The sequence below is a fragment of the Peromyscus maniculatus genome, chromosome 20 (genome assembly GCF_049852395.1).
Source record: "Peromyscus maniculatus bairdii isolate BWxNUB_F1_BW_parent chromosome 20, HU_Pman_BW_mat_3.1, whole genome shotgun sequence".
Taxonomy (NCBI): Eukaryota; Metazoa; Chordata; class Mammalia; order Rodentia; family Cricetidae; genus Peromyscus; species Peromyscus maniculatus.
This window is the reverse complement of record NC_134871.1, coordinates 59,566,214-59,638,302: the sequence shown is the minus strand read 5'-3', so window position 1 is coordinate 59,638,302 and position 72,089 is coordinate 59,566,214. Positions and strand designations below refer to the sequence as shown.

The window sequence follows — 72,089 nt, the reverse complement described above, 5'->3', positions numbered from 1 at the left end:
ATTCAATTTAGGGTTTTAAATCCATGGACAACTTCTAGTTGTTAGGGATCTGTAATTCTGGGAGTAAAGTGACATGATTGGTTTCATGCTCAAACTCTGCTTTTTTGGATAGCCTGGGTCAATCATTTTCTACGTGGCTTTGAGTAAGTTCATCGATCTGTGTTTCAACGTTCTCAACACAATGAGGATAATGATAGTCCCTAACATAGGGCTCACACAAGAAAGGAATCAGATAATAAGTCTAAAATGATTAGCATGCTCTACGGCACAAAGTTAGTACTAAATACATGTTAGTTACTGATAATTGGTGTCATTACAGTTATTGTTATTTCTAGGAAGAGAACAAAGAAGAGGAATGTTATATAAAGCCACAGTATGACTGGCAGGTGTCCAACCTGACATCTGGGTTGGGAATTTTTCCATGTTCTCTTTCTACTACTGTTCATCTAAATTTCAAACCCTTTAATAAGGTATTTATCTTTACCTTTGATAAGGCAAAACAATCCCCTCGCTCAATATATGATTTAGCTACTTGATATGCTTGTTTCTCAAACGTTAACCACATTCCGATGCTTTTTGGCCATATTCTTCTGTGTTGGCGTGCACAACTCTGTCCATCCATATAGCTGATAAGCTTTTATTTATTACTCAAGGCACAGCTATCAGAGTTAGAGGTTGTTTGGATGTAGTTAATAGGGATCACCAGAAGCCAGAATTTATGCAGACTACGATTTAATAAAAGAACATATTGGTTAGCAAATAAAACCCAAGGGCAAGATGTGTGGTTGGCCTTTGGAGGCTTGAGGCAGATGGAAGAGCAGCCTGGACTCAGAACTGTTATGCTCTTTTCTCTGCACTTCATTGTTTCTATGTCTGAAATTGGATTCTGCTTTTCCATGTATATGGTAGAAAATAACTATTACAGGCTATATGTTATTTCTGTTTAATTAATAACCAAGTTGCCCAGAATGTAAGTTCTAAGTTACATGTTTCCAAGAAACATAGTCCAGTTATTTAGCCCTGAAGCTTAAACCTGGGTAAGATCAACACTGAGAGAGAATAATTCTCCCTCCTGTTCTCCAGGACAGCTTAATGGAAGAAAGGCACACACGGACGATCAGAATGTTAGGTGGCATATCAATATTTTTCTTCCTTCACTCAAATATACTCATATTCATGCAAGGTAGGGTTCACTACTGTTTTGGTCCTTTGAAGTTTCTCATGCCATGATGTTAACTATGGAGCATAGACATCCTCATGAAAGTGTGAATACCTCAAGGACAAGACAGCTGTTATTTAGCTCCATGTTTCTACCACTTAGTGATGGATCATCAAGGAGCTTTTCTAACTGGAAGGCAAAGGATAACCACTGGAATACAAGAGAATGTTTGATAAAAGTAATCACCAGTGTTGAACTATAGGAGAACAAAATCTTGGGGTTTTTTGATATGGATAGAGATGTTTTAGGAAAGGAAGTGGCATTTGGCTTGCATCTTGAAGGATTATAGATTTTCCAGGCAGAAAAGTTAGAGAAAGCCATTTCTAGCCTTGAGAAAAAGCATGACTGTCATGTAGCAGCTTTTTCCTCTGGGAATAACAGGATGCTCCCTTGAGCTTTGGCCCTGATTGTCATGGCAACCAGAGCAAAACAATCAATGCTATCTAGGTCCTTGGTGACAGTGCTACAGACTGATCATTTGAGGGCGACTGAGAGTCTTTTCTTGTTGGGCTGGGCCTTGCCATCATTTTCCTTTTGTATCTCCTAAGCTGCCAGCTCCTGAGATCAACTGACTTAGAAAGGACAGCAGTGGGCCTGTGGAGGTGCTGCCCACCCTCTGCAGCCTCTGACTGTCTTACAGATCTGGAAAACAGTAACAGTTTTAAAAGAAGATATTCCAAATGGGTAGACAAAGACATTCCCCCAAAGCAAATTAACTGTAAAGTTAATTCCAGTACCAGGAGTAGGTTACCCTGATATGAGTTGTTAGTCAGGGAGGTAAAGGGTACTGGATATTACCATGGCTATTGCTTGTACGAAATGAAGTTCCCAAAGAGGAAAAAGACAGAGACAGCAAGAGATAGGGGAAGGGAGATATACCTATGCTAACGATTCTACAAGGCCAGTAGACTGAATTTCAGATTTATAGGCAGTTTAAATGTTGAAGACCAGAGCTAAATTATCTTGGGCTAGTTTTAGTCCATCCATTGCCCACACCTGTGTCTAAACTAACAAAGACTACCAGATTTCACGATGTCACCAAGAACATCTGAAACCTGTTGCAAAGTTTTTGCTGCTCAGCGGTAATCTACCCACCTGTTGCCACCACCAATTACAATGTGTTTGGCAAATATGTTGATTTATGACATTTTCTCTTCTGGAACTGATAAAGTCTCATGTAACCACTTCCATGGTGTAACATTGGGGCATTTGGAGAAACTTGTTCTTGGGCAATAAGCACTCATATTTGTCTCCAGAACACACTATCTCTTATCTTAACTTTGATGAGTGCAGTGGTTTCAATGAAAATGGCCTCCATTGACTGATACATTTGAATACTCGGTCTTCAGTTTGTGGAACTCTTTGCAAAGGGTTAGGAGGTGTGGCCTCGTTGGAAGAGGTGTGTCACTGGAGGTGGACTTTGAGGTTGCAAAAGCCCACGTTACCCCATTAGCTCTTTTTTTCTCAGCCTCTTGCTTATGGGTCAGGATGTAAGCTCCCAGCTACTGCTCCAGCATCATACCGGCTTGTCTGCTGCCCTGTTCCCTGTGATGATGGTCAAGGACTACCTCTCTGGAATGGCGATGCTGCCCTGTTCCCTGTGATGCTGGTCAAGGACTACCTCTCTGGAACAGCGAGCTCCAAATCAAATGCTTTATTTCACATGTCGCTTTGGTCATGGTGTTTTGTCACAGTGATAGAAAAGTAACTAAAACAATGTGAGAACTGTGTTTTCTTTTCTTTTTTTTTTTTTTTATAAGCAGTTGCGTACCAGAACCTACTGCTGAAGCTACTACATACTCTGATTGCAGGTCATAGATAAATCAGCTTTGAATGAATTTAAAGAGTTTTTCCCCCCTACTGGCTACCTTTCAAAGTGCTGGGATGTGCTATACAAACTGCTGGAAGAGATTAATTGCTAGCCAACTGGCTCAGTACAGACCCTGTGGGACACACTATTGTTGGAAAAGACAATTTTTCAGTGTCACATAAGAGAAACATCTGAGCAAAATGAAAGCAATTCGGCAAGGGATTCTTTTCTTTCTTTAAATGTATTTGCCAAACCAGATTAGGGTGTCAAGCAGCAACACACTTGGCCTGGATGGCTTCTACCTTTTTCTTTATCTCACTTCAAGGGGGGAAACTCTGCTATTCCTCATTGGCTGAGGTTCAGTCTCACACTCTACACACAATTAGCTAATTTAGAAGGTGTTATGAAAAGGAAGAACAGAGGAGAATGAAGAATTAGCAATGCTTAGATGTTTAATCATTTTCAGGAATTGCAAGAATCCAATTACACCTGGCCAAACAGGCTTATTTAGCAAATGACTAATAAGAGGAATTATAAGGGTGGGGGTGGGGTCAGGGCAGGCAGCATGAAGGGAAGCAGACTCCAGGCCATTAGATCTTTCTTGAGAAAAATAAAAAGAGTAAATATCTCATACTATCGGAATTTCAGGTAAGGTAAGCCGGGTAATGTAACATTGGCACTGATCATCACATTTCTGATTATGTTTACAGCTTGCTGGGGAATCCATTGGAACCAGGTAGGAAAGCAACTGCTATTGTTTTGAAGCCATGTGAAGGATGAGTTACATAAAAAGAAGTTTCTTAGTTTGGGCTTCTATAGCTGTGATAAAATTCCATGGCCAAAAGCAACTTGGGGAGGAAATAATTTATTTCAATTTTTAGCCTATAAATCCACCACTGAATACTTGTTCCTTGTAGCTTGCTTAGCCGGCTTTTTATGCCATCCAGAACCACTCACTCAGAGATGTCACTACCCCTTGTGGGATGCACCCACCCACATCTATCAAGAAAATGCACCACAGCCTTGCCCCCAAGCCAATCTCTTCGAGGAATTTTCTCAATTGAGAATCCCTCTTCCAAAATGACTCTAGCCTATGTCAAGTTGACATAAAAGATACCCAGGACAAGAAGTCTGAAATAAGCTTGGAAACCATGAAGGACAAAGGATAAGAAAAAGACTGGGTGATGTGTTTATGAGAAAGAAATGAGACAGTACATAAGAGGAATCAGAATGATTTCAAGAAAATGAGACCCATTGGAAGCCATCAACTGTTCTGAAATCCAAATGCACACATTTGTCCAGGGTAAATGTAGAATACTTAATTTCATTCAAACTGACTTGATAATGATTGTATTATTTGTGTGGATCATGGATCCCAGTTCAGAAGATAAATGGGCTGCACCCTGGTCTGAGCATGGATATCAATATAATAATAAAGTACTTAAGAAATTTATTTTAAATACAAGGTAACGTGTTTTCAGTAACAAAGCAAAACAAAAAGCAATTGGGCTGGAAAATCTTGACTAAGTAAAAAATGTTGTCTTGAACTTGGAGGAGGGATGATAGAAAAAACAGGCATCATCGAGTGGGAGTCTGAATACAGCAGACTAGACACTGGAGAGTGACTGCAGATCTTCATAGACAGTTAAAATCAAGTTACAAGTGTTGTCATTATTTGTACATGTTAGGCTCATAAGCTCATAGGCACAAGAAATGTTAGTATAAAGTTCTCTTATATTTCACTTATAACTGTTTATACACTTGCTTTGTTCAATGTGTGTATAATAACCCAGAGATGGCTATAGTCTATTATAATGGACCTGAGAGACTTTTAAAATCCCATTTGTACCTTCAAACATTTAATTTTATCTTCAAGGAGGAGATACTGACCATACCAATGGATAGTAGCCAAGCTGTATACAGAATTAAATTGTTATATAATAGTCTGGGAAATTAAACAAAAGAATTCAAAATGTACTATCCAACCAACACCACCTAATATCTATTTCTAGTTACCTCATCCACAGCTTTCCCATTCCAAGTCCCTACTACCAGGTCATACTTGGCATCTGACACAATGCCCAGTGACTTCTTCCTCCAGCTAAACCCTACCACCCAAAGTTCCAAAAACCTTTCATTTCATTCCCTTCAGCCTATGATGAATGGTAATTTGACCAGTTCCTAAGTGAGCCCCAACCAATCTTTGTTGTGGTATAATGTTTTTATACACTGTGAAGATGTGTCTCGCCTAAGGTACCTTAATAAAGGTACCTTTATTAGCTTAATAAAAAACTGAATGGTCAAAAGCTAGGCAGGAAATAATAGGTGAGACTTTTAGGAGGAGAGAGAGGAACTCAGAACAAATCTGAGTTGGATATCACCAGCCAGACACAGAGGGAATTGGGTGTACAGAATGGAGGAGAGATAAAGAGCCACATGGTAGAATGTAAATTAATAGAAATGTGTTAATTTAAGTTATAGGAGCGAGTTGGGAACAAGCCTAAGTGAAAGGCCAAGCATTTATAATTAATAATAAGTCTCTGTGTCATTAGTTGGGGGCTGGCAGTCCAAAGAAAGTCTGACTACAAATCTTTCCTATTATCCTAATACAAAATAATTGTTTTTAAAAAATTATGCTAATTTCTTCAGAAACAGGCTCCCTTGACCCCAAGTTGAAAGCTTTTCAAGTTTTCCTAATTAGTCTTTTATTCCCTGTTCTCATTATTAACCAAGCTAAAATCAACCAGCAATAACCATTGCACAGCCTAAAACTAGGGAAGCTCTAAAATATACAAACTGACTACTCGAATTAATTGGTTCAAATTTCCAAAGTATCACAGTATATGGACAAAGTGTAGACAAGGCATCCAGAAATGTAAGCAAGAGATATAACTCTCTAGCAAATTCTAATAATCAATTAAATAATTAATTTTCCAATCAAACTCCAGATAACTGAGAATGAAGAAAAGACAGAAATATGCAATTCTTATTTTTCTTCAATCTTTTCCAACAAATATTAAAGCATTAAAACAGAATGGGAATTTTCTTTGCAGTGATAATCATGTTCCCAGGTGATATACTGTTTCACAAAACTGGCTGAAATTTGTGGCTATCATCAATCATTTGAAGTAGTGTATAGTATTTACATTAAGATAAGGAACACCTGTGTCTCTGAGTTCTATATGCCTAATTTTGGGGTAACTGCCATTTTTAGAATCCAATTTTATTCTTCTTATGAAATAGCTTAAAATATGAAAGATTTCTTGAAAATGGGATCGAAGCACATGTGCTTCCAAAGACCTTGTGAAATGAATGATGTATAGAACTGAACAAGAGAAGGACATCTTAAAAGTACAGCCACACTTTAACTACCAAGTTCTTAGTTATAGGCAGAATAAAAAATTTATTTTCATAAAAGTTACTACAATCTCATTACACATGTAAAGATCATCTTTAAAAGAAAAATTCTTAGAACTATAAAAAATACAGCAAAATGTTTCACAGAACTGCTCTAGATTTTTATCACATCTTTTCCTTTTATCTGAAATGAAAAGCCATTTGGAGAAGATGCTCTCAATATTTTATTTGATTCATCTCCAGAAGATGGTGGACGTTTTCCATGAAAATAATTTTAACCTTGTTCAAGTTAAATATTGTAAATCAGGGATGTGTCTACAACTAGTTGAACCCTTCACAACACTGAGAGCTTTCTATCGCAAAAGTTTAAAGGTACCAATGTCCATAATATTATTTTTCTGTGTGTTTAAGGACATAGTGTCCTTTCCCCCTGTCCTTTGTTCTGAGTGTAAGTGACTCAGGGGATCAAATAGTCCTTGTGATGACTTTAACATGTATCCTGCATTTACTCTCTAACAGTTATTGCTATATTTACTCTATTAATTAATTCACTTAATATTATTAGTACTACATTTTATAGTTATCTTTCTGAAATCATACTTATTTGAAAAATTAGAAATTTCAGGCTTGAGAAAGACAATACAGAGTATATGGTTGGAATTTATTAGCTGGATTCTCAGCTGAAACAATAGTAGTCAAATACTAGTGTTTCATAAAGAGACTTACAAATGTCCACATCACGTGTGAAAGCATGGCTGTAAATAACCCACATCAGCTTTAGATCTGGTCCTCACATGATCCTTATTCAAACATGAAAAGAAGTTTTAGTTTGAAAACTTTTTAAATTTATAGCTTTACCCGAGCATATAGTGAACTATATTATTGCCACTGCTGTGGGATGGTCTTTCCAGATGCTGTGAATATATGTTGATCCCATTGGTTAATAACTAAAGCTGCTTTGGCCTATGGTAAGGCAGGATAAGAGCCAGGTGGGAAACCCAAGCAGAGAGACAGGGAGAAGAAGGACGGAGTCAGGGCAGACACCATCCAGCCTCCCAAGGAACAAGATGCCAGTAGACCAGTAATGCCACAGTCATGTGGCAAAATATAAATGAATAGAAATGGGTTAATTTGAGATGTCAAAGCTGGCTAGCAATAAGCCTGAGCCATCGACCAAACAGTTTGTAATTAATATTAAGCCTCTAAATGATTACTTTACAAAAACTGCTGCTGCCCGGGTGGAACTGGGTGGGACTGAGAAAATTCTACAGATGAGTAAATTGAGATGTGGAGATGCTCAATCCCTTGCCCAAAATCATATTGGAAATTACTACAACAGCCCAGTATTGACCTTAGGCAGTCTGGCTACAGAATCTGTCAGTCTCTAGGATTTTTCCCCTTCTCTTGATGCTGGACAAGAAGTTATTTCTCTTCTTCAGCAGTACAAGAATATTTTATTCAATATTCTTACATATGAATAATTTTAATAACACAAAATTCACCCTTGTTCATTCTTCATAGGAGACCATAGATAATACTGGACTAGGTCACTCACATACATGAGAGCTCTTCCTGCCTTGTAAATATCATATGCTAACATAGAACTCAATGAAACTACTAATACCAGTATTAATTAATTAATTAACTGATACAAATAATAATACTAGTACTACTACTAAAGCTCTATACCAGTCTCATGGACATATCAGGCATCTTCTTTCTTAACTCCGGTGTGAACAAATTCTATCTGGGCTGGAGAATAGTGCATCAAGCTCTACCCTTTTATACCTAGTTTTCTCAGGAATGCCTATTCTTCTTCAGATGTCTTCCAGTCCCCGATATTCACGAGCATGGCATCTGGTGATAACTCAGTATACGTAATGGCTAAAAAAAGCCATTCCACCCTGGACTGATTCCTCTCGTGTTTCTTATGGTTGTGCAACCTTTGTCTTTAAAATGGATGGGTAGTGTTGCTACTCAGTTATCACATCTCTCAGAATAATTCTTCCCACACCCACAGTCTCACAGGCTAGACTATGAGAGTTCTTCCGAGATCAGACGAGATCGGGCGCGTTCAGGGTGGTATGGCCATAGACCTGAGAGTTCTTATAGCTTGTTTTTGTTATGGTTAACATTATATTTGAAGTTTAAACTTACTGAGCTTGAGAGACTAAAAAGCAAAAAAAATAAAAAATTAAAAAAGCCTCTAACACATAAAGCCCTAATTTGTACAAGCTATACAGTGCAACCCACTTCCCTTTCCCCCCAGATGTTGAAGATTAGTCTTAAATTGACTGATCTTGTAAAATTTGCTCTTCTAGCAAGATAGTAGGTCATACTACTGACTATTTCTGTTTTTATAATCAAACTTGCTCACTCTGCTCAAAAGATAACTAGGACAACTCCAAGACATACATGTTAAAATAAAACCCTGCCTACACGCAGGCTAAATACATGTAATCATATGGGGTTTCCTTTTTAAGCCCTGGGCTGATATGGCTAGAGGTTGCATCTTGGGAGTGCTCTCAGATGCAGTCCTGGCCCCACATTGGACTGCAATGGCTAAATAAAAAGCCTCTTGTTAAAATTCATTCATGGTTATGGTGAACCGCTGAAATAACAGTTTAAAGGTCTTTCCTAATGAGCAGTTTAGGTGCTGAGTAGTCCCTGAATTTCTGTTTCTTGTATTGGGCCATTTACTCAAGTCCCCGTCTGCATGCTGAACTATGGATTTTCCCGTCTCCTCTGCTAAATATATGTATGGCCTGAGAGATATCTTGTATGACCTTTACCTCAGTTTTCTTCTATCTAATTCTTCCCGGAGGTTCCAATTAAGAGGGAACTCGGATTCTTTTTCTCTTTTGTCCCCAAAGCCATAATAAATGGTAGACCAGCATCTCTATTTTATCTTGAATTCTCTCTCTCTCTCTCTCTCTCTCTCTCTCTCTCTCTCTCTCTCTCTCTCTCTCTCTCTCTCTCTGGTATTTTGTTTGTTTGGTTTTTGGAGACAGGGTTTCTCTGTGTAGCTTTGCACCTTTCCTGGAACTCACTCTGTAGCCCAGGCTGGCCTCGAATTCACAGAGATCCGCCAGGCTCTCCTCCTGAGTGCTGGGATTAAAAGTGTGTGCCACCATTGCCTGGCTGAATCCTCTCTCTTATCCAGTTGATCTGACAAGCCAGATGTAAAAGTAGAGGGTGCCAGACACATGCCTTTCCCACTGTAATTCGTCTCTCTAACAAGCAAGTTACCTCTGAACCATCTTGACCTTGGTTGCCCATCTTCTTCTTCTAAGCCCCTCCAGGCATGGGTGGCCAGGCCCCAGCCCCAGACTACTCTATGGGCCTGGTCCAGCCCCTCGAGGCGTGCAAGTGGTCAGACTCTACCCCAGACTACTCTAAGGGCCATAATGGCTGTTTCAGCCCCTCAAGACACAAGCAACCAAGCTCCACCCAAAAGAGAAAAAAATTCCACCAATCCCTAAGCTTGCCCCAAGATCAGACCACAGAATTCCACCAGTTCTAGGCAAGCCTGAAAAACTCCCCACCCCCAAGAAACCTGCCTCCTGCTCAATTCTTTGCTGCTTCTCTCCCAAGCAGAAGCAGCCACCCTCTTGTGTCTTTCCCAATACATTTCTTGTGTGAGGTTTGTTGTGGTATTCCTTGGCTCCCAACTGCCAGGATACCTTTCCGCTCAGAGCTGTAACACTTACAAGTATATGTACCATTAGACACACAACTGCCACGATAGTTTGCCAATGGTTTTGCCCCATGCTTCTTTCCCACTATGATACATACTCTAAACCTTCACGCATTTTCAAGGTATCCCTGTCCTCACATGGCAGAATCCACACATTAAGTAGTATGGTAATCCATACTACATAGAAGATAGACACCCCAGGATCCTCCCAAGGATGTTCCATTCTCAAGTAAGTCAGCCGTGGTTGAATGTTCTACCTATCAGCCATCTCAGAAGGTAAGTAATCCCTTAGAGCAAATAGGTACACTATCCCAGACCTCACTGGAAAAGGTAGTATATCTGTTTTTCCCTGCTGGTTCTCCACTCTCACATGGATCATGCTGAGGTACATGTCTCCGCACCTCTTAAAGCACTCCTCCAAAACACATCTTTGATTCTGTTAACACCCTGTTTAGGTGCCAAGGGTATTGTGTTAGCTTTTCTGGGGAGACCTAAACAGATGTATATTCATTAGCTCTAGACCTCACAATGGACCAAAATAATGATTCCATAAAATTCCAACTTGGCAAACTGATGAGTTCGTATGAATTAGTTACAGAAGTATGGGTGAATCATTGCTTATAGAAGCATGCATAATTCAACAGCAGGTGTGTCATCAAAAAGTTTACCCCTACCTAGGTGATAACTCATGAAAGCTTCAACCCTGGAGCTCTCTGCATGACTTGAAGGCAGCTCTGCTAGCAAGAGAGTATCCTGCAGGCACCTCTGTCAGACGGAGCTTCCCACACAGAACTGCTTCCGGCTTCTGCTTCCACAGACATGCAGAGATGGCTTGTGAATCTTGCTAGTTTCAGCTAACTAAAACGTGTGAGGTCTGTTTACCTATGAGCAACTCCCCCTTCCATCTAGGAGGGAACATTCCCATTTGGAGGAAATTGCTATACAATAGACAAAAGGAAAATTATTCCAGAATGTTTTTGTTGTTCTCCTTTATAAAAATATCAATTTGATCAATGTTCTACACACAAAAGCACGTTCACAAAAATCAAAGAACTCCACGAAGTATTATAGCACAGAACTGTGAAAAAAAATGCACTGAGCAGGGAAGGAGGGGCAAGTAGGTCTGAAAGAAAGATAATCTCATTCTGAAGGCAGCTCAATGTAGAATCAGAGACTCCATTCAGGGCCTGTCTCAGTGAAACCTGTAGTAGGAATCTTAGAAGGTCTTATTAATAAAAACAAACCTGAGGCCAATTATTGAGGTGAAGCTGGAAGATCAGAGAGACAGAACAAGCCACAGCTACCTCACCTCACCAGTTCCTCAGCTGGTCCTATTTCCTCAGACTGGAAGCCTCTGAGTTCTCCTTATCCAGAATGAATCTCAGCTGACCTGCTGCTCGAAAGCCTGAAAGCTTAACCAGCCAAATGCTTAACCAGTCAAATTCTTCTAGTTCCTGGTCTTCACACCTTATATACCTTTCTGCTATCTGCCATCACTCCCTGGGATTAAAGGCTTGCTTTCTGGGATTAAAGGTGTGAGTCACTATGCTTGGCTGTATCCTTGAACAGATGAATTTCTGCCTCTGGAATGCTAAGATTAAAGGCGTGTGCTACCACTGCCTATCCTAAGTATCTAGTGGCTTTTCTGTTCTTTGACCCCAAATAAGTTTATTAGGGTACACAATATTTTGGGGAACACAATACCACCACAGAAACCGGCACTAATCCATTTCCATTGCCAAACATGCTGGGCTGTATCAGTGTAAGAAACAGCTCTCTCCACAAAAGGAAATGGAGCAGATTCCTTATTCATGAATGTGCTCTCACATGTTGTGAGACAGTTCATTGCCTCCTAGAAGTGAGTTATAAATGCTTGGATGTACCACTGATCCTTAAATCAGAATCGAGTCTTTGATGTGATGTTCCTTTTTGTTAAATGAAGTCATTGTTTTTTTTATCATTTTAAGAAGACTTTAATTTTGAACTTTAGTTATCGTAGTTGTGAGGCCTATTCTTGGTTGTCAACAGGATTACATCTGGAATTAATTAAAACCCCCCAAAAGGAAACAATTGTGAGGGATTTTTGTTTAATTTTAAGTAGAAAGATCCACTTCTAATTTGGATCTTTTGAGGTGGAAAGGTGTGCCCTTAATCTGGGATGTGCCTTCTGCTGGAAGTCTATATAAGGACATGGAAGAAGAAAGCTGTAGCTCTTTCCCTGTTTGCTTCCCAGCTGGTGGAAGATGGGGTGTGTAATTTATTACAAAGTATGTGTTAAGCAGTCAAAAGGATGTTAGTTCACATAGAGAGGTGGCAATAAATGACTGTTGATGGGGCAACCTGGACAAATAATCTGCTGTGGACCTCCACTCCAACTTCTCCACACCATGGATCAGCTAATTAGCCTTAGGAACCTTCAATGGACAGTTAATTGTATGGTTCAATTTCTCCTCAGGAACTTGTTCACAACTAGAACCCACAGAGAGAGTCTTCAAGGCCAGCCCAGCACAAAGCTAGTTCACACAGCCTAGACTACAAGCCTACACCAGTTCCAGGGTCCCTTAGGTACAAGTTTCCATGATTGTTCTAGCATCAGGCCAATTTTAGTAGGTTCAAAGTCTAGGCTGAGACATAGCCAAATTCATGAGGATCAGTCTTGCTCATATAACTGGCTAGTTTGTGTGACCTCATGTTCTAGATTGGTCTCTGTAGCTCCAAGTTTTAGAAGATACAGGTTAAGTCTAGTAGATTCTGATAATTTATTTCTGATAAATATGGATAAGTCTACATACACAAATAAATGTGATGCAACTTTCAAAAGCAAATCCCCTCAAAAGTATATATTTATCTCAGCAGAGACAGACAAGGATTTGACAAGAGTTAACACTCTTTCATGGTAAGACAACCACAGCAACAAAAACCAACAATAAAAAACAAACAAACAAAAACTGTCAACCAATTAGTCTCCAAAGTAGCCCAGCATAATAAAGGCCATAAGTGAGAAGCCCATAGTTAAAATCATATTTATTTGTGAATAAATAAATACTTTTCCTTTAGTATCAGGAGAAGGACATCTATCTACTCTTGTCACTTCATTGAGTACTTTGCCATTTTAATAAAGTATTGTATGGATTCTTGTAAGTAGAACAATTCATCAAGAGAGAGAAACAAAAATCATCCAGTTCCACGAAGATGAATGAAGAGGCCATAGAGTAGTGGGAAAGACAAAGGAGCAACATGTTTTTCTGTGATTTTTATTTTTATTATTGTTTATTTTTATGTCATTTTTATTCTTTTTTAGCTTTCCTTGTGGGGGATACTACAAGAATGAGGGGCAGTTATGGGGGGACTGGGAGATGAGTGGGATTGGGTGCAGGATGCGAGATTCCCAAAGAATCTATTTTTAAAAAGCATCCACTGCCACCTCCTGGGTCATCTTGACAGGCCTTATTTTTCTTTTACTAATAAAGAAGCTGTTAATTTAATAATTGATTCTGGGACTGTTCTAAAGACTGACATAAAATCTCATTTCTGGTAATCAGTTTATTGATTTAGGAAACTGGGCATTTGCCACTTATCAATGCTCTTCTGATGTCTTTATTCCTCTGAATGTGTGTTCCTATATGATATAGAACTATTTGGTCACTAGCCTATTATAAAGTCAACCAGCCTAGCATACCTAACACTGCTTATTATTTATTACTACATCTTGACCTATGGTACACTGTTGCTTTGCACTTTCTGACTCTAAATGATTTTAACAGCTAGTAAATATGATATTGTGCACCCCTTCTCCTTATTTGTTTTTATATATCAATAATAACTGCTGAAATGTAAGAAAGACATAGGTATTTTTGAATGTTACTTCCTAGTTAATCTTTAAATTGGTTCAATGAGGCTGGTAATTTTGTCATCTCAAAATAGGATACGGATGTGTACTTCAGAAATCTGTATCACCTCTCATGAGCCATGAGGGAATGGCTGACACACAGGTCAGTAATAGACTCAAAGGTCAGGTGAATGGCATTTAATTGGCTAGTTAGGGTTCTAATCACTGGATCAATAAAACATATGGGGAGTGGATGAAGTCTTGAGTGAATATGCCTTGTTTCTTGGCCATGGCCATGTCAAAGACCATGTCAAAGACCCCAATGCTCCAGGGCCATGAGAATTCCCTAATCTGTTTCAGGAGAGAGGAAAGGCCTTCCTCTGGTCTGGGTACAAATGTTGACAATGTGTGCAGAAAATGTTGACCACAGCTCCGCTTTCCTGGACATTTATAGCTCCCCTACAGAGACCTACCACTGAGACCAGATATACCCTCTTCCTTGTGCTGTGTAATAAAGGCACTCAACTTCTAGTTTACCCTCCATCAGAGTGATCACAGCCCAGATGGTCCCAGAGGTTTTGTATGCACACCCTCCTTCCTTTAGTGTCTGTCATTCCTTCATTCCTATCCAGTCCTAGTCAGGTGTCCCAGACCAACCTGTGCAGGACATGGCCCCAAACTCCACTTTAGCAACCCTTATATTGTTTGACAATAAACTTAATTTGCAAGATAATCTATAGCAAGTCTGTCCAAAAAGGAAAACAAAACAACAAAACTCTTCTAATAGGGAAAAGATTAACTGGCTGTTGACTTGATTAACATTTAATAGAGCAAATAAGAATGTAACATGGCACACTTTCAGAAAGACCTTGTTGGGGAGGGAATCATATCTGTCATTGTTGCTGTTCCCTGGGAATGAACATAAACATTTCCTCCTTAGTACTCTGGATACAGCTTTCAAGGGTGGAGGTCCAAGAAATGTTGTTTTGAGTGAGCAAAGGCACTCAGAATGTTTGGCTACATGTGAAAAGAGCTTATTGAAACCAATTTCAACCTCAACTCCCATAAAGCCCATTATTTGTTTTTTATTTCCATAATTTGGAGGCTTTTCAAGGTGTATGTTCTTTTTCTTTTCTAGTCTATCCTCATCATTTCTGAAGGCTGAACACCTATTGGAAAAAAATAACAGAACAATTTAGAAATCATTTCTCTGTATTTTTGACAGTCAATTTTAAAGGAGGGTAATGGAGTGTCGGGACTGATGACCTGAGCTTGATCTCTGGGATCCATTTAGTGGAAGGGAAGAATGGACTCCCACAAGCTTTCCTCTGACTTCCACATGGACACTGGAACATGAGGGTACACACACACACACACACACACACACACACGAGAGAGAGAGAGAGAGAGAGAGAGAGACAGACAGACAGACAGACAGACAGACAGACAGACAGAGACAGAGAGAGACTAAATAAGCATCATAAAAATTTAACAACTTTGTGTATCCTATTTTGTACCACCTTTAAAAAATTAATATATCATGACTTTGTTTCTTCTTCCATAAACATTGCTTTGTAGCACATCAAAGAAGCCTATTAAGACTTGTTTAAATTGTTTTTATTATTTTTTAACAATGTGATGTCCTGAAAGCAAGATACAAACATAAGGCTCACATGAAGATGATTCTAGCTTGTTTCATGTTGCTGTGATAAACACCATGACCAAAGGCAACGTGGAGAGAAAGGAAGTTATTTGGCTTATAGGTTACAGTCCATCATGCAAGGAAGTCAGGGCCAAGACTTAAGGCAGGGATGGAAGCAATGGTATAATGGTGCCTAATGGCTTGCTTTCCCTGACTCAGTCAGCCTGATTTCTTATGCAACTCAGGACCACTTGTCCAGGATTGGCACTACTCACAGTGGATTGGGCCCTCCTACATCAATCATTAATCAAGAAAATATCACCACAAACATGCCTACAAGCCAATATAATGGAAGCAATTCCTCAATGAAGGTCTCACTTCCCAAATGCCCCTAGTTTGTATCAAGTTTATCAAAACTGATGAGTACAAAAGCAAAAAATAAGCATAAAGTCATACATAAAATACTACCACCAGAAAAAAAAACTTTTAAGGTTTCATTTAAATTTGTCAGAGTTTTTAATTGTTACTGTCATTCAGGTCAGACTTTACATCTTTCTGATTCTTCAACAGCACTAAGCAATCCTTATTTATAAATTAATTGGCCTAGATAGATGGCTCAGCAGTTAAGAGCACTCACTCTTCTTCCAGAGGACACACATTCAGTTCCCAACACCTATATTGGACAGCTCACAACTGCCTGTAGCTCCAGGGGATCCAAGGCCATCTTTTGGCCTCTAGAGGCACCAATATGCAGGTGTGCATACATATATACATGCACACATGCATACATACATACATACATACATGCATACATGTGTGTATAAAATAAAACAAAGGTTAAAAATAAATTTGTACTTGAAAAGAAAGCTAAGACTCTTAGTAAAAAGAAGGTAGAAAAATTTATATTTCCACCACAGAGCTTAATCAAGGGATCTTTGTTGCTTACATAGAACTTTCCAGTTCTATGAAAGCTAGTCCTCAGTGTGGAGGCTTTCAGGCCAGATCTAGCTCAGATCTTCTAAGTCCTGTGTCTGAAATTCATGATATCAACAACAATTTGGACATCTGACAGGCATCATCTGCAATGACAATAGCTTGTATTGTCTCTCTCTCTCTTGTTTCCCTTGACCAAGAACTTGAAAGGGAGTTTCTTTTGCCTGCTACCGGGGTTTTTATTACCGAGCCAAAAAATTAGCATGAGAAGACATCCCTAAAGGTGCAACAGTGACACTCACATCTTGGTGGTAACCAACGTCTATCAAACTGGACTTAAAACATCTTTAGCAGGAGGGAAATCATGCTGGATACTGGAAAACCAGCCAATTGCCTGTGGCTAGTGAGGTCCATGCATCTTAGAGGAGAACCTACCATCATCCCTTTACTAAACCAGCATAATTCCTAACTGCATTCTAAATACATATCCTTATACTCACAGGTAAGGATAGCTTCCAACCCTCTCTCTTTGAAATAGACAGAGACCATTACAGAAAAATAAAACAAAAGCTACAACTGGTTAAAATGCAGAGGACAACTAATCACGGGGCCCCCAGCCCCAATGGGTATATCTGTGACATGACTCTAGCATCTATTGATCGGAGAACATTTTAGAAGAGGGAGTGGGAAAATTGCAATAACCAGAGAACCAGGAAATCTGCTGTGAGAGTGTGTCTTCTAGAAATGACAGGGAAGTGTCATACACAATGCCTCAACAATGTGGCTGCCTAAACAAGACCAATCAAGGACAATACCAATAAACATGTTAGTATAGAAACCAGAAAGGTTATTATAGGTTATTACCCTTAGACCAAAAAAAAAAACAAAAAAAAACACCCCACCAAAAACAAAAACAGACAAACTACAGACAAATAACAACTGCTGAGAGAGGGAAAAGTAGTCTTCCCCATGAAGAAGTCCCCAGTTGGTTGTTCAACACCAAATGGCTATTGAAATTATCGACACTGAATAGTCTCAGCAGGTTGTATCTATACCTAACAATTAAAGAAGAGGAGTCCAGAAGTTTGGGAGAGGGATCCAGAAGGCCGTGGAATATAAGGCAAAGGAATAGAAAGAAATGACCTCTACTCAGGTGAACCTTACATCTTACCATACAGAAAAAAAATAAGGATGAATTAAAATGAAATTATAGTTTATTGAAAGTATTTTAACAGAGTTCAACATAGACATAAAGGGTGGAGGAGAGAGGGAGGGATGCAGAGAGAGCAAAAGCAAGAGTGAAAAAACAATAAAGGTGAAATAGTTATACACACTCATGTGTGGGTATTAGCTTCTCAAGATGGCGTTACCTCTCCTGGTCATGTCTAACTGGGATTCATAATTTTTACAATACTTTTCAATTGGAATTTACATTCTAGCAAATAAAGGTATTTAGTATAATACAAAATAAAGTGTGGATATAATCAGTTACTATGGGTGCATGGAATAGATAGCATCTGTGTAAAGAATGAATGAAGAAATCAAGCGATGTGGGTGACTACCTTAGCATTAAGTGTTTCTTATGTAGCATGCACTAATAACAAGTATTTGGAAGATAGAGTATTTCTGGTATGTTCAGAAGCAACCAGGTCTCTTGAACTATGTCATCTCTACTGTGTATTTCTAGATAGTAAATGATGAAATGATAACAACCCTCTCCACATTCCCTTTATAATTTTCCAATATAATTCAATTTCTGTACTTTTTGTCAACAAAAGTCATCCCAAGGGATTGATTAGTGCTAGTGTTAGTATTGGGATAGGAGCCAAAGATGGAGAGAAAGTTATTTGAACTAAAAAATTAGTAGTAAGTGTGCTAGGGACATGGTTCAGTGGCAGAGTGCTTACCCAGCAGATACAAGATCCTAGGTTCAAGCACCAACACTAGAGAAACCACAGTAAAATTGGTAAGAAGATAATGAGCTCTGAGAAGGAAACCTTGTTAGTGGGAGTAGAGAGGCAGGATGTAGGGTTTTATTTTGTTTTGTTCTGTTTTCAGTATGACACTGGGATGTAAGGAAGGAACCACAGCATGTATTGGGAACACCAACATCAACATCAAGGATGTCTGAGCTCCAAGCAGAGCACTCAATTTACTTTGTTTCACATACCTCCTGACTAGGATCAAATGATCTTCAGGGATGATAGAAGGCAGTTTACTTTCCAGAGCTTTCAGGTGGCAAACTGTGATGGTTAATTTTGATTATCAACTGGATTAGATTAAGAAATGCCTAAAGGGCTACAGAGATTGTTTAGCAGTTAAGAGCACTAGTTGCTCTTCTGGGATACCTGGATTTGATTCCCAGAACCCACATATTGGTTAACAACCATTTATAACTTGAGTTTTAGGAGATCCGTTGCCATCTTCTGTCTCCAGTGGGCACCAGGCACGCATGTAGTACACAGACATACAAGCAGGCAAAACACACAAAATAAAATGAGATTGAAATGAAAAACAAAATAACAATGTCTAGAGCATTAGAAAGTCACATACTTAGGTTTGTCTACGGAGGAATTTCCAAAGAGGGTTAACTGATGAGAAAGACCCTTTCTAAGTGTGGGTGGCAATGTCCCACGGTCTGTGATCCTGGACTGAATAATACAAAGGAAAGGAGAATAAAACTGAAAGTCATCATTCATCTGTGTCCTCACTTAGGCCATGAGGCAAAATAAATCATCCATGGAGTTGTTTCTTGTTAGGTATTGGACATAGGAGTGAGAAAAGTGACTAAAACAGACTAAACAAGACGTTTTCCCTAAGTTTCTACTTAAAGGAAGTATAGATCAAAGCGATTGTCTCAAGAGCAACTAGAGACCACAGCTGAGGGGATAATAAAGACAAAGGACAAGAGAGAAGGCACACAATAAGGTAGCATGATGGATGAGGCCAGATGTCATACTGTATTGTTGATTAAATAACCAATTCAGGGTAATGGTGCCTTTTCTTTTTAAATTTAAGTATAGAGAATCATATTTGCCTGAAAGCCTTTAGCACATTCAATGACTATTTCATAAAAGACTGGTTATAACTTTGGTCTGTAAATATGTTTTTTCTGCAGACACCTTCTTTTTAGGATATTAATTTTGTTTTGACTTTGAGAATCCCTGTAATGACAGCTAAATTGAAAATAGTATTGCGATAATGGCTGAAGATTTCACCTTGTATGACAAAGTTTAGAAGTTTCACCATTCATTAAGTCTATTTACATTTATTGGAATATAATTGTATAAAGATATCCTCATTTTTCCTGTAGGTACTGTCTTTGCTAACTAACAAAGATAAAATATGGAAGACCTTATCTCTATATCTAGTTGTCAAATTTTAATTAGGTTTAATGGTCTTTAGCAGTCATAGCACAAAAATGCTATAAGTTGGTGTTTGCATATATGTAACAAATTCAAAATAAAAGTGGCTCAAACATGATAAAAGATCATTTTTCTCTTATTCTGAGGACTGAATTGAGAAAATTCAAGGCTCTTTTTGGTAGTCAGTAAATTTCCTAAGTGGCAATGCCTTCATCCTACAATTCCAAAGCAGACACACTAACAGAAATCTGCTTCAAGCAAGTAGGATAGAACAAATGGGTCACCACGGGCACATCCCCGTCTTTTAAGGAAATTGTCTAGACATTTTATGTAGCACTCTCTTACAGGTGCAGATCTGAATCCCACGGCCCCTGCTCTTTTGTGCTGGGACAATGAGTTGCACTAGGGACACATGGCTAGAAATAGAAAAAGAAAGATTCTATCAAGACAGGGAAAGGCTCCCAGTAATGGAAGTTAGCTAGTGAGAGGGCCGGGTGAGACATCTGCACAGCTGTTTACCACAGCTTCATTGCATTTTGCAGACATTTATGTAGCACCTGCCTCTCACACACGTTTATGAGCTGTTGGTTTTTCTTGAGCAGGTTCTCTTTGTTATATGTAACTGAAATGTGGGTAGATTTACACTTTTTCTCCTCCAACTTACTTCTTTATGTTGATTTTGGTATTTCCTTCTCCTATGATCCTGCCCCAGTTGTCCCCTGAGAGCTATGGCTCCAAACATCTTCTGGAGGAAGAGAAAGGTGATGATCAATTAATCTTCTATAACTATTTCCATGATGATTGATAATTGATGTTCGAGGGCCCAGACCCCAGTGGGACCACCCCATCCCTAGGTAGGTGGTCCTTGACTGGATAAGAAAGCTTATTGAACATGAGTCACTGAGTGAGAATATAGGTATAGGCACCCTTCCTTCATGGCTTCTATCTTCAATTCTTGCCCTAACTTCCCTCAGCGATGAACTGTCACCTAAAAGTGTAAACCAAAATAAACCCCTTTTCCTCTTCTAAATTGTTTTAATTTTTGAGATTGTATTCTAATTACAACATTTTCCCCTTCTCTTTCCTGACTCCAAACTCTTCCATATACCCCTTCTAACTCTCCTTCAAATGTATGGCCTCTTTTTTCCATCAAAACATACTCCATGCATATATGTATTTGTATATACATATATATAACCTGTTGGGTCCATATGATGCTACTTATATATTTGCAGCTGGCCATTTGGCATTGGACAACCAATTGGTGTGCTCTTCCCTGAAGAGGGTCACTTCTCTCATTCCCAGCTTTACTCAGTTGCCTGTAGTTCTTTGTGTAGGGGTGAGGCCTCATGGGCTTTTCCCCTTCCAGTCTGGCATGTTCATTGGTGTTGTCCTTGTTCAGTCCATGTTTGGGCAGTCATGTTGGTGAGATTTATGGATATAGCTTTTGAAATTACTAGGAGACACAACCTCACAACAAAGTCCCTGATAGTCTTGCTCTTGTAACCTGTCTATCACCTATTTTGAAATAATCCCTAAGCCTTAGGTGTGGAGGTGTTTTTAGATGTAGCCAATAGAACTGGGATCCATGACTCTGTATATTGATTGGTTGTAGTTTTCTGTAATGGTCTCTGTCTATTGCAAAGAGAAGTTCCCTTGATGAGGGGTGAAGACCACTTATCTATGGGTATTTGTACAAACTTTTATGGACTGTTGTTAGAGATTATGCTGGTTTAGTAAATTAGTGGTTGTTCAGCCTCTTCCAATAACCATGATTTCACCTGCGTTGATTAGTTAGCTAAGTTTCCAGTAGCAGGTAAGATATCCCTCTTGTTGAGGAGGTTTTAGGTCCAATTAGAGAGCAGTTGGTTACTCCTAAGGTATGCACACCATTTTTACACCTGGAGGGTTGTCATGCCATGCTAGTCATTGATGTGGTTCATAGGCGTCTTTGTGTGGTTTGTGTTCTAGGTTGTTGCCTTCAGTTCCTGCCTGACTTCCTTCTGTGATGGACTGTTACCTGGGAGTGTAAGCTGAAATAAACCCTATCCTCCCACCCCGACCCTCAACTTGCTTTTGATCATGGTGTTTATCACAGCATCAGGAAAACAAACTAGACCAAGGCCCTAAACTCAAATGCATGTTTCCTCCAGAGAGCATCTCAGTGGATTTTTTGTTTTTATCTAAGTCTCTATCTTTCTATTTTATCAATAAAGACTCAGGAGCCAGATGCTGGGGTGCAAATCTGCTAGCCCAGAGAGGCAGAGAAAGCACCAAGATGCTCCTCCGCTGCCATCGTGCCAGAAACAGACTGTTCCTATGCTGTCTCAAACAAAAACTCCTCCAAACAGATGTCCTTCCATTTTACTCCTGTGCATGTCTCTCTGTGTCCACCTGACTTCCTCTTACCCTTTATGGTTTATTCCTGTCAGCTGATTGTTTGCTCTGCCTCTTGACCTAAGGTTGATTTTAGTTAATCCTGATTACAATATTCAAGCAGAAAACTCTTGGATTAAAGGTATGTGCGAGGACAGAGCCCCACCACAGCCAGAAGCAGGTTTTTCCAGTAAGTAACGAAATCTCGGGGTTCACAGTGTCATCAAATATCCTGCAACACAGATTAAAGGGAAATATTATAAGGTTGGAGGCACCAGGAGGTGTCAGTCTGCAAATCTGGCTGGTCTAGAACACACTATATAAGCAAGACTGGCCTAGAATTCACAGAGATTCACCTGCCTCTGCTTCCCAAAATAGGTGTGCACCATCATGCCAGGCCTACCTGGCTGCTTTGATGTATTAATCTTGATACATTTCTTCCTAGGCCTCACCCTCCTGAATCACTTCCATTAACAAATTTAAATATAGGACTACAGCAATTTATCAAGACAGATGAATAAATCAAGTCTTTATTTTGGATAGCCATATGCCTAGGGCCAGTTATTGGTTGATAAATGGTGTCCCTTTCCTCCATCTTTAAAGGAAGAAGAATCCATAATTGTCACTCCACAGTAAACTTGCCTTCTCCTCTGACTTCCTCTTCAGGTGTGAAGGTATCTATCTCTATTGAACGCACCTGAAAATTTCAATATTATCTCTCTCTTTTAATGTTGATATGCAAACAATTCCATCCACAGTGTCAATTGATTTGTAATTTTTACTATGACCTTACACATTCATAGATCCTTGATGCCAGATCTGGAGTTTCTATGAGACCACCATCATGTATACCTTGTGGCTTTAGGAAACAGTTCCAAATACTTACTCGAGATTTTTTACAAAACTCTTAGATGTATTTTACAGGGAGCTGAAAGAAGGAATATTATATTTTCTGATCAAATCTACTTAAATATTAAGTTATGTTCTTTTTAAAATTTAATTTTTATTCTTTGATGGTTTCATACATTTATATATGAACTTAAGTCCTTTTTACTTCCTACTACCCTGCCATATCCCCCTCCTCCTCCTCTTTTTTCCTGCTGGAATGTTTCTTCTTCCCAGCATATTCTCTTACCTTCTTCCTAACTGCCCCCCCCCCCGCTCTCTCTGAGTGTGTGTGTGTGTGTGTGTGTGTGTGTGTGTGTGTGTGTGTGTGTGTAATTAGGACTGTCTGTTTGAGCACACATGAAAGGTAGTGGAGCATTGGCAACTGGTAGTGACTATACCATTGAAGCAAGCGACACCCTCCCCTTTGGTTACTATTAACTACAAATAGTCCCTCAGGGATGGCCTAAGCCTCATGAGCTCTAATCTCTTTCATCATGAATGTTGACTCAATCTTGTACAGGTAATCACAGCTGCAGTGAGTTCATGAGTACATGGGCTTATCATGTACAGAAGACATGTGTTCCATAGCTCCTTTCCCTAATCTCCAGCTCTTACTTTATTTCTGCTTTCTTTACTTCTTCCACCAAAATTCACCATGTTCATTTGGTTTGCTTACAGAGCACAAATGAGGGGTTATTGGCAGGAGTGTGGGTAGCCTTAAAGCAACCAAATTGGAAGGCCTTTATCCAGCATGGATGTTGACTCCATTGTGGATACATAGATTTTTTTTTTTTGGTATTTTCGAGCCTATATAATCAATCCCTTCCCTAAAAGACTCTAAAATCATGTGTACTTAGGGCAGAATTACATACAAGCAGGGGAAGTGGGCTTAATATTCAGGTGAGGGTCCCATGGCCCTCCAGACTTCTTTCTTCTGTGAAGAAACGTCAACAATCAATGAGCTCATGTGTTACTCTTCTGCAAGCAGACATGAACTCCTGAATTGTGGCTGTTTGGCTCAGAGGATAGCCCAATACAACATCCTGTCTGAAACATGGTCACTCAGAGTGGGGCAAAATAGAAAACAATTGTTAGTTTGTCAGAGTAAATACTAGAGCATTCTTGTTAAGATAGAAATGTTAGGTACAAATTCATTTACATATGAATATTCTAACACATGCATAACCCTTGAAGAAGAAAATGTCATTACTCTCCACAATCTGTGTTTTCCTACAGAATACATCCAATTTGTCTGATGTGTTTTAGGTAAAGCTAAAATATTTTCCTAGTCAATGAGTAAAAATGAGCCCTAGTCAAATATTGTCAAAGTTGGACTTGCAAAGAAGTGTTGGGTCCCTAACTCTGAAATGTTTTACGACTATATCTGGAATTATTTAAATATCTAAATAATTAATGGATTCTGTTTCTTCTTGGAAGAGGTAATGCAAAGCTCATGTGGGTGTGCATATATGCTAACAACACTTACCATTTACTAAGGCCAAAGATCTCTTACAGAACAACACTGTCAGGAAACTATGGATGGAGGAAGAAGCCATACTAAAATGTACTTACAGTTTCAAAGAAATAGGGACTTGTTTTCTTGCCCCAGACTTATTATAAAAAGATTTTTTTCTTTCAATAAAAGATTATTATTCCTGGTGTTCACCTACTTGTTTGCCATTCTTAGCCGACATTTAACCACTGCATCTATAAAGTTGACAAGAGGTTTTAGAAATTGACTGAGAATCTATAATTGGGAAATTTAATTCATTTTTCTTGCTTCTCTTTCCTTTGCATAATAACATTTCTTTTTTCCTTGAAAATAACTTGCTTAACTGTGTTTTGCCTTTCTTAGTTCATGCAGTCACTGTGACCCAAGCACCTGCTAGGGTGGACAGGCCCTGGAGTCAGGCAATATTCACAGCGGTCAGGGTCCCATTGTTACTTCTTTCCCTGCTGTGTGTCATGATTGGAAATAAAGAGAAAGGTCAATTACTTCTGCAAATAGAAAGAGAAGGCCTATTTCAGTGATTCAGTTAAAACTATAGCTAAAAGGATAGCGCTTCATTTTAATTTTTATTTATTTATTTCTGGAAAAGGCAAGAGTTTATTTTTTTCACCTTAATTTTCCACTTTTGATGTATAGAAAAGGATTTCCAGACAGGAGTTTATATATCTCACAGAAAACAATATAATCACATGCTTTTGCCCCAATTCGCAGCCTTAGTTTTTGGTTTTTTGGGTTTTTTTTTTTTTTTTTTTTTTGCTTTATCAGATTTATTAACATTTTTAAGGGCTGTAGACATAAGATAAAGAAGTTGACACATTGATGTTTAAGATGTTAAATCATTTGATTAATCAGAGGAAGAAAATCTAGGTAATTGCTCATTTTAGCATATCATACTTCCAGCTTAGGAGGACATACAAGCATTTGTAGATGGGGGTTATAGCCAAATTGTGGTACGATATTGATTGCAATTTCTGCTTTGATTTTTAACGATTATGATAGTTCTTTAGGTATACATGTGTGAATCTATACCATGTATCCTTGGGTGCTCAAGTAGACCAGAAGAAGTTGCTGAGTCATATAAAGCTGGAGTTACAGACAGATGTAATCCGCCTGACATCAGTGTTTTGAACCTAATCTTAATCATCTGAAAGGTAGGGCACGCTTTTAACCTGTCAGCCAGTGGTTCTTAGCCTTCCTAATGCTGTGACCCTTTAATACAAATCCTCATGTTGTGGTGACCTCCAACCATAAAATTATTTTCATAGCTACTTCATAGTTGTAATATTGCTACTGTAATGAATCGTAATGTAAACATCTGCGTTTTTCTGATTGTCTTAGGCAACCCCTATTAAAGGGTCATTTGACACCTAAAGGGGTCTTGACCCACAGGCTGAGAACTGCTGCTCTAAGCCATCTTTGTAGACCCTTATGTCTTTTCTTAGGTTTTCTAATTGGGTAAGTGTTCTTGGAGTAGATGGATCAGGAGACACTGACCACTTTTAAATCATGCGTTCTTCATGACTGCATAGCCAAAGTCATACCTCTGTTCATTTTCTGTAGCTGGTTTTGTGCCCTGGTCAGTGGTATTAATTTTTATCACTGATGATACAAATCAAATAGTTAAAGGTCATGTGGTGCACAGACAGCACAGAATCAGTTCATATAGACTTCCATCAGAAGATTTTATTTATGTATTTATTTTACTTCTTTTGCTTATGGATACAGAAATATAGATTTATGGGGCCGAAGAAATTGGCTTGGTGATTAAAAGGTCTCATTGCTCTTACAGAGGACCCTGGTCTGTTTTCTAACATACACATGGTGTCTCACAACTGCTTGTAACTCTGATTACAGGAGATCCTATGCACTCTTTTGATCTCTCTAGGCAGGACACACACATACATGGAGTGAACATACCCATAGAGATATATACATGCACATGCATGCACACACACAAATTCAGTGATACATAAATACAAATTTACTAGAATTTTAATCTTAGGCAAGGAAAATTATGAGGTATTATATTTATTTACACAAAATGTTTTTTCCTCTAAATGGTAGCATTGCCTTGGTAGTATGCTTTAGAGTAAAAAGTGTTTATTATTTGACGTATTCACATTTCAGGAGCTGCAGATGTAGCAAAGTTGGCAGACTACTTATCTAGAATGCACAAAACTCTGGGCTTGGTCCCCCTGTAAAAGGTAAAGTTAGGCATGATGCTACATGCCTGTGATCCCAGCACCCAGGCAAAAGGATCAGAAGTTTGAAAATCATGCCCAAATACATAGCTAGTTCAAGACCAGCTAAGAGTAAATGAGAACCCATTCCCCTGCATCTGTGCTTTTTACAGATTTATTTTGAGTGTAATTACATGAAAACACAAAACGTCTCAAGTCCTATGTGGCACATACCTAACATTTGTAGAGAGGAGAGAAATCACATAATAATAATGTGGATTATTGCACAGAACTTATTTTCACACAGGGACTCACAAGACAGCTCCATTCATTTTGAAGATGGAACGTCTTAATTCTGCTTCACAAAAGTGTTTCTAGGAGTGTAGGAGTGGCCTTGATTACTTAAAACATTTCCTTTTATTGTTTTGTTTTTCTTTTTTTTGGGGGGGTGCAGTGGAGGGAGGGTCTCACTCTATAGCCCAGTCTGGCCTCAAAGCTGCAGTAATCCTCCTGCCTCATACCAAAAGCACAGACACAAGCCACCATACCTAGCAGGCTGACAGAATTCCTTAAAAACCAGAAACAAAAACAATCTACCAAGAAACACACTGCTGATCAAGTATCGTGGGCTGAGGATTGTGTTCAGCACTGATCCGCCCCCACCATGTATGTGTATATATTACACATACATAACCTGCGGAGAGGCTAGGTACTTTAATGAAAATTTCAATTGTTTCTGGCATAAAAATATTATAATTCTCTTTCAATTTTGATATATTACTTATAAAATATTGTGACTGTAGTGCTTATAAATGGAATTGTCTTAACTTCAATCATTTTATAGATAAATAAATATAAATAAAATGGAAGACACAACAGTGGTCTGCCAAAGTCACACAAAAACACAGGTATTTTTGCTTTGGCTCTTTTTCTTCTTGATGATCTAGGTGAAGTGTCCATCTGTACTTATGCTTTTTTTATTAGCATATATCAATTGTACATAGCAGAGAGTTTTTGTTTTGATATTTTCAAAGACATATACAATGTATTTTGTTCATATCCACCCCCATAACCCTCTCGTCACCCTTCCAGTTCTGTTGACCCATTCTTTTTCTCCACATGTCCACTTTCACTTTCTGTTTTCTTTTCTTTTTGATGACCCAACAAGCTTCCTTCAGGTTACTTCCAGTAGCTAAGATGAGAGATTATTGACACGATCCTGACTATCTTACCAGTGGCCATGGCTTTGAAGGAAATGTCCCTCCCTCCCCTAGAAACTATCGTTTGCCTGTGGATCCTCAGGGGAACCATGTGAGCCTTCTCTTGCCACAGCAGTTTGGGTCCAGTTTTATGAAGGGAATCACAGCTACAAAAGCCATTCATGCCCAGAAGACAGAGTTCTCTAACATCCATGCCATCCCAGGGATCTTACATTCTTTCACCCTTTTCACTGTGATACTCCTTGATCATTGGAATAATTAGCATAACTTTCCCATTCAAGGCTGAGCACTTAATATTCATTCATATTTTTCAGTAGTTTGAGTCTGAAGTTATCACTGCCCATTGTAAAAAGAAGCTTCTTTAACTAACAGTGTCGCTAATCTATTGATGTAAGCATCATTAATTAGAAGGCAATTTGACAGGCGTATCATGTGCACTTAACAAAAAACCAAATATGCTTTCCCTGTTAGGGCCTGTGACCTCCCCAAGCCATGGGCTTTTGACAAGATCTATATGACCATATTTGAAATTATATCTCTATTATAATGTAGAGTGGATCAGAATTCCTATCAGAAACTTTTCATAGCTACATCATATATTCCTGACTGGTCAGTAGTATAACACACAGGGCCCATAACTGAGTTGTTAAATTGCTGAGAATTTTTTATGACAATCCTCCCCCAGTGAACTATATCTCAATTTCATTTCCTTCGAAAGCTCACAAAATAATAGCCCTCCTCTGAGACAAAATGTGCTAGAGCAGATTTAGGATGTGATAGCCATAGTTGAGGTATTACTCATCATAGGTTAATGCCCTAAGTTAGAGAGGTAGTTACGGCAGTAGGAAGGTATTCCCACAAAGACTGGAAATCATGGCCCCCAAATAGGGGTGTTGCACAAAATAGAACTAAGAAACAAGCCAAACACTGTTTTCTGAACACTTCTAGTTGAAAAGATGCAGTAAGCCTGACTGACAGCTGTGATTGACAACCCATTCATTGGTCATGATGTGGAACCATTTAAGATGTAGTAAGGCATGCATGAATAAAGCTTAATTGCAGCTGCAGAGGCAGAAACGGAAAGCCATCTTGCAAATATTGTCAGAGACAAAACCATAGTACAGATAAAAAAAAATCTCTTGATGTATATTTGTCTAAATAAACAGTTCTTTTTATTTAAAAAACTTGCACATTATGACTGTTGGTGGTGTCCAATATGTGGATAATGTTTAGGTGATCTTAGATTTCTTAGGAATCAGACTACTTTGCTTCTTTTTTTTCCTTTTATTTTATTTTACAATACCATTCAGTTCTACATATCAGCCACAGCTTCCCTTGTTCTCCCCCTCCCCTTCCCCCCAACCCACCTCCCATCCCCACCTCCTCTAGGGCAAAGCCTCCCCCGAGGACTGAGATTGACCTGGTAGACTCAGTCCAGGCAGGTCCAGTCCCCTCCTCCAAGACTGAGCCAAGCGTCCCTGCATAAGTCCCAGGTTTCAAATAGCCAACTCATGCAATGAGCACAGGACCCAGTACCGCTGCCTAGATGCCTCCCAAACAGATCAAGCCAATCAACTGTCTCACCTATTCAGAGGGCCTGATCCAGTTGGGGGCCCCTCAGCCTTTGGTTCATAGTTCATGTGTTTCCATTTGTTTGGCTATTTGTCCCTGTGCTTTATCACAAGAACAGAGAGGGAGAACAAGGAATAGGAGACCATGGTAAATGAAGACCACATGAGAAAAGGAAGAAACAAAGTGCTAAAGAGGCCCACAGAAATCCACAAAGATACCCCCACAATAGACTGCTGGCAATGGTCGAGAGACAGCCGGAACTGACCTACTCTGGTGATGGGATGGCCAAACACCCTAATTGTCGTGTCAGACTACTTTGCTTCTTGGACTCAGTGTACTGACCCCTGTCTTTCTATCTATATGGAGGGTGTGTGGGGGTTCGGGGAGATAAGTCCTAGATGTACAAATGAATAACAATGAGACACTGGTGCTAACATACCTACCATTCAAAATTTGGTGTGTATTAGCCCCTCTGTAAAGCAGTTTACATGAATCACTTGAGTTTTACCTTCAAGTATTGTGAGCATCCTTTGAAGGTGAAGAGATGGAAATTGGTCAGATGTGCAAATGTATAAATAGCTGTTCCAGCATTCTGCTAATATAAACCAAGAGCCTCATTTTAAGTAATGACAAGCCAAAAAGAAAGCAAATGTTGTTCAGTGCAAACTCCTTAATCACATTCTTTTCAAATTCTTTTCTTTTCTTTTTTTTTTTTTTTAACTTTTTTTTTTGGTTTTTTTGAGACAGGGTTGCCCTGTGTAGCATTGCTCCTTTCCTGGAACTCACTTTGGAGACCAGGCTGGCCTCGAACTCACAGAGATCCCCATGCCTCTGCCTCCCGAGTGCTGGGATTAAAGGCATGCGCCACCACCGCCCAGCTCAAATTATTTTCTTATTTAACATTTCATATTAACTTTGTTCTTTGAAATTTTGTACAAATGTACAGCACACTCTGTTTAATCTCATCTCCTCCCTTCCCATCTTCATCAAAGTCAATGTCTCAAAGGAATGTCTGCAGAACACCTAGAAGCTTACAATTTCTCTTCGTGATTCAAGGCTAGGTAAGGAAGTTCTTAAATCACATTTAGGTTAATATTAGAGACAGTTATAGGATGATAACAAGCCACACTATTCCTGAGTAGCTATGGAAACAAACCTTTGGTAATGAGGTTGTTAGGATGGAGGTAGTAGAATGCTGATTTACATTTGGAAACAACAATACGTATTTGAATTGCCCTGTAAGGTTAAATGAAAGAGTAAAAGTTGGACTACTTATTATTTAAAGGCATTATCATGTGTGGAGTTAAGTACTTAGATCTAAAGCTGGACTCAAGCATGTTATGTATTCTTCATGCTTGGAGATCCCTCTAGAAGTAGCATACGCCTCAGTGGAAAGGACATAAGTCTCTCTGCCTTTCAAGGTAAGTGTCTTTGAAGCAAGTGGTATACATCTAGCAGTTACCTGTAAGAAGACAATAAAAATTACTATCCTTTTAGTATGTCATGAACACAAATGGACGTCCTTGTTTCGAGAAAGGGCCATGTTATTAATTAATTAATAATCAACTAATTAATTAATTTTAGCCAATCAAATAGGTGGTGTCTTGTTTCAATTTGCATTCCCTTAATTATGGTAGTGGACATGGTTTCATGAGCTTACTACCAACAACAAGGTCAGAATATGTGTCTCCAAAACATGCCACCTTAGTAGTAATTTTTAGGTGTAGTCAGATCGGAACTAGAACATTCAGAAAGAACTCTGTGTTTTCCTCCCATTGCTGAGCAGCAGATCACACATTTTCCTTTATCAAAGTGACGTAAGTTTCCACTTGTAGACATGTCTCAGCTCAAGTACCAGGAAGAGGAGAATTTACCTAGGCTTCCTGTTGGCGTTATAATCTCGTCTTTAGTGAGGCAGCACATGAGCATATACTACTCATCCTCCCACAAGTCATCATCACTAGTAGAACAAGGGCTTGTAGCTGAGCTGGAAGCTCAAACATTTCTCATTACCATGCCATGGAGAAAATGGTGATGACAATGTTGGGAACACTGGTAAGGACCTAATTCTCAAATACTACAACCCCACTTCTCAAGATATTGCAAAAGAGGCACAGACAGTGTGGGTTTAAATGCTCTAGAGCCATCAAGGTGGTTGACTATATTAAGATACCAATAATTGTTTTGATGACCAGAGTGATATATTTATTAAAACTAATACCTTATTGTGATTTAGAAATGATCATACAAATATGCTATCTTACTGTCTTATCAGGTCATGTGTTCAATTTCAATTTTTACTTCTTTGCTGTTATTCTGAGATTTTTGAGAATCCCATAAGGATATAAAAGTAAGATTTCACATCAGTCTGTCTGCATCTGGAAATAATATCAGTTAGGGGGTTGGTCCTTTTGGGACGCACACTAATGTGTAAGGATAGAAGTCACTCCCCATGATCAATTCTGAATCAGCAAGGTGAATTGGGGTTGGTTATGCCTTAAGCTAACAAGCTTAAATTTTGTTTTAAAATTAATCAGTGTATGACCAGAATTAAATGCCATATGACCACACTAGAACTGGTTAAACCAAGCAGATCAAGCTACAGTGCCCAATACAGTCCACTGAAGTCAGGTCCGGGTAACCTTTCATTGCCTATGTGACTTCTGAAAAGTTATGGTGCCAGGATCCGGAACCAGAGGCCAGATGACATCATATCACTATGATGTCAGCAAAGGCTGCACTCCTGGAGAAGTCAGTCTATTTCTCCTGGTGACCTCAGAGCATCTATTTCCCAGCATAAAGCAACCTGCTGCTCTCTCCTATTGCCACCCATGTCCTTTGTTATTTGAATAAGAGGTTTAAAGGTGCAGCTTTTACCCATTCTCCATTTTATAGTCTTCTCCAGCCTCTCAGGATCCACAATACAGATCTGAGCTAAGGTGAGAACCTTACAATGGAGTTCAATTTCATCATTTTATATTCACTGGGACTAGGGCATTTAAATACTTTATACAACAACTTTATATTTATGCAACAACTGAATGATTATGAAGGCTTTGGATGCATATACTCTTACATTAATTTTATAACAATGCTAAATATATAATTAGTATTACCACCTTAATAATAAAGATACAGCACTAGCTCGAGGGAGCTGTACCATGGCAGTCAGCTGTCAGATGGGCCTGTCCATCTTCAACAGTGACCTGACCAGTTTGGGGTCTTTGTGCCTCTAAGTGGTAATGAGGATGATTACCTGAATTTGGATGCAATGGACAGGTATTTTGTCCGAGTACCCATGGTGGTGGCAAAACTCTGAAAACAGCCAAGTCAGGACACTTCTCTGATATCCAGGCCAGAATAGTGCATAAAGCCAATTGCTCTAACAGATGCTCATCAATATCCTTTCATTTGGAGGCTACTAAGTGTACAGGAGCCTTCATTAAAGACTTCCCTAAGGATGAAATGCTGACCTTGAGATCAAACCAGGAGCTGCAGTTAAGTATTTGGTCCAAGGGACTAAGCCAGTAGATATAGCCTTGGTTATAACAGTAGAACCTGAGTCCTCGGGAGGGTAGAAACTCAACTGTAAATGATGCCACAAGTTCCCTGATTGAGGATACAGTTCCCAACTTTGGATATAGAAATCAATGGTGGTCTTCACACTGTCCCTAAGTAGATGAAGGAGGGACTCATATGATTGTGTCTGGCAGAGTCATTATGAGGAGACATGACCACAGAGCTCCGACCAATTTTCTAAGAAATGGTTAGCAGCTGCTCAGAATGTTCTCTTCTGGATGAAGCCACAGGATAGGGATCCCAGGACTCCTGCTCAGGAAGCCTTCCATTACCAGAAAGGGTGAAATTGACCCCCAAGTCATTTTGTGTTTGAGCCAATGCTGCTTTTCTGAGCAATTATTCATTCCAGTGCTGAAAATCCATTTTGAAAACTGTTTCAAGAGGTTTGTCATTGGTGTGTACAACTAAATCCTTAGTGATACCATTTAGAAATTAGTGTGATGACTGTGTTTTGGGAGAGAATTTTTGTAGAGTGACAACATGGCCATGTTAAGGTGGAAACCAAAATGTGTGTGTCCTAATGTCCAAGGAGGAAAATTAGTTATCACAAAAAGAAAGAAAGAAAGATGTATAGCAAGACTTTCTTTGGACCACCAGCTCCCGAATAATGACACTAAGACTTCTTAATAATTATGAAAGCTTGGATTTAGCTTAGGCTTGTTCCTAACTAGCCCTTAAAACTGAAATTAACCCGTTTATATTAATCTACATTCTGCCATGTGGCTCGTTACTTCTCCTCAGTACTGTACATCCAACTTCCTCCGTGTCTGGCTGGTGAATCTCTTGAGCCTCAGATTCTTTTCCAGAGTTCCTATCCTCCCCCTCCCCGCCCCTAAAGTCCCACCTATCCTGTCCTGCCTAGCTATTGGCCATTCAGCTCTTTATTAAACCAGTCAGAAGGTACCTTAGGCAGGTAAAGTAAAACAGAGACATATCCTCACAGATGTACAAAACATGTTTTTATGTATTTTAAAATGAATGTTCTGTTGTTTCCCAACTTGGTTCCTAGAGAAATGGCCTCTGTATTTTCATGTTTCATGCCATTTATGGTTCATTTATGTGTGTGTGTGCTATTATGAGTGGGATGGAACCAAGCTTGGATCAGGTGGTACACTATAGTCTTGCATATGCTGCATTTGTTTCTTACATTTTATATTACACTTGTTTATAAAATAAAACAATATATAAGCCAGGCGGTGGTGGTGCACGCCTTTAATCCCAGAACTTCGGAGGCAGAGGGAAGTGTATCTCTGAGTTTGAGGCCAGCCTGGTCTATGGAGTAAGTTCCAGGACACCCAGGGCTATACAGAGAAACCCTGTCTCCACAAACAAAAAACAAAACCAAAAAAAAAAAAAGGAAAGAAAAGAAAACATACAAAGCCAGCATTCCCAAGGGAAGCATGGCCTTTCCTGAGGTCCAGTGATTGTAAAAGCGGGCTACACAGTGATTCCTTCCTGCTTTTGGTTCTCACTTCATGTACTCCTGTCCCACGCATCTCCTAGTCCCCCTCCACCCTTCACCATAGCAGCACCCCCAACCATAAGAAAATTAAAATTTTAATTAAAAAAAAAAGCCAATTTGCTCCTCTGTCTTTTCCTCCTCTCCATCATCTCTTCATCTGTCTTAATGGCTTTGGGAGCTGTAGTGTATCATGCAGTATACCCCTTTGTCCAAACAGCTTTACTTGAAAATGTTCATTGTAATGAGTTGTTGGTCTGGTTCAAGGCTTCTGGATTCTGGAACACCATCAATACTGGACCCTCACCAAAACTACTCTCAGAGATCCTGCTGTTACCCCTGAGTAATGGAGATCCTGTGGCTATGGTTTCACAGAACCAATCCCTTCATGTAATTCTGAGAGAGGCAATAGAAGCATAAGAGAGTCATTAGTTGAAGCTCAACCAGAATAGAGTAAGCCAAGAAGAGAAGCAATTCAAACCTAGGTCTCTGGTTCTTTTGTGACTATTCTCAGGTTCACCCAGAAACATCTGGGTAAGGTGAGATAAGACTTCCAAACCATCAGATCTTAAGGACTCACTTCTCTCCACCGCAAAGGCTTTGATCTTTGTTCTAAAGAATTAAAATTACGTTGGTCCAGAGAATTGAAAGAAAATGCAGCTAATATTTAACTGTACTCCCTCTGGCCACAATATAAGCTGGCTGACAGAGAAGTGTGAGCAAATGAGACGGTTTAAATTTAACACCACCCTACAGCTGGGCCTGTTTGGTAAAGATCAAGGGAAATGATCTAACTAATGTGCCTATGTTCAGGCCCTCAAGGCTCTTTGCTAGGATAGGGGGCCATGAAAGGAAAATAGGAAAGAAGAGAAGCCCTTCAGGCAGCAGAGGAAAGGTAATTATCATCCATCCACAACTCTGTCTACTGCACTCCCCTAAGGAAAGTCTGGACCCTCAGGAACGATCAGAATACATGTTTCTTTTTCAAGCATAGACTATCAACAATAAATGGAAAAGTGAGGAGGCTTCTCTGGGGACTCCTAAGCCATCACTGGGATATTAGTATACACTGACCACATCTAACTGTATCTTGATTCTCTCTTGGCTAGTGGAACTTTCTGAAAACATAAAATTCTCTATCTCATGTCTCTTACATTCTCTTGCCTTCCAGTTGCTTTCCCAGACAGAAAATTATTTTCATCATGCCAGATCTACTGCCCAGAGTCTACTCCTGAAACTTACTAACACACATAACTGTGTTAGACAAGCACTTTCCAGCATGCAGGAAGCTCAAGCCCCATAGACCAGGTCAGGTTTTTATTTTAACCACCGAGTTAAAGGAAAATAATGAAGAAACCCAAGAATGAAGTCAGCTCACAACTATGACAGATTATCTGATTCTATCTAAATAAGCTTACATAAATAGAAATTATTCGTGTTCTAAAGTTTAGGTGGCTGTGATTCTCCTACCTGGCAAGTTAGTGGCCCATGCCTGAGATCTTATGGGAAGGCCTGTATAAAGCCAACATTAGTTTATCTCTCTTCTTTTAGAGAACCTTTTTTACTTTTTTTATATTATTACTAATAATTTTACTCTAGTTATACCTTCTTGCTATGGACTTAAGGGACCCCCTTGGTTTCATCAGTCTTCCTTGACCATTTGTCCCAACTGATGGGTTATGTCAAGGTCTTGATGACTGGATGACTTTGGAAGCATTGGGGACATTGTCTTCTGCACTGACACTCCTCTTTTCAGGATGCACACTGCTTAGAGTTAAGTCTCTGAGGTCTCTAACATCTCTCTTCAAGAGAACAGGAATCTCCCCAGGACAGTAGCACTTTGGGGGATATTCCATCATCCCCTGTGACTGAGCTGACTTGGAGGCAGGCAACTGACTTTCCTTTAATCCCTGCATCTTCATTGGCTCTGTTCTCCCAGCTCATGGTTTAGAACACCCAGAAGTCCATCCCACCAGTACTAAACTACAAAGTCATGCTTTAAAATTTAAGTATTGTAAAACATTGAGATAAAGCTTGACAGAGATACGTTTTTAAATAAACCTTGAATTTCTTAAGATTTGGGATTGTTTTAGTTAGAAGCCATAAGCAATTATATAAACAATCCAACAAATCACACTTCTAAGAGAAAAATGACATCAAGATTAAAATTTAAAGGAAAGTCAGTTGGCAAAGAAAGTATGGTTAAGTCTAGAAGCTCTTCCCTTTCTGGGCTTCATGTACCAAACAAAGCACACACACACACACACACACACACACACACACACACACACACACACACACACACAAATAAATAATGTAATAATGTTACAAGCCTGGAAGAAATGAAGATACTTTTGTTTCTCAATCTGATCATTCAACTATTGAAACAATGGACCACAAAGAAATGGGAATTTCCCCAGGAATCTCATACTGAGAGAAGGACAGAACAAGAGAGGGAAGTTGCTCCCATAAAGAGATTTGACATAGTTCTAACAACTTGTCAGACCACCTTACAAGATGAGACTGAAGCACCAATAATAATGAGTCAATGTTGGGTGGGGCCACATCTTGACCAGGCCTTATGAGTAGCCCTCTTTAAACTTTGATCTGACTTGCATGGTTTGTCCCTCTTCCCAATGGGTCCTCTTTGAATAAATTCCCTTTTCTAATTTCTATTTTAAATCTGAGTCTCTTAATTGGCTTATTGAGAAGGGTAGCCAGACCTGAGTTGAGGCACAGATTCTGACCCCAAGATATATGACACTACCACTGCTGCATCCAGGTTTAGAAGCCCTGAGTTCTTTCATGCAACTGATCTACCTATGGACAAGATCGTAGGCAGCAGGCAGAGACCATATACAAGAAGCCTTCATTGTTCTTCATGTTGCAATACTGGTTGTTAGAACACAGGAGTGGAGCCTCCCAGACAAGTCCAACCAAGCTGAGAAACGTTTTGCTCATCATGTGGTTAGGAAAGGAACATGTCAAGCTTCTGTTCAGATTCCACCAATCACAGTGCACATGAGAACAGCTTCCACTTCCACCAATTGAGATAAGCCTTATGTTTATACAAAGCATGATCTTTGTCTATGAAGCATTCATAAGCCCTGCAGCACCAATCACACAGGCTTTTCACTGACTTACTGGAGACATGATCCCTATCCTGTCCAACTGAGAGCAGCTACAGGAAGAGCAAGGATCATACAGAAGTTTCTAACGCCCACAGTGTCATCTTCCAGAGCTAGTACAAATTGCCAGACCAAACCTCCTGGAGCAGCTATGGTTTCAGCTGTCCTTGTGCCTGGGGAGTATGGAGGAGTTCTGATTACTGGCTTGCTCCTCGTGACTTTCACAGACTTTGTCCTCTCTCTCTCTCTCTCTCTCTCTCTCTCTCTCTCTCTCTCTCTCTCTCTCTCTCTCTCCCTCCCTCCCTCCCTTTTTTTTCTCCCCCCACTTCCCTTTTTTTGGCTCTTTTGAAACAGGATCTCACTATGTCATCCTGACTAACTTAGAACCCATTTTGTATGACCAGACTGGCCATGAACTCACAGAGATCTCTGCCTCCTCTGCCTCTGCCTGTGGTGATATTTTAGCTGTGTATCCCACTAGAGTTTATCTGAGGATCAGAGGAAAAAGCCAGCCACTATATGAAACATAGAAGTCAGACAATGGTAGCACATGCCTTTAATCCTATCACTCAGGAGGCAGGGGTCTGACTGGATCTCTGTGAGTTCAAAGCCACACTGGGAACAGAGCCAGGAGTGGTGTCACATGCCTTTAATTCCAACACTAGTTAACCATAAAGGTCTGGAGGTCTGTACAGACAGATAGGAAATGACAGAACTGGGTAGGAAGAGGAAGTGATGTAGCTGGGTGGAGAGGACATGAGCTGGCAGAACAGAAAGGCATATAGGCGGGTATACAGGAAATAGGTCTCTTTGGAAGCTGTGGAGTTGGTGAGGTGAGGTTAGCTGTGGCTTTTCCTATTCCTCTGATCTCTCAGGTTTCAACTCTGATATCTGGCTCTGGGTTTTTTATTAATAAGACTGTTTAGCATTTTGTCTTACATCTGCCCCTGCCCCTGCCCCTGACTCTGACTCTGCATGGGAGTCAAAGACATGCATCATTATGCCTGACATCTAAGACTGCTTTTTTATACCACCCAGGACCACCTGCCAAGGGGTAGCATGGCCTACAGTGAACTGGGCCTTCCCAGGTTACTTATTAATCAAAAAAATTCCCTTACAGCTTGCCTAAAGGCAGTCTGATGGAGACATTTCCTAAATTGAGGGTCCTCTTCTCAGATAACATTGATTTGTGTCAAACTAACAAAAATTACCCGGGACAATTGACCCCCTTGTCAAGTTGACACATAAATACATTACCATTAAACCATAACCTTTCCTTTTTTTAATCCCTAAGATCTCATATTAATATCAACATTAAAATATGACACACATTTCAACTTTTAAAAGTCCCAGTATTCAAAAATTCAAATACTAAGAATTCAGACACTTTAAAACATCCAAACTGTCATTTAGAGGTCAAATCCCACCCCCTCAAAAAGGTCAAATCCACTCTAAAATATTCAAAGTCTCATTAAAGTATCTGAAGTCTCTCTAAAATACCCAAACTCGCCGGGCAGTGGTGGCCCACACCTTTAATCCCAGCACTTGGGAGGCAGAGCCAGGCGGATCTCTGTGAGTTCGAGGCCAGCCTGGACTACCAAGTGAGTTCCAGGGAAGGCACAAAGCTACACAGAGAAACCCTGTCTTGAAAAATTAAAAAATAAAATAAAATAAAATAAAATAAAATAAAATAAAATAAAATAAAATAAAATAAAATAAAATAAAATACCCAAACTCTCTCAACTGTGGGCTCCTGTTGGGAAAACAAACAATCAACACCAAAACCTACTTACATCTTTCTTACTCCAAGAGGGAGGATCCAGAATACATTCACGAATCAAAGCAAAGCAAAACCCAAATTCAACAGTATAAAAAGTTCAGTGCTTGATATCTGGAATCCATTCACAATCTTCTTTGCTCCAAAGAGACTTGGCAGTTCCACTTTTCCATTTCTGCCATCCAAAGCACACACCCCTTCTCTCCTAGGCTCAGGCAGGCTCTACTCCACAATTGCAGGTATCCCTGGTGGTTAACCTATGAAACTGTCATCTCCAAAATGCTGGAGTCTACTGCAACTGGACTGCACCTTCACCAACTGCCTCTCCTGGACTCTAATTCTACCATATGGTACCATGCCTCAACTTTTCTCAATGACCCACAAACCTTGAGGCTTCTTTTGCAGCCGAGGCTGCAGCTTCACTAATGACCTCTGCTGCCCTCCATGACTCCTTTATGCCTTCAACACCAGTACCCACCAGAAAACTCTCACACATGACCAAGTGCAGCTGCCAGCACAAGGTATAGCATGGGTACAAGAACACTGCTTCTGTGTACCCACCCCAAGGAAACACTTCCCAGATGATTTTGCCTCAATAACGCTTGACTTTTTTTAATCATAACGAGTTGTTCAGTCCCAGGTGACCAGTATCAATTGTCCCAGGAAAACAAAGGTTTCCTTTTAGGGTTCTTAATTCAAAATATTACATAATTGTCCCTGATAGAGTTTTAGCTTCCCTCTGAAGCTTCACAAGTCAGGGCCCCATCGTGTGCATTGCTCTCAGCATTATCTAAGTTTCCACAATAGCTCATTAAGTATTACATTCAATGGCTTTTCTAGCTCAAAGTTTCAAAGTCCTTCCACATACTCCCCAAACCATGGTCAGGTCTGTCACAATAATATCCCATGAATATGGAACCAATTTCCATTTTAGGGTTTCTATTGCTGTGATTCGACAAGATGATCAAAGGCGACATTGGGGAGAAACAGTTTAATTCACTTAAACTTCTAGGTCACAGTCCATCATGAAAGGAAATCAGTGCAGGAACTCAAGGTAGGAACCTGGAGGAAGGAACTGAAGCAGAGACCGTGATTATTCTGCTTATTGACTTGCTCCCCATGGCTTTGTCTATCTGCTTTCATATACCATCCAGGACCACCTTCCAGAGAGTTGCCCACCTGTTGTTTTTAACAAAATCTCAATCATTCAATTTTACCAATAAAGACTTAGGAGCTGGATGCTGGAGTGAAAGCCTGCTAGTCCAGAGAAGCAGAGAAAGCACCTTCCTCTTCCACTGATGTCCCCAAAGCCTCCTTCTCCTTTGCTGCCCCCACAAAAAAAAAAAAAAAACAAACTAAAATGTTCTTCCCTTCTACTTCCTGTGCATCTCTCTATCCATCCTCCTGACTCCCTTTTACTCTCTGGTTTTATTATTATTATTATTATTATTATTATTTATTACTATTAATCATCCTATGTTCACTTCCTATAAACTGGTTGCTTGACCTATGGTTGACTTTATTTAATCCTGATTACGATATTCAAGCATAAAGCTCTTGGATTAAAGGTGTGTGCCAGGGCTGAGCCCACCACAACTAGGAACAGGTTTTGACAGCACATAACGCAATCTCGGAGTTCAAGGTGTGATCAAATATCCTGTAACATTTCCCCTGCTTTGTCTAAACAAAAAGGAAAGGTTTTACCTCTAACACAGTAAAACTATTTACACTAATGAAGCTATTTCTGCCAAGCTTTCCACAATGTCCTCCTTGGTTGTATTTGGCAGTCTCGGGATTATTTTTTGAGTTCAAAGTTCTGTAAAATGTTTGTGTCAGTCTCATATGAACTCAGAAATTTGAATGTCCTAAGACATTTGTAGTCTGAAGCTGATCTTTGGGTGGTGTTTGTCAGCTTAGGGGCAGCCCAGGCTAGGTAGAACACAGCAGTCAATGCAAAAGTGGCCACTGTTTGCACAGAACTCTTTTTCTTGGGACATTTTCTCTTGATGTCCATCCTCTATCTTCAGATGTTCAGTTGTTTCACTTGTTTGGTGGTCTCTAGATTCTTTAGTTGGAAGCTTTTATTCTCCTGGAAAGATAAAAGCAAAACCCTGTCCTAATCATAATTCAGAGGGGTTCCTTTTTTGGCAGGCTATATCTTTTCTAAGGCTTTTTTTTTTTTTTTGGCAACAGAAAAAATATTATTCAACTAAAAAAACTCTTTTGAATTTTTGTAACTAAATATACCTTAGTAGTGTGGATAAATATAACTATATTACCCTTTCTCTTTAAATATATAAATACAGGGTTTAAGTGTATTTAGTTTAAGTGTATTTGATCACAAAAGACATTCACTTTGAATTTCAGCATCCCATTTGCAGGCTTTTAAATTTAAATCACTGTAATTCTTATGCACCTGCCTCTCTGCCTCCCAAGTACTGGGATTAAAGGTGTAAGCATCTGCCTGGCTATGGATTTCTTATCATAGTTATTCTCATGGGATTAGCCTCAATTAACTTAGTTCTCCATTTCTCCTTATTTTTTAGTGTTGGGGTAAACTTTCAAATTTTTTCAAATATGTAATCTATCGTTCTTGCTGATTTATTCTGAATTTGTTCCCTGGCAAATATTAATATTCTAGTCCTAATTAAACATGATGCCAATTTGTCTACGATTTCATTATTTTGAGACATTTTTGTCTGTCTTGTCTGTTTGAACTATGTAAAATTTGATGTCTTTTATAGGTTTTGTTAGGGTTTGTCATTTCCATTCATGCCTCTCATGATGAGATATCTTTGCCACTTATCTATCAGTTAGTGGTTTTCCATTTTGATGACCATATAGCTACACCGTTCCACAGGCACTATGAATGGAAGAAGATAGAGATTTTCCTTTTGCTTTCCTAGCTGTTTGTTTAACAGCTAATAGTGCTGCACTGATTTTGTGGTTCCTTCCTCAGTATTCCATCTCCTTTCCTAATGGAAAGGCTACCTCTTTCCATTCATTTTGGTTCCATCAGTGGTTGATGAACCACCAGTAAACCATGCGTTAACCGAATGTTCTGACCATTGTGTTGGTCCTCACAGTTCAATAGGTGCCTCTTTGGGAGAAGGAAGGGAGTGGTTTAGGGATGGAGATTATGGGCAACTGAGCTATCTCCTCAGTGGAGGAAGGTACAGAAGACCCCTTTGCTACCATATTCTGGTCAAAAGGAAATTCAAATAGATACCAATTCCACTGTAATACCGTTCCTTCCATGGCTAAGCCTGCAAAGGACTCTGCCTCCGAACAGATCAAATCCATCATGGTAAGAGGCACCCTTATGACCATAGGGTGGTTGGCAATGATTGAATATAAGGTTATCCATGCCTCCTAAGATGTCCTAATTTGTGTCTCAAAGAGAATATTTATTCTCTGTATATGGAAAGCATTTGCAATAGAAGCCAACAGGCAAATGTTGGTGGACTCATTTTTGGTTAATGAAGAGTTCCCAGTTGCCAATTCGCCAATAAATGTGATATCTACAATTAGAGTATCATCTGACTCAATGTTGGTCAGTGTTGCATCATGGAGAAGACCTTACAGGCAGTCACAAAAGCTGCTCTTTGTTCCTGTCCCCATTGGAAATTAGCTCCTTTCTAGTAACCCTGTAAAGGGTTTTTATAATAATCTGTAAATATGGTATGTGGTTTCTCTAGTGTGTAAACACGCCAATTAGGAGCTGTATCTGAGTTTGTGGGATTAAACGTGTGTGCAACCACCACCTTGTTCACTGTAACTCTAGAATTTAGAAAACAACTAAATTATAGAGATCCCCCTGTCTCTGCTGGGATTAAAGGCATGAGCTACCACTGCCCTGTTCAAATATTTTTGTCTTAGCTCCGAATCACTCCACCTCTTAGAGATTTAGAAAACAAGTTTGAACTGTAGCAACCCTTTGAATTTCCTAAAACATTTAAATCCCTTAATTGCATTTTTAATACCAAACAACAAAAGTATTCTTTTTATTTAAGAAGAAAACTCAAAAGCTCCAGGATGGCATGGACAATGTGGCAATCTAAAGTCTAACATTCTAAAATAGAATTAAGACAGAAACCTTTTCTTTCTTTCTTTTTTCTTTTCTTTTTTTTTTTTTTTTTTTTGTTTTCGAGACAGGGTTTCTCTGTGTAGTTTTGGTGCCAGTCCTGGATCTCACTCTGTAGACCAAGCTGGCCTCGAACTCATAGAGATCTGCCTGGTTCTGCCTCCCGAGTGCTGGGACTAAAGGTTTGTGCCACCACCACCCAGCTCCAGAAACCTTTTATACATAGGTCTTTAACTTTTTACTCTGTTTGTATGCTACATATATCCATTCTAGGATATTATCTTCTCTCTGCATAAGAATTCCTGTGGGAGAATGAGTAGAAGACAAAATAACTAAAATACAATCAAGCTTTGAATCCAAGCACTCCACATGTGCATTCTGTAATTTCTTTGCTACTAGAGCCAATTATCTCTTAGCCTCATCTGATAATTTTCTTGGACTATTGAAGTTCTACCATCTTGTAAGGTTTGAAATAAACTACTTAGTTCTTGAGTACCTAATCTAGTTGTGAGCCATAACAAGTTAATATCTCCCAGCAATTTTTGAAAACCATTAAGAGTTTGTAATTGATCTCTTCTGATTTGTACTTTCTGTAGTCAAAACTTCTGTAAACCTATTTTATATCCTAGATAATTGATAGACTCTCCTATTTGTATTTTTTCAGGAGTAATTTGCAATCCCTGACAAAGCAAACTTCTCTTTACTCCATCAAACATTCTTTTCTAGGGTATCTGCATCTGAACCAGTAAGTAAGATATCATCCATATAATGATAAACTTTACATTGAGGAAAGTGTTGACTAATTATTTCTAAAAGCTAGTACAAAACATTAACACAAAGCAAGGCTGTTTAACATTCCTTGTAGAAAGACATTCATTGATACCTTTTAACAGATTGAGCACAATTATAAGTAGGCATTGTGAAGGCAAGTTTTTCATTAGCCTGTTATTGTAAAGGTATAGTAAAAAAAAAAACAAAAAACAGTCTTTTAAATCAATCACTATAATAGACTGTCCCTTACGTAATAAAGAAGATAAGGGAATTCCAGGCTGTAAAGAGCTCATTGGTTGAATCACCTTATTTATGGCTCTTAAATCTGTCAACATTCTCCATTTTCCAGATTTCTTTTTGATGACAAATATAGGAGAATTCCAAGAACTGGTCGATTCTTCAATATGTTCAGCATTTAGCGGCACCTGTACCAGCTATTCTAGTGTCTGTAATTTTTCTGATGTCAGAGATCATTGCTCCACCCAGAGAGGTTTGTCAGTTAACCATTTTAAAGGTAGGGCTGTTGGTACCTCTGAAAAGCCAACAACTGTTGTGTTCTGCTGATATACAACCTGAGTAGTCTGTGACTGTTCTTGATAATACCTTTTAATGTCTTCTCAGAAACATTCTTTATTCTATTATTTATTTCTGAGATTGGAGGAATGTTAATCTGTGTTTTTCATTGCTGTAGCAAATCATGTTCCCATATATTCATGGCTATATTAGCCTTATATGGTTTTAATTTTCCTATTGTCCTTCTGGCCCTATACACTCGACCCATCTTGCACTTTGTTTTACCTGAGAGAAAGTTCCAATCCCTAAAAGCTGAATACCTCCTGAAGAGGCCAATTAGGATGTTAATATTTTAGTGAAAGTATTGTTATATCTGCTACTGTGTCTACTAAACCTTCAGTTTCAATGTTATTTATTTGTTTTTTAGCTTTGGTTTCTGATCATTTATAGCAGTTTGCCAAAATACTTGTTTTCTGGACTCTCCTACATTTTTTTTTATCTACTGAAGCTGTTCTGTCTTTGATTATACCCAGAGCAGTGTTGTTTTTAACAACAGTCATTAAATCTTTTAATTTCTCTGTGGATGAATTTTTCTGATACTGACAGGGAATGATTGAATCCAATTTGATACAATGGTCTGTTAAGGCTCCTTAGGGCATTTCCTAATGGGAAAGGGTTACCTTGCCTGTCCCTTGTTGATTTGCATTCATTAGTCCCATGCCAGCTTTTGCCATACTGTCTGCATACTCTGGAAAGCTGGAGTCTTCTTATTGGATTATCTCTAGAAAAAACATTGTTTCTAGGAATACCTTTCCTACAATATCTTTTCAAATTATGTTGCTTACCACAATTAAAACATCTGATATTTTCATTTTTTTTAAACTTTTAGAAATTACTCCTATAAGAGGAGCATCATGAACATGAGATCCAATATAAGCTGTATTTCTAATCCATTCATCTATTGGTGCTGATATTTCCTTTAAAGGACTAATCATCCTTTTGCATTCTGAATTAGAATTTTCAAAAGCTATAGGTTTGATTAATATTTGTCTGACTTCTGAATCTGATACTATTCCATTATAGCTGAAGTCAATCTTTGTAAAAAAAAAAATCAGTGAAGGCTTCTTTCGGACCTTGTATAATTTTAGTAAATGACTCAGACCTCTTTCCTGATTCTTCTGTTTTCTCCCAAACATTTAAAGCTGCTAAATGACATATAAACAAGGTGTGATCATTAAATTCAAACTGTCTTTGTAGCTCAGCATTTTGACCATCACCTAGTAATTGATCTTGGGAAATATTAGTACTTCTGGCCTTATTTCATTGTTCTAAGGCCCTAGTTTCCTCTTTCTATATTCTCCCTTGTAACTGAGGACCAGCTTCCAATATTGCTGTTACCAAATCTTTCCAGTCTTGAGGGATAATTCTGTTCTGAGTTGCCCAGTATTTTATATCTGCTTCACACAGGGTGGATGCACACCATATGAAACGACCTCTTCCTTAAATCTCCTCAAATCTAACATGTCTATAGGATTCCATTTAACTTCCTGATAATCATGGGGGTGCCTGTCATCTCCTGGTAGTTCTTGCATAGTAACTGGATAAACTAAGGTTGGTTTTCTAACAACCTTGGGCTGCCCCCTTCAGTTTCATCATGCAGTGAAGCAGTAGGTTCTTGTCTAAATCCCTCTGTCTGTGTCTTAGTGTTTTTCTTATTTTCATTTATAAGTCTTTCTAAGACTTGTATCTTATCAATTCACTTTTCATATATGGCACAAAAAAATCACTATGGTTATTCAGGATGAAATAGGAACTACCAGACTGATAGTGATTATACTTGGTATTATGTCAATCTCAGTTAAGTCATTTATTTTTTTCATCTTCTGATTCTATTTTCAAGCCATCTAAAGTAGCACTATACAGGGTCCTAATGCCCTGTGTTATGATGTTTCCCATCTTTAATGTGGGAAAGATTTTTCCACTTAATATTATTTATTTCTCTCCTTAAGTACTTCTCAGGTGTCTTACCAAATCTGAAGTCTTCTCAGTTTGTCTGTAGCTGGCATGATTTCTCTGTCCATGTGGTCATTCCACAAATTGGAGCACCAAATGTTGTTTTTCTTTTGTTTTGTTTTGTTTTGTTTTGGGTTGGGTTGGTTTTGGTTTTTAAAGACAGGGTTTCTCTGTTTAGTCCTTGCTGTCCTGGAACACACTCTATATACCAGGCTGGCCTTGAATTCAGAGATCCACCTGCCTCTGCCTCCCCCAGCCCCAAGTGCTGGTATTAAAAGTGTACACCACCACTGCCCAGCCCAAATGTTGTTTTTATCAAAACCTCAGTAAAGACTTGGGAACTAGATGATGGGGTGAAAGTCTGCTAGCTCAGAGAGGCAGAGAAAGCACTCCACTGACCTTTCTCCTCTGCTGATGTCCTGAAGCTTCCTTCTCCTATACTGTCTCAAAAGAGCCCTCTCAAACTAAAATACCCCTTCCTTCTACTTCCTGTGTCTCTCTTTCCATCCTCCTGACTCTCCTTTACTCTCTATGGTTTTTCTTAATCACCTTATGTTCACTTCCTATAAACTGGTTGCTTGCTCTGCCCCTTGACCTATGGTGGATTTTATTGAATCCTGTTTACAATATTAAACAGAAAGCTCTTGGACTAAAGGTGTATACTAGGGATTAGCCACACCACAACTAGAAACAGGTTTTTCCAGTAAATAATGCAGTCTCTGGATTCATAGTGTAATAAAACATCCTGGAACAGCCACCTTCAGTGATCTGAGACCACACACATCAATTATTAATGAAGAAAATGCACTAGACTTGTCTGCCAGCAAATATCGTGAAGACATTTTCTTAAATAAGAATCCTTCTTGCTAAAATTTTGTTGGTTTGTGTCAAGTTGACATAAACCAAGGCACTACCCTTCTGAATCACTGTTTCAGCTATATGCACACGTACATGAATGTAAGCAAGTGAGATCACATACACGAAGGCATTATCATTTTCCTTATCATTTATGAGCTATTATTACTCTGCCTCCTTAGTTACTTCCTCTCTTTTCTGCATGGATAAGCAAATTTCACACCACAGTTTTCATGTATAAGCTGTGTTATACTACCTATCAGAGGGCAAAGTATACATTAGACAAATATAACAAAACTGGTTAGAATTTCAAGGTCACTGACTCGGATCACGTAATTTGTTGGGGCCTTTTGCAATTTCTTCTCATTCCTGTAAATGATGCCTGCACCATTGTCATATGTTGACAAGTCAGGGGGTCATTTTGTCCAGAGTAAGGTTTCACAGTGCATCATTAGGTTATAAAATAGCAGTTAGTCAAGGATCAGGCTGGCTTTGTTTCATCCAAGGTCAACCTTTGACTCTTCTGTCTCTATGAGATAGCTACTTCTATGTACAAAGTATCCACAGATACATTAATTACTAAAATTGACTATAATTCTAATTCAAGAAAAATCAGTGCCCTGAAAAATCCCAATTTGACAGAGCAAAGAGATTCAGGTCAAGAGTCCTATAAGCCTGTTCCCTAAACTAGTTTATCCTACAGGAATTTGGAGCATCCAAATATGTTAGAATGGCTTTTAGGAATATGAGTACATGATGAACCTAAACCAAAATTGCTACTGTGAAAGACAAGAGAGAAGTATTATACAGATAGGACAGCAGACATATGGCTTACTGGTTCTCAGAAAAGCTTAGTAAGTACCCACTGGACAGTAAACTCACACTGCTAAGACAGTGTGCTTCAATTAATTCCATGCAGTCAGTCAACTTACTCAGACTAAAGCCTTGATAGTCTCTTCTTCATTTGTACCAGGGCATGGGGAGCTTTAATACCATGGATGCTTCAGAGATAGCTATGGGTTTTGTTGTTATGAAGAATATGGTCTTGCTCTTAGACATTTGTAAATAGACTCATATTCTTCAAAACCTTTACTAAACAATTTTCTAGCAGAGCAGAAAGCACACACTCAGCTGTGAATGCTAATATGAGCAATTTTATGTCTATGAAGCAGGCACAAGAGAATACAGTAAATTCCAGGGTCATGGACTTCATTTCAGATTTGTTTTCGGGCTCAATAGTAGAAGTTTACTACGTGGGCATATTTCCACTCCAGGAAGACTTCTGGGTGGCTCCTGCAGTGTGTTGCCTTGGGTGCTGGTTGTCATTTGGAGGGAAGTCTCTGTGTCCCTTCTTGTTTCTGTGGCATTTGTAACTTCGCTCTGGGATTTTGATTGACGTTAGGAACACAACCTACTCTTTAGTAGGTAGGAATTAGCTCGGGGTTTTGAATAGATTGAGAGTTGCTTTTTCTGGCTCCTACACCCTTATTTCATACAACAGACTATCTGGAAATGACTCACAGAGCTCAGTTTGATGTAAGTAAACACTCCAGGCCTTTGCAGTCAGGAACTAGATGCTTCACCATCTGAGGGCAATCCTTGCTTTGATGAAACACTTTAGTTTAACACCCCTAAGTAAGGTGACCATTAGACTCTTGCCAAATGTCTATTTTCTGTGTATGGTCTGGTGAAAGCAGTTCTTAATGACTGCTATAGCTTAGAGCAAGAGAGAAACAAACATTATTCTGGAACCAGAAATACATGGCTCTGCTTGTAGTCACTGCAATTAATTTAGTCAAAGATGGACTTCCATATTTTGGAAGTTGTAATCCACTCAGTCTTTGAAGTAATTAAGAACTTTTCAGAGTTTGGTGGTGGGGGTGGTGCATGTCTTTAATCCCAGAACTCGGGAGGAAAAGGCAGATGGATCTCTGTGAGTTCAAGGCCAGTTTGATTTATAAAATGAGTTCCAGGACAGCCTGGGCTGTTACACAGAGCACTCTTATCTTGGAAAACCAAATATAAACAAATAAACAAAAATAAATATAAATAACTTTGAAGTAATTAAGTCTCCACAAAAATGAATATAGCACAATAAAATGATAACATTTTAATATCAGTCTCCATAATGGCTCAGTCTCTCTACATAAGGAATATATGTATTACTCCCGAGTGATGAAATTACTGATATACATAGAGATTAAATACACACATATTATTTTTGGGTGGTGCTGGATGTTAACTTGAGTGTATTTTGAAAGTTCTCTATCACTGATTCCCCAGCCCATGATTTCTTTTTAGTAATAAGTCAAGATCCTGCCTATTGTTTTCTGCCAATAGTTCAAGAAGGTCCATGTTAATGGATGGTAACAGAAATGAACAACAGTAGTAATGGATGAGGACAGAGAAATAACAAAAATTCTGGATCACATGGAGAGTTAAAAGTCAAAGGTATGAGCTTTTATTGTAAGTGTGTTAGATGTTATTAAAGGATTTTGGTCATAGATGTAAAATAACATGATTTATGTTTAAAGTGATACCTCTGGCAATAATATTCCAAACACTTGTTGGAAGATAGAGCAAACACTCAAGTATTGGAACCATTAAGATGCTACTGTCATAGTGGCAAGAGATGTTATGCTAATGGAAAACATCAGAATTCATGCTAATTTTGACTACAGCCAAAGGGCTATCTGAGGGGGTTGTAAGTGAGGCATGAGACTAGAAGTTATCAGGAATATACCAGCATTGTTGAACAAGCACCTTTTAGGATGTAGAGTCAGCCCCCTAAAAGCTAAAATCAGAGATCTAGAATATCTGAAGAGATTCTCTACTGAACAAGTGCAGAGTATTTTATTACTATTTCCTAAACAGTGGAAGTATAACAATTATTATATAAACATTTATACTTTATTAGGATTAAATAACACAAAGATTATTTCAAGTACATGAAAAAATGTATGTGAGCTGTATACAAACCATGCACCATTTTGTATGTGGAACTTGGTATCCATGGGGGAGATCCTAGAGCAAATCCCTGCCAAGGTATTGGTGAGGAAGACAATGAAAAGAGAGGGATGACAGAAGTACCAAGGGGGTGTGGAAATTTTCAATTGATGCTGCCAATTATTCATTCAAGTGGAAAATTAAGAGGCAGGAATCTGAAGGTCAGAAAAAGATCTAAGCTAGAAGCACAGGAGATGTTTAAGAGAACATTATGAGGCAGTTTCTAAAAGGTGTAGGTCTTTGGGCTTGTAAGGACAGGTATAGATACAGAACTCTATGTCCGTGGATGGAGCAGGGTGCATCAGCCACAGATGGTCACAAACTCTGAACTTTAATGTTGAATGAAATCTCGAGTCATCAGCTGAACTTGCTGATTTTCAAGTCCTCAGGAGCACTCTGGTTCTTACCGCTGTTATATTACAGCTGAAGGTTTCTCACTGGACAGAGATGCTCCATTGGATGGTGATCCTAAAGGTCAAAAGATGAGGAGGTTGTATCAAAGGAAAGCAAAAAAGAGTAAGTGTGACTATGTGTCTCCAGGCTGTGTGGAAACAGAGTATCAAGAAGGAGGGACAGTAGCCAGGCTTAGGACTAGGAGACAAAACCTCAAGATTGGTGGATGGATTAATCAAGTTATAAGTTGCTGTCATTTTCTGCTATATTTAGAGCAAATACCTAATCGGAGTAGCTTCAAAGGAAAAAGGACTGAAAATACAACGAAAGTGAGTATCAACTGCTACTTTTTCAAGGGTATTTGGTTGGAAACAGAGAAAGAAAACTAGCAGTGGCAGGAGTTCATGGTCAGTAAACGATTTCCCTTACAGGAAAAGCAAGGGGGGTTAGCATTCATCTTCTGGTGGACAGCATGCAGACCAAGGAGAAAAGTGGGGCTGTAAGGGAAAGGGAGAATTTAGTAATGTCTTTTACAAGACAGGAATGGAATCAAGAGTACTGTCTACTGGCGAATGGCATAAAAAGAAGAAAATAGAGACATGGTTGCAAATGAGAATTAAATGGGTAGATGTGGGTGGTCCCTTGCTTTGTCAAGGATATAGGAAGCATGATTATCCATGGGAAGGAACTGCCAGTGGTTTAAAGAGAAGCAGGCAGGTTAGAATGAAATGGGAGAGTGAATGGTTTAGGTGACCCAGTTGCGGGGCGATCTTTGTGGCTTATTCCTTCCACAGGTAGGGAGCTCAGGGTTGTGGTTACACTCCAGACCTTCCAGCCACATTTTTGAACAGTGGGTGGACAGTTGAATTTAATCACCATGAGTTAAAATAAAGCAAGGTTATGAAGTTAAACCAAACGATGGTGTGTCACAGTAGATTCACGTCATATGTCAGTGACAAGGTGGAGGTGGGAAGAGACAAGGGTGTGAGGTGCCACTATACGGTGTGCCAGCTTGCTGCATGCCAAGGGAAGACACGAAGGTAGGATGAGACAAGGGCATGCGATGATACCAAGCAGTGTGTCCCAGTAATGGCTCTGCCAGGTAGCAAGTGGGACATGTGGGTGTGAATAGATAAGGAAGTAGTGATGAAGAGACAATCAGTAGTTTAACAAACTGGTTGAGCAAGCTGAATGCAGAGTAGCAACTGGAGAATTAGCAGAACTGAAACAGATAAGAGAAGACCAGAGATGGGAGTCCAAGCACTCCATGTTTAGAAGAGAGGTAGGGGAACAACTATTACTGGTTGTCACAGGTCAAGACTGACCATGAGTCTTGAAAATATTAAGGAAGCTGAGTAACTGAGAAATGAGTGTGGCAATGCTAAGAAACCAAGATGCCAGAGGGGTGATTTCTGTGGCCAAATGAGACATGCCCAAATAGAGAAACTAAGTGGGAGACAATTTCCAAAACTTCCATGCTACCTTCCTTGCTAAATAAGTGCCTGCTGTGTGCTGTCGATGAAGTGATATTCTGGATTGTGGAAGGACAGATATGATTGATTTTCCTATGAACTTGTCTAGCTTAATGACTAGTACAAAATGACACTAAAGAAATTAAGTCTTAATTGTATTATTTTCATCTCTGCTTGATGGGTCCTTAATGAGAGAGTTAATTTATTTTCATATAATTCCCTGTATTCTGGATGAATACTCAGGCTTTGGTGTTTGGTTTCGAACATTTAGTACAATAAACATAACAATTTAGAAATAAGCCTCTGAGGATGCAGAAACTTCAGTTACCACGTGTTCTGGCTGGTTTTGTGTGTCAACTTGACACAAGCTAGAGTCCTCAGAGGAAGGAGCCTCAGTTGAGGAAATGCCTCGATGAGATCCAGCTGTAAGGCATTTTCTCATTTGATGACCAATGGGGAAGGGCCCAGTCCATAGTAGGTGGTGCCATCTCTGGACTGGTGGTCTTCTGTTCTATAAGAAGGTGGGCTGAGCAAGCCATGGGAAGCAAGCTGGTAAGCAGGTCCCCTCCATGGCCTCTGCATCATCTCCTGCCTCTGGGATTCTGCCCTGTTCAAGTTCCTATCCTGACTTCCTTCAGTGATGAACACCAATGCTGAAGTGTAAGCCTAATCTAATAAACCCTTTCCTCCCCAACTTGCTTTTTGGTCATGGTGTTTCGTCACAGCAATAGCAACCCTAAGACACCATGGAAGCATTTTCTTCACCTACCAAAAATAGTTTTAGTATTAATAATGTAGATCTTACTCAATAATGTAGATTTTTCCCAATAATGTAGAAAATAATGTTTGGTCACATAATATATATTAAATAATATAAAATAAAGAAAAAACATTTCAAATAGACTATAAAAACACATTTTTCATTGTTTTTCTATACATTTATTGTCACATTGTCACACCAAAAGTCATTGTTCTGTAATTTACAGGGTTTCTCTTTCTTTAATTTTTTTTAAATCGTGCATGCGTGTGTGCTTGTGTGTGTGTGTGTGTGTGTGTGTGTGTGTGTGTGTGTGTGTGTGTGTGTCTGCATGTGGGTATTGCACACAAATGTAGATGCTCTTGAAGACTAGAAGTGTTGGACCCCACCAGTGCTGGTTACAAGTGGTTGTGAGTCACCCTACATTGGTGTTGGGAATAGAATTTGAGTCTTCTACAAGGATAGTTAATACTCTTTGCTACTGAGGCTTCTCTCTAGCTCTATGTGGTTTCTCTTATATCAATCATTTTAAAAAACATTTATGTGGTTTTGGTTTTTATTCCTACAACAATCTGAGAAGCATACATCGTTTTTAAATTTGTAACTAACAAACACACATAGGACAAACTAATCAGATCTCTCTTCCTGTTTCTATGTACTACCTCCCTGCGCCAGTCACTGGTAATCAGTACTCTTCTTTATGTTCATTTTTTTTTTAATGGTCACACACTAGAAGGAATCCAGGGCCCTTATCTTTCCATTTGCAGTTTATTTAGTTAACATAATGTCTTCCAATTCCATCCATTTTGTGGTAAATGGTGGTAGACTTCTTCCCCTGTTATTATAAAATACTTTTCTTCTTTGTTATAATTTTTTGAGACCATTTCATGTACCTCTGCCCACTGGCCTCCAGGTACCTGAGGGTGATCTTAAACTTCTGATCCTATTGTCTCTGGCTCCTCAGTGGTGGGAATATAGATTTGCCAACAGTTTATGTGGTGACAGAGATGGAACACAAAGCTTTGTGCATTCAGGTAAGAGCTCTGACAACTGAATCAGGTCCAGCCAGACATTCATTTTTTGACAGAATGCTTTTGAAATATAGCAGCACTGTTCTGAGTCCTTTTTTATGAATTCCTTATTTTGGCTTACATTATCTATCTGATACTACATTGTGTTTACTTTAAATCTTTTAGCATACAGGTTATAGAGGTTTTTAAAACTCCTGGTATGAAAATTCCAGCCTTCCTGACTCAAGTTCTATAACTGTTTTCTCTCTCTCTCTCTCTCTCTCTCTCTCTCTCTCTCTCTCTCTCTCTCTCTCTTCCTAATTTTTGTTTGTTTGCTTAGTTGGTTGATTGGTTTTTTACTGTAATATGCCTCATGATTGCTCTATTAAAAGGTGGACATAATTACACATTGAAAGTGAATAGGTACTTAATATGGTGACACTACACTGGATTTTAATGATTAGTGAACCTCTGCCTGTGAACTTCATTAGTGCATTCCAGTTCTCCTGATACATAGAATTAGATGTCCTCTAAGTCCCCTGCATACTTGCATAACTTGTATATTTCTATTCTTCCAGGTAAGTTGGGCAATGATTTAACTCTATCTATTTAGGTTCTCCTAAAACATTTTCTCAGAAGAAAAGTACTCTTCTGGTAGATATGAATGTCAAATGGCTCACTAATAGGGATACAGCCTGAGAATTGTGTCATGGGCATTTTTATCATTGTGTGATGATCTGAGATGGTCTAGATCAATCACTTGTCATAGTCAATTGATGGGATCAAGAAACATAATAAGAGATATGAATCTGTTGCCAGCATAACCTACTAGTTTACATGAAACATTTAAAAATAAATAGGAATGTATTCTAAAATTATAGTGAAGTCACACCTGGTACACAGGCCTGTAAACCCAGCCATCTAAGAGGCTGAGGCAGGAGGATTTCAATATCAAGGCTTTGACAGCCTAAGGAGATCCTGTCTAAAGATGAAAAGATGAAAGAAAAATAAAGAACTGGAAATAGAGCTCTAGTCAGAAGGGAGAATCCAGGGTCAGTACACAAGACTTCAAAATACCCAAGCATGTGAGTAACCTCAGACAATGTAAAGTGGTAAAACACAAAGTGATAGCATAGTTACTTAGCACCAAGCATACTGCAATTGTATCACAAGAAGTTAGTTAGTATCAAACTCATTTCTTTCTTATTAGAATAGCAATATTCTAATACTCCCTTCCCTGAATAACTTGTCTCCACCAAAATGATTTTGTCAGTTGCAAAATTTTTCTCTCTTCTTAATTTGGCACATGTACATGCAAAAGTGATTCTGAATGGGACGTTTGGGTGGTTTAGAGGCTGGAGTTACTCACTCTACATTCTACATCTTGATAAAGCAGGCAAAGCTAATGTAGTCAGCCCACATGATTTCATGCCCTTCAACTGAAGTGATCTCATACTTTATTCAAGATGACATTATATATAGCTGAAATTTTAATAAATGACTTGACATTACCTAACTAGTTCTCAGGCACTTTGTGGTCTTCAAACTGAAGTTACCCCCACGTGTCAACCACCCAGTGTGGACTGTTTATAATAAATTTAGATTGCATCTCTCTCCTCTCATTTAGATTCAGGACACCGAGTTATTACAGAGGGCAGCTTGTGACTTCAGTCCTTGAAATCCATCTTACACAAATTCTTTCTTATTATTCCTATTTGTTTTTCCATGTGTAAGGCTTGTGATGAAGATGTCCACAGTGGAACAGAAGCCTAGCCTGTGACCATGGTATTCTTTGGTATGTGATCCTAGATAGCTCTTAGAAGAATTTGAGCGTAATCCTTTGGGTAGCATAACTATTTACTAAAATATAATTTAGATACTTTTCTAACCTGGTAGAAAAAATAATACCTAGAATGGGTTTTCAGGGGGTTCTAGTATATACCCCCCAAAAAATTTATTCAAAAAATTTATATGTACTTCTTGGAATCTAAAGGGAGAGAGAAATGTAGTTAGAGTTGAAGAAGAAACTACAATAAGAAATTAAAATGTCATTTGAGCTGTGTATTTCATCCATGCTTATTTTCTCAAGTCCCTGTATTCTGTCTTCCTGTAGGCTGCTTTTCCTTGCTTTCCCAGCTACCCTGCAGAGACTGCCTGGTGGTTATTGCAGTTGGAGGGTGATAATTAATCGCACCTCCTTTCCCCAATAGGGAACCAATTTTAGAAATACAAGAACCAGACAGACGAAGATAAAAATACTAGCCTTACCCCTTACTTGAAGACCTGGTAACAGACTGTGAATTGGATTTAAAGCAAAATTGAATTTCTACTACTTTCTGCCTCGAATTAAACCTTCTCAAACATATAAGGTCTCACCCTTTGTAAGGACAGTCACCCCAGGAAGACAAAACCAAGCAGCTCCCAGAAAGGGGGCTGAACACAAAACATTGTTAGTCTGTCTAATAAAAGCTAAGAACAGTGAGAGTCGAAGTTTCACAGTCGCCATCTGCTCCATTACAAAAGCAAAGATACTATGCAGAGAAAGATAGAAGGCGAGGATACAGGGAGTAGCATTTCTTCTCAAAGAAATCATTTAGTCCTAATTTGAAAAGGCCAACCTGAAAAACGTAATTGTTTAACTTGGGTAAGCTATCTTCACTTTTGCTTCGTAAAGTCACATAAACATAAAGAAAAAGACATTGGGAAAACAATATCAGTCATAACTTTCTCAAACACACACACACACACACACACACACACACACACACACACATGTGCGCGCACGTGTGTGCTCACGCACATGCATCTTGAATCAATGAAGCAAAAGATATATACAATGAAAACTTTAAGGAACTGAAAAAAAATTGAAAAAGAGTCCAGAAGACGGATAGATTTTTCCATGCTCATGGATCAGTAGAATTAGTATTGTTAAAATGGACACCCTACCAAAAAGCAATCTACAGATTCAATGCAATCTCCACCAAAATCCATCACAGAAATTGAGAAACTAATTTTAAATATCGTATGAAACACAAAAGATACAATATAGCCCCAAAACCCTAAACAATAAAACATCCACTGGAGGAATCACCATTCCTGGTTTCAAATTATACTATGGAGCTAAAGTAATGTAAACAATGTGGTACTGGCGCAAAAATCATACTCATCAATTAACAGGTTATAAATGAAGACACACAAATAAACACACACTCCTACCAGCCACATGAATTTGACATAGGCTAACAATATACACAGTGGAGAAGAGGAATCTTCAGCAAATATGCTTGGTTATTCTGGATAGATGCATGTTGAAGAATGAAATCAAATCCTCATCTCTTACCCTGAACAAACTTAACTCCAAATGGATCAAGAACTTTGCACCAGATACTTTTTTGTCAACTTGACAGAAACTAAGTTCATTTTTTTTTTAAAGATCAGCATCCTTTGCTATCAGGAAAATGCAAATGAATGCTACTTGATATTTAATCTTTCTATAGTCAGAATTTGTAAAATTAAAAACATAATTAATGACAAATTCTGGTGTGGTTGTGGGGAAAGAAGAACACTAAGTATTCACTGCTGGTGGGAATGCAATTTGGTGAAGCCATTGTGGAACTTAGTGTGGCTTTTCCTCCAAAAGCTAGAAAGACATGTACCACATGATACAGCCATACCAGCCACTCTTGGACATATACCCAAAGTACTCTATATTCTAACATATAGATAACTGCAATATACAGAAAACTGCTTATTCATGTTCATTACTGCTCTATCACAATAGACAGGAGACAAAAACATTCCAGGTGTCTATTAACTGACGAATAAATAATGAAAATGGGACATATTTACACAATAGAATATTATTTTGCCGTTGAGAAAAAATGGAGTTATGAAAGTTGCAGGTAAATGGATGGAACTGGAACTATCACTCTGTATGAGGTAACATAGACACAGAAGGACAAATGTAAAAAATTGTCTCATTTGTTTATGCTATCTTGGAATCATCAGATATATATGGTTCATTTGGAAGACTCGTCAGGGTAAAGAAATTAGTACAGTGCCCTAGGCAGGGAGACTTTCAAGTGAGGGGGGATAGAATACAATGGTACAAGGGCTTACAGGAGAATGATGGAACAGACAGGGTTAAATTACGGTAGAGGGTAGGAGAGTAGGATAGAGAAAAGAATAGAGGGATGGATAAATAACCTTTCAAAAAATTCACATGAAAATCTAACCATGACTATAGAGACCTCCTAAAACATGCATATATTCACATATATAAAAAATAAATACAGAAATGCTATAAAGGGATGACAATGCCCCAACTAGATATCAATAAATTAATAAAAAGCTCAGTGCAAGAAATGGGTTACCTCTTTTGGATTTGTTGGCCAGAGAGGTTCCATCACTCCCCAAACATTACAGTCTATTAGTTACTTTATAAAGTTTGATGTGTGTGTGTGACAGATAGAGACTTAGCATTTAAAAACGTGCAATGTATAATAAATGAATCTGTAGAAACTAACTTGATAAAGCTATACAAAATACATGTTAGTGAGCTAATCTAGAAAATGAAATAATTAGAAAATTAAAGTTGAAATACAAGCTAGGAATAAAATACAGATGCCAGTGCCACGCTCTAGGACAGCATTTTTCAACCTGTGGGTCATGACCATCAGAGAGCATATTGCTCTGGTGGTGTCAGGAACTGAGACACCACTCAGTAGCAAAATTATGGTTATGCAGTAACAATGAAAATAATTTTATGGTTAAAGGTCACCACAACTGTATTAAAGGGTCACAGCATTAGGAAGGTTGAGAACCACTGCACTAGAAGATTTCCCCCAAAAAAGTAATAAAATAACAAAACACTATAAGAATAAATTCAACTTAGTGGACTTAAAAATCTGAAAGAAATCAGTACGTATTTAAAGAAAACTGCTGAAAATATGAGGGGTCTACTAAAACAAGTTGAAAAAGGCCAGTGTAGACAAAGTCACTCCCCAAAGTCATTGTAAACATTAGTGCAAATTCAGAGTGCACAGTGAATCTCTAAGGCAAAGCAATTGGTCTCATGTCCTAGGCCACCAATTCCCAGGCTACAGTTCATTGTCAACATGTTCCTGTGGATTGGGTCTATTGCCACTGCTCCCCAATATAGCAGTTCTGGGGTAGAGCCACCCCTCTGACTCTCATCCTAGAAAAAAAAAAAAGAGAGGAAGCATCACACATGTGACATTGTTTAGTCTCTGTTATCATTAAAGCCAAACTAGTGGAAACACATGAACTATGAACCAAAAGCTGAGGAGCTCCCAACTGTATCAGGCCCTCTGGATAAGTGAGACAGTCCAATTAACTTGAACTGTTTGGGAGGCCCCCAGGCAGTGGGACCGGGACCTGTCCTTAGTGCATGAGCTGACTGTTTGGAACCTTGGGCCTATGCAGGGACACTTTGCTTAGCCTGGGTGAAGGGAGGAGGGGACTGGACCTGCCTGGACTGAATCTACCAGGCTGAGCTAAATCCCCAGGGGAGTCCTTTCCCTGGAAGAGATGGGAATGGGGGGGTGAGGGGAGGGCGGGGGGCCTGATATGTAAAATTAAATTAAATTATAAATTAAAAATAAAAATAAAAAACCCTCATATTTAAACAACAGATGATGTTGCTGAGGTTATTTCAAATCCTTACCCATTCGATATTCTTGGAAATATCTTTTAGGTGATTCCAAGAGAAAGAAAAACTGGAAGAAATATCCCTTATAATTAAAATAGCCCATGGCTCTCAAACTTTGGAATAAATAAAATTGCCATACATTGTTCTCAAGTTCAGTTCATTTTACATGAATGAATCAAAATCTCATATATGCTGGAGAATAGCACAAAGTTTAGGCCAGGCCATTAAGGAGTTTCAACCTCCTTTCTCCTTCAGGACATGGATGAAGGAATGGAGCGTCTCATTGTTATGCAAGGTAGGTTGTAGCATTATCTTTGCTGGCTAAGCTGTGTCAGTCCTGATGAAGAAAGTGGAAGCAGTGATCCAGGAATGGAGAAGACGTCCGTGTGACTCCATCATACCTCAGCTCTCAAGGATCATCCTTCTGCCTCTTGGCAGTCCACACATCTTCAACAAAAACGTCAACTCTTTCCAGTAAAATGCATAACGTGGCAATATTTCTTACATTTCAAATTGCCTCTCCAATGAGGCAAACAAGGGTAACAAACTTAAATCATGTGGTATACAAGAAAATGCTAACCTTGGCCTGTCAGGCTGGAGATGAATGCTCAGAAAATCTGATTCAATAGGTACAGAATGGTGTGCGGACCATTTAAAGACATATTCTAAGTGTTCCAATACTACAGAGTATTATTCGTCTGTACCGTGGTTCCCCCGTTATGTCGGTCATCAGTTATTTGTGTCTGAGAATTCATGATTTCACCTGCTTATTAATGTTTTGGCGGAGACTAATTACGAACAAAACTTTCTTGGTGATTTACTGCTCCCTGTCTTGTGGTTTCCAATGAGAAGGTGTTTCTCACCAGCCTTGCATCTGCCAGCTCTTCAAATGGGAAGCAAAGGCTTCACAGGGGCACTACTCTAAGGAGCAGAGAGGAAGCAAATGAGAGCCCCAGCACAGATACCATAGCAAGTTATTTCATCAGTGAGATGAAGGGAAAGAGCCTGTCTGCAGGCAGCAAAAGATGAAAGGGATCCCTAGACCTACCAATCAGAAATCTATCTTCATACACACACTGGTGGGCACATGTGACCTGTACCAATATTTTCAGTAAGACTTGTGTGAGATTTCCTGTGATTGAAATTGCCATTTTTGGCATGCAAAGAATGAAGCATATATTGATTAATTGATCAGATGGAGAATGAATGAAAAAAAGAGAGGAAACATGCATTTTTGGCATATATATTAACAAGACAAGTTATGTAAGAGAAAGAGAATATTGGGGTAATATGCAAAGCAACTTATTTTGTAATTTTATCTTTGAGCCATAGAAGACTATTAAAGTTAGAAAGGACCTTATAAAGAAAGTGCAGTAATAGTATTCTGTGGTGAGAAAGTATGTGATAGAAACAAGACCTAGTGAGATGGCTTGGCAGATAAAGGCGCTGGCTGCCAAGACTATTGACCTGGGTCCACACCCCATAGTGGAAAGCCAGAACTGAGTGCTAAAGCTGTCCTCTAAACTCCTATATTTAAAAGTGCATTTTGTTAAAGAAACAAGTTAAAGCAAGACATTTTTATTCTGGCTCATTGTTTCAGAGGTTTACATTCACCACCTCTCAGCTCTGTGTTTCCAGTTCCTAGTGAGGCAGAGCATCGCTGAGATGTGGTGTGACACTGGAAGGTTACTCACCTCCTGATAGCCAGGGAATACAGAGAAAGGAAGGAAGATACACCCTTCAGGACACATGTCCAATGACCTACTTCCTCCAACCAGGTCCCATCTGCATATGGAAATTCCATCAGTAGCCAATCTGTGAAGAGGCTAGCTCTCTTGTGAGCCAGTCATCACTCAACAGTGTCTACAGCATGGGACCAAGCCTTTAGCACATAGGCTATCTTCCTTAGACATTTTATATCCAAATAATGGCAAAAGAGATGCAAAGTATCATTTACTAAGTTTCTAGTGTATTAGTTGATGATATCTAGGTATATTTAATCCTCACAATAATTGTTAAAGACTTGGCTATATTAATATTATGAGTAGTATGTGTGTTTTGTGTGTGTGTTTTGTGTGTGTGTGTGTGTGTGTGTGTGTGCGCGCGCGTGTGCGCGCGCGCGCGTGTTCATGTGTGTGATAGGGTGGTTGTGAATGTTTGTGTGTTCATGAGTAAACCACAGGCTGACATCAGTTATCTGTCCCTCCACCTTATCTTCTGAGACAGAAAATGGAACTAAATGATTTTGCTGAACTGGCTGTCCAGTAAGCTTAAGGGACCCAGCTGTCTCTAACTCCACAGACATGGGGTTAAAGGTGCATGTGACCATATCTTGTTATGAGCACCCTAGGGATCAAACTCAGGCCCTCAAATTGAGTGACCAGCACTTTACTAACTGGGCCATCATCCTGGTCTCTTATTCTTCTGAACGTAGAGAACCCAAAACCCAGAAAGAACTAAGATGTTAAACATCCAGTTCAAAATGCTTAGCTTATAAGTGACATAGACGAACTCTAAAATGACAAGTGGGGATTTGATCAGTACTTGACCAAGCATGAACTTTAACCAGGTTGATCTCAATCCTCAAGGGAGGCTTTGCCCTGGAGGAGGTGGGAATGGGGGGTGGGCTGGGGGGGAGGGGAGGGGGGAAGGGGGGAGAAGAAGGGAATCTGTGGCTGATATGTAGAGCTAAATTATTGTAAAATTAAATTAAATTAAATTAAAAAAAACATGATTCCATCTTATCAGGTCATTTCTAAAGGAGCCTCAGTTTATATTACCTTTGTAGTAAGTTCAGCTGGAAACTTGGAATTGGTGTTTAGATTTCATTCCAATTACTTAATACAAAGTATATCCCTAGTTGAGTTTATAGGAACATGATAATACAATATATTCATTTGACTTTGATCTTGTCATTTTCAACTCATAAAAGAAAAATATTTTTGAGGCTGTGTTTCAGTGCCAAATAAAAATTGTCACTAAAATCCACTAGTCTACAGCTAGTCTATAACTCACAGAAATTTTTATAATTACACATAGTCACATGATTGAATTCTAACCAATGACATGAGAGGGAACAAGGCGTAACTTCGTAGGTAAAGACTTAAAAAATCCTCAGTGTTCTCCTTTCCCTGTTATGAGAAAGTGAGATAATGACAAAGTCCTAGGGAGTGGTAGGAACACAAGAAGAACGGATCCTGGGTGTCTGACCCAAACAGGGGCATTTGCTTCACACTCCTGCGAAAGAGAAACATTAAGTCCATCCAATAATGGCTCACCATCAAAATATAGATAGCTTGGAATTAAGAACATTTGCTGAAGGAACTCATTGGTTATATACAGTTGTGAACATATATATCCATGTACCAATAATAATTAAAGAAGAAGTCATTAATGTGGGAGGAGGAAGGAGGAGCTGAAGGGAGAAGTTGGGAGTGAGAGTGATGTAGATCCAGTACCCATGTGATGAATTCTCCAAAAAAAAATACATATATGTGTGTGTGTGTGTGTGTGTGTGTGTGTGTGTGTGTGTGTGTGTGTGTATTTGGTTTGGGTGCCAACATACTAGATAGACTGCCTTCTCTGAGTCCACTCCCTCAGTAAAACAGAAATATTTTCACTACATGAAATTATTAATAAAGACTAAATGGCAGACATGAAGCTGCTTTGTACATAATAATCAATAGGCAAAGGTATTACTAGGAGAATGCAATTTTCAAAACCATGTTTTGTTCTCAGTCTTCAGTGTTTGTAGCCACTTGATGCTGTCAAATAGGATCCCGTTGCGTAGCTGAAGCACATTTTATTTTTTGTTTGCTCACTGATGAACAGTGGGTTCCTTCCATTCCCGGCAGTGATGGAGGTAATAGTGGTGCATAGAGTTCACCCTGAAACTCCAGGTTTTTACAGGTGCGGATGTGGAGTCTCTTGACAAGTTTGTAATATCAGGTGTGCAGAGAAGGGAAGTGTGACCTGGAAGCATTTCCCATGAGCCCACCCAGCTGATTTGCAGCCTTAGTGTGACAGCAGTTCCTTCTACAACTGAGAAAGTGTTCTGTCCTCATTTCCTCCCCCCTTAAATCTGTTTTCCTGTTCTGAAAGAGATTTCCCAGTGATGGACACGTCAATACACTTTTGCATTTCTGCCTTTGAGAAAGAATGTCTGAACTGATTGCACTACACTTTAAAGGTGGTGAAGGGTAGGAGATTCCTTGGAGATAGGAAATGGCATGTACCATCATCTCATAAAGATCTACAAAAATAACAGCTAACTAGTGTTGGCACTGCTTATTGGGAAATATCCCTCTGACCTTTTAATTTAACCATTTGTGACTCTTTGCAGAGACAAATAAGCCTTTATTTTCAGCTTTGTGTAGTATAACAATTTAAAATGATGAGTAAAAAGAACACATAGTCCAGAGACTATGCACTGTGTGAGTTCAGACCCCTAGCACCACCATAAAAAGCCAAGTGTAGTCACATGCTTCTGTAAATGTCCCTTCCCTCCCCAATGTGGGGTGAAGACAGGATGGTCACTGAAGTTTTGGGCCTCCAGCTTAGCTGCACATTCATTGAAACTGACGTTTATAGGAATAAGGTAGAGAGGGATAAATTAAAACACTCAAAGCCATGTCTTTTTTAAGAAAGATCAAAAATATAGAATCATACATACCTATTAACATATAGAAAGTATGTAGATAAATAATATGGCTATATAGGAATATATAGTGATATTAGATACATACTATGTTTATATGCCTGTGTGTTTGTATATCTGTATGTGTGTGTTGTTTTGCAGTATTTTACTAACATAATGTGTTTATTCTCTTATTATTGGGCTGATTTTTAGGCACTTTTTAAGTAGTGCTACTCTAAACATGCCTGTGTCCATGACTGTTGCTTTTTAATAGTGCTGTGGGGATGCTGGGTATCTGTATGTGTTATTAGTGTCATGCTAGCTGCATCTTACACTGTCAATTGCTATAATCAAACCTTCTTATCCCAGGAGTCATCACTTGCCCTTTTATCAGACAGGCTCTATTTCAAACGAAGTTGCCATTGAAGTATACACCCTATTATATCACCTTATCATTATTTCTGGCCACATAATGTGCAAATCGGCTTTAGACACAGGGATTCTCCATGACAAAATCAGTGAGATGCTGAGTAGCATAACAAATGTGGGAAATAGAATGTCTCTGGTGAAGTCAGGTGAACTACAAAGGTCAGTAGTTTAGCCTAAACATCTAAGACAAACTCATACCACTAATTGTGTGACGAGGTTATCAGTTACTGAAAATAGCTACGTTTTCTCTAAGGTTTATAATCTTGCATCTAGAATATTATCAAATTTGCCTCCAGTAAACTGTGTCAGATCAGACAACCACCAACGGGTGTGCAGGGAATCAGAATGTGTCATAGAACACAGGTTAGGTCCATTACTTTCTTCTTTCTTCGTCTAAAGAACTTTCATTCAGTAACCGTCAATAGGCATGTCAACTTTTGTCTGAGGTCTGCTTCCTTTTACTTCCTAGTGAGAGATGAACTAGCGTCACTTCACTGAATCACAGACACTACCTTCAGCAGCTTCTACTTAACCCAGCTCCTCAGCACTACACACCATTCCGGCTCAGGTGCCATGGCTGATCTAGAGGCTGCCATCCCTCTTCTGCCCACCTCTGGCCCTTACATGAAGTGATTGTGCATTTTCATGTCTTTGGTTCCTTGTCATCGACTTCAGGCTGGACAAGTGAAACCAGTGGGATCTTGAGCGACCTCATGAAGGTGAGAAGTTTAGCACAGCTCCTTTCAAAATCTTGTATCAAATCAAAAAGCAACACTGTGGGATTTCTTTTTTTACTGTTCAAAGGACTGTGTCTTTCTCAATTTCAAGAACAATTTTTAAGATTTCTAAAAAATTATTCATTTTGCTTTATTTGTATGTATGTGTGTCAACATGTGCCATACATGCAGTGGCTAAGGAGGCCAGAAGAGGGTGTTTTATCCCCTAAAACTACAGTTACCAACCCTTGTGGGCACTAAGTGGGTGCTGAGAAATAAAACCCTAGTCCTCTGCAAAAGCAGCAAGTGCTGTTAACTACTGGACCATCTAATGTTATTTTTCTGAGAACTTCATACAGGAGCATTGCCTCTACAACATTCTCCCCTCCATCCCCTCTCCAACTCCTGTGACCCCTTCCCAAATTCATCATCATCTCTTTTAAATTATCATCAGTAAATACAATTACACTTGTAAGTTCACACACACACACACACACACACACACACACACACACACACACACACACACTTCAGTTTCATTTGTACATATGATGGAAGTCAAGGTTATTTTTGTTTATCACTCTGAATTGTAAAGTTTATCGTACAATGTTATTGTGGCAATGAGTTTACAGCTGCCTGTACTATTGTGTCTCCCATTTCCTAGTTCTTCCTTTCAATGCATAATTTCTGTGTCATCGGGAAGAGTCTGTTTAATTTTTAAGAAACAATGTACTATATTGGCTGAGATAATTTATATACTAAAGAACACACAAATATGTGGCAGCTACCTATGGGAAAGGGATCTGCATCAATATAAAATTGCCCACACTTTACCCTCTTTCTTACCTGTCATTCTGAGATCAGCATCCTTGCAGAGCACAGGCATCTTAACCGCGGCAATGTTTTGAAATGAGAAATTTCCCCATAATCTCAGGCATTCCCCCTCTTATCAGCACTTCCCATAAACTCGGGCATCCCCAGTTGATGGCACTGTGGAGAGAAGGTTAGTTGGTGCAGCCTTGCTGGAGGAAGTATGTTACTGAGGGTGGGCTCCCTTCTCCATGCTTACATTTGAGGATGCAAGTTCAAAGCCTCACACTCCAGCCTTCCTGCCTTTGCTATACCATGCCATCGGTCTCTGCCACTATGGACTCTCACTTTCTGGGTCTGTAAGCCAAAATAACCTTCATCTGTAAATTACCCTGGTGTGGTGTTTTGAATGAAAATGGCTCCCATAGGCCCCTAGGGAGTGTCACTATTAGATGATGTGGCCTTGTTAGAGGAAGAGTGTTACTGGGGGCAGGCTTTGAGATTTCAGATGCTCAAACCAGGCCCAGTCTCTGTCTCTGTCTCTGTGTTTCTCTCTGTCTCTGTCTCTGTGTTTCTCTCTGTCTCTGTCTGTGTCTCTCTGTGTCTCTCTGTGTCTCTGTCTCTGTCTCTGTCTCTGTCTCTGTCTCTGTCTCTCTCTCTCTCTCTCTCTCTCTCTCTCCCTACCTGACAATCCAGATGTAGAACTCACAGCTACCTCTCCAACACCACATCTTCCTGTGTGTCATCATGCTTCCTACCATGATAACAATGGACTAAACCTCTGGACTGTAAGCCAGCCCCTTAGTAAATGTTTTTCTTTATACGAGTTGCCATCATTGTCATGGTATCTCTTCACAGCATATAGACCCAAACTAAGATGCCTGGTCACAGTGTTTTATAACAACAAAAACACATTGTGGAAATGATGTAACCATCTGCTTTAAACTCCAGCTGCCTTGATGGACTGTATTGTGAACTGAACACTAGAATAGACCCTTTCTCCCTTGAATTGCTTTCATCAGGGTATTTTATCCCAGAAACATGATAAGAAACCAAGACAATATGGTATATTCAGGGTTTCAGAAATACGGACTGCTATACATGGGTGACCACTCTATGCTCTGCAGCCATCCTTTCCACCTTAGGATTTTGTCCGTGATGGCTAACTTTCTCTTAGAGAAGCTAAAAATATCGAATAACCACCTACCTAGCCTTCATTGTATCAGGAAACGTGACTCACTTCTGGCCACGAGGATCCAAAGGGAAGTCTGACTCAGCAGCTGAACACGGGAGGAGACTTCCTCCACCCCTGAACACTGTTCCTCTGCCTTCCGCACAGAATGCGGAAAGCCTCTCGCAGCATTACATTGATGACTGGTTCAAGGTGAGTGACTCAGAACCCAGCGAGTTCATCACTCTGCAGGCTGTTAGCTGGGCTTTGGAGAGTGGATGATTCCTGGAGTCGAAGGGGGATTTTGGTTTTGCCAGCTGAGAAGAAGAGAAGAGAAGTTCTGGTGGTTCGGATCACACACTTAGCTTCCTTGGGGTCTGCTGTCTTCACTTTCTGCCTGTTTATAAATACCCTTTGCTCAGTGTATAGTTGGACAAGCTTTGGCTCATGTTGCCTTTATCACAATTAAGATATAAAAAGTCCTCATCATCCCCAAATATTTATTACTCCTACTCTGTTGTTCTTTTCAATTTTCACTCTGACCACAGTCAACCACCTAGATTCTAGTAGTTCTCAGCCTTCCTAATGCTGTGACCCTTTAAAACAGTTACCCATATTGTGGTGACCCCCAACCATAAAATTATTTCAGTGCTACTTCATAGCTGTAATTTTGCTACTGTTATGACCTATAGACAAATTTTAAACAGTCTTATTAAATAAGAAACACAGAGCCAAATACAGGGGTAATAGCCGAAGAGATTAGAGAAATAGCGAATAGCCATGACTAGTCTTAGCTTACCACCACGCTGTAGATTCCCCAGAGAGAGCTTCTTCCTGTCTAACCTGTGCTTTTATTGCTTTCCTGTTCTGCCTTCTCTTTGGCTCTAAGCCAAGCCACATCACTTCCTTGTCACTGCCTGTCTATGCAGACTTCCAGGTCTCTATGGTTTGTACTGGGATTAAAGGTGTGTGTCACCATGCTTGGCTGTGTCCTTGATCACTCAGAGACTCTGCCTGCCATGTGATCAGATTAAGGGCATGTGCTACTATTGCCTGACTTCTGTTTTATGACTTGCTATGATCTTTGATCTCCAGGCAAACTTTATTAACATACAAATAAAATATCACATTTCAGCACAAATAAAATAATCACCACAATGACCCATAATGTAAGTATCTGAAATGCAGGATATCTGACATGAGACCCCTGTGAAAGAGTTGTTCAAATACCAATCCCCAAAGGGTAAGGCCTACAAGTTGTGAATCACTAGCCTAGAAGGTGTTTTAAGCTAAATATTAAGTAAAAATATAGTGTATGATAAGAAGCTGATGATAAAAAAATAGAGTAGAAAAAGACATTAGAAATTCAGGTCAAATTTGGACCAACAAAAACAGGACATGTTGCTGTGAGATAGACAGCATACCCAGTGAGGTGGCTGGGAGAGACTCAGTCTCTTCAATGGTAAGGAAATTCTTAATTAAACAGAATGCTCCCACTTTATTGATGACATTGTAAAAGTATGAAGTTGATTATAGTATTTCTGAAATGTCAAAAAATGAAATTGTATAGACCTTTGATAAAAAATAATTTGTTCATGGTTTTACAAATTTACTTACTGACCAGGGCTGCCTCAGTTTCCCTCACCTGGATGACATTTAGACAAAGTTCATTTTGCCTTGAGGTGCCTGGTCTGACTGTCATTCATATGATGATAAGAATCCAGGTAACTTAACCATAAAGAAATTAAATGTTCTGTATTTCAAGATGATTGGATCCAGTATACATAGAAATTCTAAAACCACTGCCAAAATACTGTTAACAACTAATAGACAAATTCAGTAAGGTTGCAAGATACAAGATCAGCATCTGAAGTAAGTAGCCTTTCTGTGTACTAGCAAAAATGACTGAAAACCCAACACTATCATCTCATTTACCATAGCCACAAAAATAGTACAGTGAGAAACAAGCTTAACTTGAAGGTAAAGACCTATACACTGGGAACCACAAAACATGGAAGAAACTGAAAAAAACTTCCCACTAAATGAAAATGTGTATTTTGAAAAATAGATCCAAAACAGGCTATTGATTCAAAAAAAATTGCTATCAACGTTCTGAATGATGGTGTGTTTTTGATACTGGTGGTTTTGGTGTTTTTGATACTGGTGTGGGCCAGAGGATCAGGAATTCAATATCATTTTCAGTATGTAGAATGTTTGAAGACTGTTGGTGAATAATCTTTTTATACACTGTGAAGATTTGTCACTCTGGTTTAATAAAAGTTGAACAGTCAATAGTTAGGCAAGATTTTGGGGGTAGAGAGAACACTGGGAAGAAAAAGGCAGAGTCACCAGCCAGATGCAGAGGAGGCAGGACATGTAAGAGATGGAGTAACAAGCCATGAGCCATGTAGCAGCATGTAGATAAATAGAAATGGGTTGATTTAAGTTATGAGTTAGTGGGACAAGCCTAAGCTATCAGCCAAGCTTTCATAATTAATAATAAGTCTCTGTGTTGTTATTTGGGAGCTGGCTAGTGGGACAGAAAACTCCAACTACAGAGGGCACACTGGGCTTCATAAAAGTTCATCTTTAGAAAAGCATCATAGGAAAGCATACAATTCCAAATCGTAGAGACAACCTTGGACAAAAAGGTCAAATGCATCGAACAAACTGACTTCACAGAATGATCACCCACAGAAGAATGAACTTAAAGTTCTCTCTCTTTTTATACCATGTACAAAAAAATAATCCCTCAATTGAACAAAAGACATCACAGATATGAAGCTGTAAAACCACAAGGAAAGAAGAAACTAGGAGAAAATTTTGTTCCGTATCTTTGGGGTGGTCAAAAGCAAACAGACAAATGGATCTTATCAAACTAACAGCAAGTTAATGTGAAAAGGTTCCTGCAGAGTAAGAGAGAAACAAGAAAGCCACACATCTCCTAGAGATTAACATAGCAAATGTGCAACACACTCTGACAATTCAGTATTAAAAAGAAAAGAATCCTAGTCATTTATAACAGACTCAGCTCTTCTTGCCACTGCCAACCATTTCATCTCTCAAAGGAGTGAACGGCCGAGTTTCTATTCATAGTCACAGTGGTTCTTTACCGCAAATTTCAGCCTGACATATCCCGTGAGCTTCTCTTCTTCATTGTTTCAATGCTTCAGATCCTGTCCTTTATTCTACACATCCTGAACACATGGATATCACATCAAGCTGTGTAGTGAGAATACCGAGGGCCTTTGCCATTTTCAAAGTCTTCTCTTAGCTGTTGCCTGTCCTGTAGCCAGGCTTTCAAATACTGTGGAAATGTTCTATGCCCATCAAGAATAGAAATATTCAGAGGAATTATTTCTTATTTTTATCTCAATTTTGCACTCTTTATTGCTTGATGGCATAAGTATGTAGTCCTAAGAAATTGATTTTGCCTTTTCTTAGAAGGCTTTAAATAACCATCATTTTTTCTTCTAATTCTTACCTCGACCATAACATCTTTCCAATATACCCAAAATTAATACTTTTTATTCTACATTTATAACAGTATCCTTAAGATCTTGCTTCTAAGAGGACTCTGCTCTGTAAAAGTTTCAATTTCTTGTAACTCAAGTTGAGACCAAATCTGGCTAGGGAGCCCTGACTGGCTTCCTGCTCAGCATACTCATACTCATATTCAGCCCCACCCCTGAAAATCTGGGATACAAGCTCTACCTCCACATGCTGGAGATGGAACCTGAAGCATCGCCCATGCAAATGCTCTATCACTGAGCTGCGTTCCCACTCTTCAGCCATGTCCTTCTAAGAAATGTCAGGTCAAGTCCTTGGAAGAAAAACCTACTAATGGAATTCCTGCGTAGTAGAGCTGAATTTGTCTAATATGCAGCAAGTAACCTCAGCTATAGCAGTTTCTCACTTGCCAGTTTTCAGCAAAAATGGTGTTTAGAGTAGTTTGTGCCATACCTGCTGACTGACCTCTCCATGTTCCCATGTGCTCCTCAGTGTCACTTCAATTAATTTCTTATATGATAAGCAGCCAAATCCAAATTGTATCCCTTAAAGTCAATCTCTTCCAAATATTTATAAGGATCACTTATAAGTTACAGTAATTTTTTTATTAATTCTCTTGGATTTATTATAGTCAGACTTAACAATTTATCGTGAGTTATATTTAGATAGGAACATTCTAGTTGTCAATATATCAAAAGAGTTAAAGACATAAGTAGTAGACCAGTTAGAAG

The 72,089-nt window shown here is 39.1% G+C and overlaps 1 long non-coding RNA gene across 3 annotated transcripts; it reads left to right on the top strand.

The window, feature by feature from the left end:
- The first annotated feature begins 32,348 nt into the window (after positions 1–32,348).
- LOC121824356 (uncharacterized) lies at positions 32,349–60,583 on the top strand. Of its 3 annotated transcripts, none has more exons than XR_013046550.1 (6): positions 32,349–32,537; positions 44,290–44,370; positions 50,118–50,228; positions 51,450–51,505; positions 56,150–56,210; positions 60,342–60,583. It is a non-coding gene; the product is annotated as an uncharacterized LOC121824356 (long non-coding RNA). The 3 variants fall into 3 exon arrangements; XR_013046551.1 differs by having other exon boundaries at positions 56,043–56,210; XR_013046552.1 differs by lacking the exon at positions 60,342–60,583 and adding an exon at positions 56,529–57,950.
- Positions 60,584–72,089: the final 11,506 nt, after the last annotated feature.